We start from the raw sequence: 72,089 nt of genomic DNA, 5'->3' as shown, positions 1-72,089 counted from the left end.
CATCCTCCATCAGCTGGACTAGGACCCAACATGCATCCTCTTCATTCATCCACATGAGTAAGAGTGCTGCAATGTGACTCAGGCCCTGGCCATAGCCCACCTCCTGCAAGAAAACCCAGAGCACCGCTGAGTGACCTCCGTGCCTAGGATGACCTCACATGGGTTAGGTGACCTCCCTGGGAGGGCTGGGGCACCTGCTGAAGGGAGTAGGAAGATAGAGAAGGGAGTGGCTGGCTTCAGTTGCCCCGGCAAGAATGGGGCATTCAGCAGCTTTGCATGTTCCTGGAGAGAGAGCTGCAGGGCCTCTGCTAGGCAGTGTTGGGCAAGACCAGAGGCAAAGAAACTGCCCTGCTCTGTGCACTGCCTATTCCTGCCTGCCTACCTTCTGCCGATAGATGTTTTTCATTAGCTGCAAATGGGGGCCAGGGGATTGATTGATGTCCCCCCAGGGTGGTAGGCCTTTGACTTGGGGCTGGGCAACCAGCTGCTTCTCAGAGTTCCCGGGGGTCCAGAATTGTGTGAGCTGTGAGTTCCTGGGGGCTGAGATGAGCTGTGGAAGCTGCCACTTCCAGGGCACTGTCCAGTCCCATGTCCTGAGTTTCCCTTGAGATGGTTCCCTGGCCTGGCCTGTGACTGCCCATGTCCTCCTGTTCTGTGCTAAGTGTCTATATGTGACAGCCTCCAGGGGCAGGTGGCCCAAACCGAACAACCTAACCCTGAGAGTGGAGGCACCAGAGCCAGTCAGGGATGGGGGGTGAGAGTATGGATAGATCTCCATTGTCTCAGATATAGGGGAAACACAAGTGTGGGCAGGAATTGGAAGGATGCTGCTCAGTGAGGCTTCCAGAGACCTGGGACCTGCGGGGTTTGGGGGGATGAGAAGGGGCTGCCTGTGTGAGAACCAGGCAGAGACACCCGGATGCTTGCGGACTCCCTGAGGCCCTGGAGCTGTTGAACAGGTGCTCTGCTCTGCTGCTGGTGCTCTGCTCTGCTGCTGGTGCTCTGCTCTGCTGCTGGTGCTGTCTGAGCTTGGGTGGACTGTCCTCATGTGGTTTCTGGGCTCTGTGAAACAGGATTCGTTCAGTTTGGTTTTCATGTTACTCAATCTACAAGGCCCCAAGCTGGGGTTCTAATTGTCCCCGCCTTTTCTACCCTCAGCAGCAATGTGGCTGCTTGAAGAATTTCCTTGGTTCTCTTGGCTCTATGTGGCTTTTTTGATTCCAGATATTTCTCCCCTAGTCAATTGCATCTTTCAGTATGTCTCCTGCGTTTACCAGGTGAATCCTAAAAGTTTTGTAAAAGCTGATTGTAAACACTTAGGGATTTTCATGGGGCCTGGTGGTAGCATTTTAATGAGTGTGTTTTCATCATTTAGTTTTATTTTCCCTTTGTCTCTTGCTGAGTAGATCACAAGCTGTTTCCTAATGGCTCATATTTAAGGAAGGCAGCTGACCTAGATCAGCTTTTGTAGGGGCTGTGCCCCAGGGACTTCATATCCTTTCTGTATGCCAAGCATGTGGGCATGGCTGTTGCTACCCATCTGAAAGAAAATGACACGTGTAGTACTGACGAGGATTTGGGAATACATAGGTCTGCTCTAAAGAATCCTCAAAGAGCAGGGTGTCTCATCCCAGCATGCCAGCCTTCTTGAGGGCCGGTGTGTGTCCCTGTCACCTGTTCCTTCTATTTAGGATAACCACTCCCCTGGACTTTGTGCTTTCTGGAAACCTGTTTTGGTTTTTTTTTTTTTTTCATCGCTTCCCCCCATTCCTTGGTGTCCACCAGCCGTTAGCCTCACTGGACTCTGAATGTTACACAAAGAAATGGAGCCATTGCTGCTCAGTGTTCCACAGCAAGCCATCTTGGGATTGAGACACCACAGTGAGCGGGATTGGAGCTGTTGGGGCCGAGCTGGGTTTGGAGCCAGGATGCAGGCTGAGTCCCAGGCAGCTGCCTGGATTGTGCCTCCCAGAGACATCTCAGAAGCTCAAGGTGGCAAGACCCAACGTGGACGTGCATTTTGCAGAGTGTGTTGTGTGCCTTAATTGCAATGGCCAAAGCAAGTCACAGGATGGAGTGAAAGGCAATTGTCACAAAAGCACAAAAGCTGTGAAATCGTTCCGTGTTGGACTCTGTTTTGGTGGCCTACTGATTTTCTCTGAGGTAAGATGTCTTATTGTACGGGTTATCTTGTTTTCCCACTCTGAATAAGCCTTTGAGGGTTCCCAGATTTTTGCTAAGGAAAACCATGCTATCTTGAATAAGCTTACAAATACATGCTGGGGAAAGAATTGCCAGATTCTGTAACTAGCATCATCACTCAAAATGTTCAAGTCAACAATTTGTGTAGAGTTTAGACGTTCTAAGACTAATAAAGTTTCTAATAGTCCTTTTAAAAAGCCAGTTTAAGAAATGATTTGCTCATCTGTTTGAAATGCAGAGAAAAGGAGGGGGAGGGAGAGTGGGAGAGATATTCCATTCCCAAATGAATACAATAGCTGGGATTGGGGCTAGGGGTGGGCCAGCCCAAAATCAGGAATCTAGAACTCCTTCTGGGTCTCTGACATGGGTGCTCCTGGGGCCCCCAAGTACTGGGGCCCCCATCTTCCTGTGCTTTTCCTTGTACATTAGCAAAGGAATAGAACTGGTAAAACTCAAACCAGTGCTTCTATGGGATGCCGTTAATCACGACAGAGCCTCTTTAACCCCTGTGTCAAAACACCAGCCCCTAAAAGACCATTCTAAGTTTGTGCCCATAATCCCAGCTATTGGCCACCCTGAACCCAATGGCCACCAGCTGTTGCTTCCCCTTCCATGCAGCCCAGAGGCAATGTCACTTTGCTTTAGGACTCCATGGGTATAAAACAGCTTAAGCCAAGCCATTCTGCCTGGTCACTGTGGATTTACAAAGCAAGAGGCAGGCCATTGAGGGGCATGGCCAAGAGCCATGTGTGAGGCCTGGAGCCTGCTGCAGTAACCCAGAGAGTATGCTCTGAGCCCTTTTCCCTCACATTCCTTGAGATGCTTGGCCGTTGTCTCACAGGGCATGAGGCAGCTTGCACCACGGTGTACAGGATCCTGGGAATAGGGTCCGGGTCCTCTGTTGGGGTTGTGACTCAAGGCAGGCTTGGGCCCAGAGCAGCAGAAAAAGACAGGAAACATGTAGCAGCCATGCTACTTGCTTTCAGCAGCAAGAGATCTTAGTGGAGCTGGGAGATGGCCAGGGTCCAATGCCAAGGCCCGCTCTGAGCTGGCTGCTGCAGCTGGATCCCTCCCTGCTCTGCAGCCTCTGCCACAGCAGCACGTGGACAGAGGAATGGGCCCAGGCAGGATGGTGACGGCACTGCAAGGCAGGCACCGCTGGCAGGGCCTGCTCTACACCAGGCAATGGCTGAGCCTGCTTTGCCCCTTTAGGAACCTCTCCCAGCTCCTCCCTGGTACTCAGCTCCATGACTTGGCATCTTGTGCTGCAAACTCATGTCAGGACAGAAGCCAAGCAAGGATCCTGGGGCAAGCAGGGGTGAGGTGGGAGGACAAGAATGGTTCTCATTTCCTGCTACTCGGCGTTCCGAACTCCCTACTTCATCCCAACAAAATATGTTGTGGGTCATCCCACCTCCCAACCATTTACCAAATGAGGCTGAAAGTCATGTCACCCACATGAAATGGAGATTTGTGGGTGCAGTTTGCAGTGAATTAAGGACCCCCCCCCCAATTATGAGCATGTTGAGGGTTACCTTGTAGAAATCTGGCTAGGTGTGTGGACTTTTTTAAACTATGTGCAATATGAGATAACACCAAGGGTCCCAGGGCAATAGATCAGTGTCACATTTAGCAACTTTATTTCCACAGGTCAAACACTCAACCTCACATCCCCATTCAGCTGATTCTGCACCGAGTTGCTTCTTTCGTTGAGATGAATCAAATTCTGCCAGACAGAACTGCTCTCAGCACTGTGCAAATGGCACGAGCATTTCCAGCAACCCAAAGGAGAGACACCCACATTTAAGGTGACAAAATCCAACTGTTGTATAGAATGACTGGACCCACTCTACCCCAACCGGAGCAGTGGGCCCGGCTGCAAGTCCGTTCACAAGCCTAAGCTGGCCCCTGCCTTCCAACCTACATGTTCCTGCAAAACGTGCCCCTGCAGCCTCCTGGCCTCATCTTGTTGTTCCTCTCCCTGTTTGGGTGACACCAGAATTAGGGGAGCATGCCACACCTTGCCTTGCATGGCTGTGGTTTGGTCTTACAACTTGGGCCGCCTCCCTCTGGCTGAAGGGGTGCATCCTACAGGGTCCTTCTGCAGCTGCCATCCAGTCCCTAAAACGGGGACTCCTCTTCTACTTACTCAGCCTCAGATGGGGGCGAAGCCTCCCTGATGTCTCAAGGTTGCCACAGAGTGGCATTGGGCATGGCTAAATGCCCCATGGGCAGGAGAAGGGGAGTGAGGGAGACCCAGCTGAGGTACAGCGCCAAGGACCCAAGGACTGCGGCTCGAGGGCACCCATCTCCAGCTCATCCAGAATTGGACCTGGAGTGCTCTGGGGTGTGCGATGGACACCCTTACCAACCAGACAGCAAGGCAGACGGAAGGGAGTGACTGTGTTGCTCAGGACCTTCAGGGGAATCGAACTGAAATTCTGAAGACCTTCTCTGTGTTCTTTCTGTGAGGTCTGCCTTTCAATAAAAAGAAATCACATATATATATATGCGCATATATACACTGTATGTGTGTGTGTTATATATACTCCCCTTGTGATTATAGTCCTTGTGACCAAGTGACCCATAAACATTTGGCAAGAAATCTAAAACCTTTGAATGAGCCACGTGCATCATTTCATCGTGCAATAATTGTCCTGTGCATTATATTGATGCAATGTCCTCCCCTAGCTTGGTCCTCAGGAAAAAGGCTTACCATCAGTGTCTGCAAACCCACGGGTGGGCGGCCCCATGGATCACACACACAGGGGTAGCTTAGAGCCTGGAGTCCCAGAGGGCGTGCACGTCCACTCAGCTGCTTGCCTCCAGTAGTGCACGGTCAGGCCCCTGCCCTGGAACGCAGACGGGGATGTGAACACGAGACGCATTTCCATGCCAACTGGAAGGAAAGCTGAAATGCTAAACCAGGAAGTGAGTAGACACAGTGCCTAGAATGTGCAAACCGAGAAGCTGTGGGAAAGACGCCGGGAGGTGCCAGTTGAGGAAGGGACTGACACATGTTATTTCTGCAAGAATTATGTTTTAAATGTCCAAGTTCATCCAGCAAGTTGTTTAACTCCCAAGGTGGCAGTATGTTCCTGATGAAGTTTTTGCTGATGGAATTTTTTAAGAGATTTTTTTAGAAAGATTTACAGAGAGAAAAGGAGAGACAAGGAGGTCCTTCTTCGGCTGATTCACTCTTCAAATGGCCACAAAGTCCAGAGCTGGTGTGAAGCCAGGAGCTTCCTCTGGATCTCCCACATGAGTGCAGGAGCCCGGGCACTTGGCGGCATCCTCTGCTGCCTTCGCAGAAGCATTTGTAGGGAGCTAAATAGGAAACGGAACAGCCAAGACTTTTAACTGTTGCCCTCATGGGCTGCTGGCACTGCAAACAGAGGCTCAACCTGCTGCGATCCGGATCTGGACCCTGGAGTCTCATTCTGAGCTCTTGCAAGCAGGCTCTCACCCCTCCCGGGAGCTGAGGATTTGGGACTTTCTCCATCTCACCCCAGCTGAGCCTCCCCGTGTCTAAGATCCACCTGCAGCATGGAATGTTAAAGGATACTGGCTGCCTTACTTCTTGTATGGTTTCAGTTCAGGACTCGGAAAGGACTCAGCAGTGATGCACAGCCGCCTTGCATGTATTGGAAAAGCAGAGAGAAAGAGGGAGCTTACCAGCTACGGCAGCTGAGCCAGGTCCCACAAGCAGCCAGGAATTTCAGCTCATCTCCCCTCTCGGTGGCAACACCAACACCCTGGAGAGCTGCATAGGTTGGAAGTAGAGTTAGGAGCAAGGGGGAGTGGGGTGGGCTTTGAACCCAGGAGGCAGGACGTGGGATGTGGCTGTCTTACCTGCTGGCTAAATGCCTGCAGCTCATAATGACATCTGCTCTGTCCCCGACACACCCTTCGTTTCTGAGCCTTGGTATACGCGTGTGTGAGGTGGTGACTCTGGGTCTGTAGCCCCGAGAGGCACCCTCCCAGGAGCAGGCCTGCAGATGGGAGACTGCTGAGGGGTCAGGGTTTGTATCTCCCTGCCCAGTTCAATGCTGAAGTCCTAATCCACAGGCTGAAGGTGTTGGGGAGCATCTCTGGGGCGCCCGTGAATGAAAGACATGAGATGATTTGTCTCCCACTGCATGCAGAAATGGCCATGTGTGTGTCAGAGGGAAGACCTTGCCAAGCTCATGTTGGTACCAGAATTGGAGTCCGGCCTGCAGAACCGCGAGAAATGCTGGACATTGAAGTCACCGGCCCCATGGTCTTCTGTTGTCAGAGTCCTCTCTCCTCTCTGTTGTCTGCTGCGGTAGTGGCAACTTAGGAGCTTGGGTCAGTCACCCTACAACAGCTGTAAGAGGATCCTACAGATTCCTTTGTCTAAGGAACAGACTCTGAGATCCAGGGCAACACGGAAAAGGCAGGGGAACTGGGCAAGACATGGCCCTTGTGCTAGCCCTGGCTGGGAAATCCTGAGCTCTTGCCCTACCGCCATACCCGCACCACTCAACCAGCTTCTCCGTGCCACCGTGTCCTTCTGCGGCCACAAAGTAGGACTGTGCGTGTCTTCCGTGTGACTGGCCTGTGCACCTGTGTCTGCATGTGAGTGTGCTCAGCTTCCTGCCCACCAGAGAGTTGCCTCTGCTTTCACAATCCACGCTTTTAACTAAGTGGGGGAAGAAAGGCAACGTGCTGAGAGAAGGATCCCTCTGTGTACAGACTGGGCAAGGATGCAGGGGAAGGATGCTGGGAGGTACAGATGACAGAAGGGCCTGACAGGGCCAGGGGAGGAGCCCGAGTTGCCAAGCCCGTGTTCTTCACTCCTTGATGGGGTGTGATTTGGTCCCACAGGCTATTGGGAGCTTCCAGAAGCCAACGAGGTTCCAGCAGCAGGCCACCCTGGCCAGAAGTTCCTGTGATGAAGAAAAAGGAGTGGATATTTGTGGATGGGTCTTCAACTGGTTAGAGGAAAAAGACACAAAACTTTAAGGCCCTAGGCCTGGTGCTATAGCCTAGTGCTAAAGTCCTTGCCTTGCATGGGCTGGGATCCCATATAGGTGTTGGATCATGTCCTGGCTATTCCATTTCACTTGCTGGTCTAGTGGCAATGATGAAATGGCCACTGCTCCCGTACCACCCACCAAGGAAGGACACACACAGAGCCTTGTTGTCTAATAGGTGGGACCTTGTCCTTACGAGAACCTAAAATGTCACAGAAGTAGAGTAAGTAGTGGAATAACCCTGGTGACATCATCATCCATGGTTCATGTTCATGGACACAGAGTCCCAGGGGTGCCTCACTGTACTCGCAAATTCTCCCCTGAATCAGATCGCCTCAGAATCCTCCCTCCGACGCCTGCCATGCCCCAGCTCCCCGAGAACACAGGATTACTGTAATAAAGAAGGTGTTGCCTTGGAACTAATGTTTTGGAATGCTCAATGTCGGAAACGCCCCCCCAAATCCCACCCTGCTAGTGCTGTCTCAATGACCAGAACCCTTTGCAGGCCTGGATGCTGAGTGACCCTGGCAGTCCCTTGTCCTGGGTGGGCTCATCCCGTGACTGTAGGCTCCTGGGCATCAACATCTTTAGGGCCCGGTTCAGAGTGAGCATGGCCCACAGACACACTTGACCCCCAGACTGTCTCTTCTCCATCGGGGTTGGTCAGCAGGTCTCTGCCTGAGCTGGGGGCCGGGGAGCCTCTCTCTGGCCACTCACCAGGAGCCTGAGGAATCTGCTGCAGCTGGGCTCTGTGGGCACAAAATGGCAGCAAACACCTTCCAAACGAACAATTAAGGACTCTTTCAATTTGAATATATATGCTAACAGATGAACACAATTTAATTTAACATCAATAATATAAAAGTCTTTGAAGCTCCACTGAGAGTGTGCAAGGGGGCAAAGCCGTGTCACTCCAACTAAGTGCCCTGACATAACTCCCCACTCTGCTCACGGAGAGGACAGTGGGAGACACCATTCAATGTAGGGGACGGGAGCCACGAGGCAAGGCTCCTGCAGCAAGCAGGCCTCCATACTTAGACAAGGCAGGCTGTGGCCCATCCTGAGGTGGCCTCTGCAGGGGCTTTCCCGATCTTCTAGGTTGTCAGATGAATGAAGCTGCCCCATGGAGTGGGCAGTAAGGCGGCCTCCAGCCAGAGAGGGCATCAATGCACCATATGCTAGGAATATCTCCTGGACGTTGTTGAGTGGAGAAGGCTTCACTCCTGCCCCTGGAACTGGGCCTGCCTGCATGGGCCTTGGGCACCAGAGGCTCCGAGAAAGGCAGGGAAGAGGCCCATGGGCCCGTGTGGGTGCTCAGCTCTTGGACTTGGGCAGTCTGCACGTTGGGCAGGCAGGCAGACGCTGGGCAGACTCCACTACTGGAGCTGCCTCCCTCTGTCCCACATGCTGCATGGGGTCTGGGCAGGATGGTCACACATGGAGACCCCAAAGGCTGCACTGCTGCGTCAAGGCCGAGGGACTCTGTGCAGTCTCCTTTGGCAGGGTTTTCTTCCTCCTCTTTATCTATTCCCCAACCTGGCAGAAGATGGCCGGTTCCACGGGGGCAGTCTCAGCAAGTGACCCTGAGGGCTCAGGGTGTTGGCACAGTGGCCCCGGGGGCCTGAGCTGTCTCTGTGACCTGCGGTGTGGTGGGGGCAGGAACCGGCTGCTCATTGATGTGGACAGGTTGCTGATCCAGGCTGCAGGACTGGCCAGGCATTGCTGAAAGGAAGCAGACAAGGTGTGCTGCTCCACTGACACCATGTGGCCTGCAGGGGGCAGTGGCTGCACATGAAGCATTATGTCCCTGTCTCCTTGGGTGCATCCAGGTGTCTCTCTCGAACTCCTGCCAAGCCCCTTTCATCCCTTCTATAGGTAACAGTAATTCTGGGGAGGAAGGGGGCACACTGAGTGCCAACTTTCCCTAAACCCTGTCCACACTTGTGTTTCCCCTGCAGCTGAGACAATGGAGATCTATCCATACTCTCACCCCCAGCCCTGACTGGCTCTGGTGCCTCCACTCTCAGGGTTAGGTTGTTCGGTTTGGGCCACCTGCCCCTGGAGGCTGTCACATATAGACACTTAGCACAGAACAGGAGGACATGGGCAGTCACAGGCCAGGGAACAATCTCAAGGGAAACTCAGGACATTGGACTGGACAGTGCCCTGGAAGTGGCAGCTTCCACAGCTCATCTCAGCCCCCAGGAACTCACAGCTCACACAATTCTGGACCCCCGGGAACTCTGAGAAGCAGCTGGTTGCCCAGACCCAGGTCAAGGGCCTACCACCCTGGGGGGACATCAGTCAATCCCCTGGCCCCCATTTGCAGCTGAAGAAATACATCTATCGAAAGAGAGTAGGCCCCTGCTGTCCTCCAGCCCTGTCACCTCCTCGGGGCCTCTCACCCCACTGCAGCTGTGCTGTGTGTGGATTCGATCGTGTGTCAGCCCTCAGGAGCAGGTATGCAGCTGGCCCTGGTACTGGCACTGCCTGCGGTGAGAGCTGTGGGAACATGTGTTGGTCCCTCCAGTGCCCCTGACCAGAGGTGGCTTCCCCTGAAAGAGTTCTATGACCTGAGGAGGAGGTGAGGAGGAGGAAGAGACATCAAGGAATTGGCCCTTGACGCCTGTTCAGGGTGCGTGAGAGCCTTTGTTCGTCCCCTGAGAAACGGAGGTGACATCAGAGCGAGTGATCCCATCCGGCTGCCTCATCCATCCATCCGTGTATTAATAAAAATCGATGTTTGTGTGTGAACCTGAAAAAAAAAAAAAAAGTCCATTTCTTCTTCCTGCTTTGCCAACCTGCTCAGGCCCCTTTGCAGGCCCCTGGCAAGTGCTCGCTGTGCCTGCAGGTGCTCCATGAAGGGCAGCCTGTCTGTGCTGAGCACCTCAGCCCTCCTGTTTACACACTAACTTGACTCAGGGAGCCCCTGCTAGAAGACCCAAGCTCAGGATCCCCTGTTGGAGCCTCAGGGCTCCCCCACTCCCCACAGGCGCCTATGACAAGGGTGAAACGGGGCTGCTCAGAGCGAGGCTGCCAGGGGAGCACCACTGGTGCAGGGCTCCTGGGGATTCAGCTAAGGGTCCTGAGGGTCCTCCCGGGCACAGGCCACACCTGTGGTCTGTCCCAGGGGAGTGGGGCGTCCCCACAGGTACCCCCACCCTGTGGCCCTCTCTGCCCAGGGATTATCCTCGGGGATGGCAAGGCAAGGCCCTTGAGGCACCATCACCTGCACCACCAGAAGGAATCTGGGCCCAGCAATGTCAAGGTCTCAGCCAAGATCCCCAACCTCAAGCTACGGAGCCATCACCTTCCCACCCCTGTGCCCAGTGCCTGCTCCTGCCTCAACTCAGCCTGCCCTCACCACCACCTCACCGCCCACCCCATGTGCTCCAAGGCTTCAGCTCACACTCTGGGGTCTCCAGCAACTGACACAGCCTGCCTGCCTGCACCCTACAGTCTTGTTTGTTTCCCTTCTTCCCATGCCGGCAGGTGGCGCTGTCCCCTCAGGGACCTGCTGGTCAGGCTCTGGGATCTCTCCTAAGCTGCTGAGACCTGGGACTGTGTGTCTGGGGGCTTTGTCAGTTGAACGGATTCTGTCAGCTGGGAACCAACTGCCGCTGCTTCTGATTGGCTGAGCAGCATGTCCAGCTGACCAACCGATGTCCTGATAGCTAGTCACCTGCTGCTTCCCCAATGGATAGAGTGTGTCACCCACGTCTGCTTATACATACACTGGCCGTGGCAGTTTTTGGGTCAGTTCTATCTCTAGCCCCATCTCTTATACAACACAATGGATGCTGTGACCCAGCCCAACCCTGCCCACTACACTCTCAGCCCTCAGGTACACTAGTGGGAACTGCAGCCCACTTTGGTTCTCTTACACATTAATGGGAACCTCACCCCAACTGCTGTGTCCCCTTAGCTCCCCTACCAGGCATGTTCCCCATCGCAACTGCTGTGTCCCCTTAGCTTATCTACCAGGCCTGTTCCCAGGCACAGATCTTCTGTGTGCCAGTGGTTGCTCTAACTCAGCCTGGCATAACTGTCATTAATGCTACAGCCTCACCTGACTTCACCAACCCCAGTCTCAACTCTCCCACTGGTGGCTGCTGCGGCTTAGCCTTATCCAGCCTGTCCCCATTCTTGGCTTTCAAACAAGCCAGTAGCTGCACACCATCCTGGCTCCTGTGCATGCCAGTGTGCTATGGTTTAGCCTAGCCCTGCCCAGTCCACCATCCTCCCTGCTACACCACAGAGCCAACCCACACACTTGCCAACAAATGAAGTAACTGCCCAGCCTGACCAAGTCTCAGTCTACTCACATGCCTACCAGTGGTCCCCAAGTTTCCCCTCAGGCCCACTCCCAGACCCAGATCTCATGCATGGCAGTGAGTGTTAGGCCCTTACCCAGCACAACCTGTCGCTAAGTCTCAGCCTTGGTTGGTGCTGGTGGATGTTGCAGTCTGGCCTACGCCACACCCAATTCTTGGATGTGCTTGCGGGTGGACCAGCCTGGACTAGCCTCACACATTCCCAACCTCAGCACCCATGAGTGTTGGTCAATTCATGGTCATGCCTACTTCAGCCATCCCATCTCCACTCCCAGCCCTCGAACAAACCAGCAGATATTGCAGTTCCATGGGGGGTGAGCCCACAAATCCCCCACAGAATCTGCTCTCAGACCCAGCTCTCTCACATGCTGGCCAGTGTCACGGCCCAGCCCGACATGGTTCACCCCCTTCCCTGACACTTCCTGGTGGGTACTGTGGTTGGGCCCTGCCAAGCAGGTCCCCCAGCCATGGCTTTTTTGTGTTCCAGTAGATGGTGGTTGATACCAAGAAGCCCAGCTCAGGACTCCCATGTGGCAGGTGTATTGGTCTGCTCTGAAATGTCTTCCCGTTTCCCTCCTCTTGTTTACCTCCAAGCACAGTATCCCAGAAGTCACTCCTCACCTGTCATGTTCTCCCTCAGCATCCTCCCTCCCACACATCCCCAAACCCACTTCCCTAAGCAGTCCACAGCCTCCATGCCCATGAGCAGGCAGATCCCCAAGCCCAGTTCTCTAGCAGTGTGTCATGCCACCCTGGGGCCTTGCCCACCTGCCTGGGTCCCATGTATGCTTGGGTGTGGGTCCCTAGACCCCTTCTGCCAGCATGCTGGCGTCTGTCCCCCACAAATCTTAAAAAAATAAAGATTAGGCAACTATGCTGGCACACTGGTGTCATGAATACAAATGCAGGATGCCTTTTAGCATTCTTTTAGCTGCTTTTCTCCCAGCAGTGTAACCCCTGCCTAGGTACAATGCAGCCTGTGCAGTGGCCTACAGCTGGGCGATTTGCCTTTGTCTGATGATGGTGATGTCAAGCATGCTGTATACTTACGACCACCATCCTTCCCAGGTACATAAATGTAGCCTGATGCACCAGCCTACAGGGGAGTCCTGAGTTGTGCTTGTTAGCATGGAACATTGCTGACCACCCTGCGCCAGTTCACATGAGTGCTAGGGCTGGGGGCCTGTCTGGCAGGGGTAGATCCCAGTACATGACTGAATTTCCAATCAGGGGATAGGTCATGTCAGCTGCGTCTTCACAAGATGCCACCTGGGAGTCGTGCATACCCCAGATCCTTACACCTGCTTCCCACTGGATGTTGACATTCATCACTGATGAATGTTGACATCAAATTATGCTCCATGGTGAGTGCTATGGGAATCCTGGAAAACTCTACACTTGAAGGGGATTTTATTTTTAAAGCAGAAAGAGAGAGAAAGAAATCTTCCATCTGCTGGCTCACTTACAGATGGTTGAAATGGCCAGAACTGGACCAGGTGAAGCCAGTAGCCAAGAACTTTTATCCAGGTCTTTCACGTTGGTGTCAGGGATGCAGGAACATAGGCTGTCTTCCACTGTTTCTCCGGGTGCTTTAGAAGGGAGCTGGATCAGAAGCACAGCATGCTGGACACAAACAGGTGCTCACATGGAATGCCAGTGTAACAGATCCACTGAGGCACACTGCTTCGAAGTGTTCATGATGCATTTTTAAAGGATTTATAGGCTTTTGTTGGAAAGGCAGATCAAATTTTACAGAGAGAGAGAGAGACAGAACATCCACTGGTTCACTCCCCAAATGGCTGCAATGGCTGGAACTGAGCTGATCTTTAGCCAGGGGAGCCAGGAGCTTCTTCTGGGTCTCCCACACAGGTGCAGGGTTCCAAGGCTTTGGGCCAGCCTTTGCTGCTTTCCCAGGCCATGAATAGACAGCAGGATGGAAAGTGGAGCATTCAGGACATGACTTGGTGCCCATATAGAATCCTGACACTTGCAAGGTAAGTATTTAGCCATTGAGGCATTGAGCCATTGCTCCAGGCCCCTATGATGCTTTTACAACAACATGTTGCAAGTGTACTTAGCAGTTTCTGAGGTAGACACAGTGTTGCAAAGTAGGACAAGGAGTGATGTAGCTTAGAAAACCTGTGCCTTCGGCAAAGGACATCTTGCACCCGAAACCCGAGTCCAATGTTCCCTGGTAAGAAACTTCGTTCAGAGCCCAGCAGCTAAAGTCCTTGCTTTGAATGCGCCAGGATCCCATATGGGCACCAGTTCTAATCCTGGCAACTCCACTTCCCATCCAGCTCCCTGCCTGTGGCCAAGGAAAGCAGTTGAGGACGGCCCAAAGCCTTGGGACTCTGCACCCGCATGGGAAACCTGGAAGAGCTCCTGGCTCCTGGCGCAGCACCGGTCATTGCGCTCACTTGGGGAGTGAATCATCGAATAGAGGATTTCCCTCTCTGTCTCTCCTCCTCTCTGTATATCTGACTTTGCAATAAAAATAAATAAATCTTAAAAAAAAAAAAAAGCTTTGTTCAGCACAGAGGATCTGCTTGAACCTCTCCTAATTTCCACCACTCCTCTAGAGAAGAGTTTGGCTGCCATGGAGCACATGATTAATGCCTTCCATGCGTGACTTCGCCGAGCTTTAGTGCAGCCATCCTGTGAAGAGACAGAAGACCACACTGGAACATAGGGCTGCCTTCCAGCACTCCTTCAGTTCATCGGAGCTCCACTAGAGGGCGCCCCTGTCTACCTTTTGGACTACTACACACATGCAAGTCCCCACATTATCAACAGGAGACTTCCTGTTCATCAAGGACATTTTGTCACTTGGAGGATTATTTGCACGTTCATTGTAGTACCAATGGAGAATAGCCCTTACCTTGGAATTGGTAGTGACAGTAATCAGTATCTTACTTCTCTAAGATGTGTGACAATCCCTCACCTTCACCTGCCCCCACCCACCTTGGCCTTGGACTGTAGAGTTAGAATTACATGATGATGTGGTGACGGGCTCATGCTCTGGCAAGTGAGTGCGGATTCGAGTCCCGGCTGCTCCATTTTCCATCCAGTTCCCTCTTTGTGGCCTTGGAGAGCAGCAGAGAATGGACTAAGACCTGGGGCCCTGCACCTGACTGGCTCAGCTGCGGCTGTTTCAGCCGTTTTGGGGAGCGAACCAGCAGATGGGAAACCCCCTTTCTTTCTGTAATCCTTCCTTTCACACACATCAATCCTCGTAAGCATGCATTATATATATATATAGGAGAGTGGGATTAGCACAGGCAAGACCTGTTAGAAGGCTCCTGGCACTTCCCAGGTCTGCTGACTGTAGGTGCACAGATTCGAACCTGCGGCGAGATGGGATGCCAAGGGGCAGGCTAAGGTGGGCAAGGCAGGCATGAGAGAGGGGAGGTGCTTGGCCAGAATTAAGAGGAGGATAAGCCCCAGGATGACCTCGCTTAGCAGAGGGGACCTTCATACGGAATGGACCAAGCCTGGGCTACGGTCCCAGCAGGGGTCTGGCATCCTACGGTACAGCAGCGTGTGACAGAACGCCACAGCCACGCCCAGGTTCGAGGGGACCCCCGGAACCCCAGGAGTGGTGGGAAAAGCAATTTTTCAGGGAAACTGGGAGGCTATTCCAGAGGCCTGAGCTTTGGAGCCAGGAATGAGCAGAAAGCGCAGGAAAGAAAACAGACGCGCCAGGCAGGTGGCGGGGAAACCAAGGTGCTGCCGCCGGAAGCCGGGCGTGTCTGCCAGCGGCCCGAGCGACCGAGAACCGTGCTTCAACCGCATTGCATTCAAAAGTAAACATTACATAGCGAAGCAGTGTAAAATATATTTTTCTGTAAACTATATTTTAAAGTATATTTTACTGTAAAATACATTAAAAAAAAAAAAACATTTATTTGAAAGGCAATGACAGAGAAGAGCTTCCATCCTCTGGCTCACTTCCCACTGGACCTGAATCAGCCCCAAGTCAGGAGCTTCAGTTGTGTCTCCCACACGGGTATGGAGTCCTAAACACTTGGGCCGTTCTGCGTCGCCTTCCCAGGCCGTCAGAGAGCTGCGCGAGGAGCGGAGCAGCACCCAGACAGGAGGCCAGCGCTGCAGGTGGCAACTTAGCCCACTTTGCTTTAACATCAAACCCTAGTTTTCGATTCTGACCCTGGGCAGCTGTGTGTGAGAGCCTCCATCTCTCCTAACTTAAAAGGTTCCTTCTCTTACTTGAAGCAATTTTTAGAGACACGGGGGCAGAACAACTAGCCTAGTTGTCTCACTCCTCAAATGCTTGCAACAACCAGCATGAAAGCCAGGAAGGGGGAGACTCTGTCCAGGTGTCCACATGGGGGACAGGGACCCAAAGGCTTACGCCATCGCCAGCTGTCTTAGAGGGCGCACATCATCACAAAGTTGGTATGGAGAGAGAGCCAGACTGGAACCCAGAAACTGGCAGCATTTTTAAATGCTTTCCTAGGCAAGTTCAAGACGGGAGTACATTGTGGTTGGGTCTAGGATGGGGGCACATGGTGGGTGGGTCCAGGATGGGGGCATGTTGTGGATTGTGATAAGAGATGTGGGAACTCCAGTGGTAAGTGGAATGCAGAATTCACCCAGCATTCAACAATGCCAATGAGAGCCCGGCGCAAGAGCATAGCGGTTCATGTCCTCACCTTGAACACTCCGGGATCCCATATGGGCGCTTGTTCTAGTCCTGGTGGCCCCACTTCCCATCCAGTCCCCTTCTTGTGGCAGGGGAAAGCAGTCAAGGACGGCCCAAGCCTTGGGACCCTGTACCCACGTGGGAGACCCAGGAGAAGCTCCTGGCTCCTGGTTTCAGATTGGCTCAGCTCCAGCCGTTGCAGCCACTTGAGGAGTGAACCATCAGATGGAGGATCTTCCTCTGTCTCTCCTCCTCTCTGTGTATCTGCCTTTCTAATAAAAATAAATATATCTTAAAAAAAAAACCAACAGTGGCAATGAACCCTATGTGTCTTTTTAGCTAAGCAAGGAGCTACACGAGGGAAGATGGTTTCATCTGATGTCATTTCTGTCCTAGCTCTGTGTGGCTTCAGGGCATGTTGTTGGCCAGGAGCTGTGCGGAGGGTGGAGGGCCCGGCGGGTCCAAAGCCTGCTTACCACTGGCCCGGTGCAGGGAGAATGGCTCTCTCCCGCTGAGTGTGTGACTGGCTCAGCTCCAGGGACTCCCCCCCGCAACATGGTTGTTACTGGTTGTAACTAGAATTAGTTGTAACACTGGATGTACCTGTGTGTTTACACTGCTGGTTTACTCCCCAAGTGCCCACAACAGCCAGGGCTGGACCAGACCCAAAACAGCAGCTAAAATTCCATGCAAGTTTCTCATACAGGTGGCAGGGCCCTAAGCACTCGAGTTCTAGTCCAACCTTGGAAGAACCTGGTCTTAACTCAGGCCGTCCATTGCCCGAGTCCAGCTCCAGCTGAGTTTGGAACTCGCGTGGATGAGGCCCAAAGAGAAAAAAAAAGTGGCCCACTACAATTTCATGATCAAAAAGGACAATGCGGGAAGGCTGTCCGCTTTATTTATACAGAAACAGTCAAACTCTGGCTCACACTTGGTCAAGTGGGTGCTTCTAAGGATAATGCTGCCATTTGTTTCACCTAAAAACTCTAGAAGTTCCTTCTACAATTCATACTCTACAACTCAATCTTGTATCACAAAGAAAAGGAGGAACCTAAAGATCAAGGAAAGAATGAAACCCTCAACACAGGTCCCTTGATTAGCATAATGACAACGGGGACAGCCAAAACAGTACGAATAATAGAAGGCCCTTTTGCAAGACATCGTTATTGACATTAACCTCCAAGCTCACATGGAGTAAAAAAGCCAACTCCACAGCAGCAAACAATGCCTGGATGGAATAGAATTCCCTGGCAGGGTGGTCCGGTGTGCATGCAAAGGTGGAGCTGCATTCAGGTGGGGGGGGGGGCCCTGCCACACAGGGGGAAGTTCTTGCAGCCCTGCCTGCAATGGAACAATACTCTTCACACCTTCGTGTCCGCCCTCCCCCCCCACATCCACTGCACGGACCCCAGTAGTCCATGGCCTAGAGGAAACTGCTCAGCTGAGGAAGGTTCTGGAATAGGCATTTTTGACATCTCCAAAGAGCCAAACTCCCACCTCCTTCATCCTCCTCTGAACCCGCCCCTATCACTGTGCAGAGGTGTGGAGGAGGGGAGGCTGAGGGCCCAGGAGAGAGGTCACGAGAGGGAGGGGAGAGGCCCAGAAGCCCAGTGTGGGGCAGGAGGAGGGGCCACTGGGGCTGTGCAGGAGCCGGCAGAGGCGTGCAGAGGAGGCAGGCTGGGAGGGGACGCGGAGGGAAAGGCGAAGCAGCCTGCTGGCCATGGACCAGCGCCAAGCTCCACTGAGCGAGAGGAAGGCCTCATGACTTTGTTTACTTAGTACCAGGAAGTGATTGCTCAACCATCTTGTGCGAGATCACTCAGAGGCCCCCCCCCCCCCGCCACAACATCTTCTGTTGCTTGCGTACCCAAACACCCGCACCTTCAAACGCCTTCAGACATGAGACCTGTGCCACCGCCACCAGCAGCTGCAGTCTGCTCACTGCCGTAGGCCTCAGGCTTGCTCTGAGAAGGGGATGTTGGGGTCAGGGAGGCGGAGGAGCTGAGGTGCCCCCCAGTGGAGACTCAGCACTGGGCGAATCACTGGGGAGCCCCGCGGTGGGGACACAGCTGCCAGCAGCTACCTGGAAAGCAACCGAGCTCAACTGTTCAGTTCCTCTCTCACCTCCTGCGGACTTCCGATAGCCCCCACCCTTGCAGAGAAGCCTGGGAGTTGTGACGTCATTGGGGAGCTTGGCAAGATGTGGGTTAGGCTTGTTGGTGAGGTTACTGTCACCTGAGAGTGTGGGCTGATTCTTTCAGAGCTGGAGAAGTGAAGGCATCTGGTCTTTCCTGGTCCAGCCGTGGCGTTATGCATTTGGAGAGTAAATCAGCAAATGGAAGCTAACTCTGCCTTGAACCTAAATAATCATATTTTAAATCCTATTTATTTTTATTGGAAGGGCAGGTTTACAGAAAGAAGAGACAGAATCATCATCTGCTGGTTCATTCCCCAAATGACCCCAATGGCCAGCTAATCCAAACCCAGGAGCCAGAAGCTTCTTCTGGGTCTCTCACATGGGTGCAGGGTCCCAAGGCTTTGGGCTGTCCTCCACTGCTTTCCCTGCCCACACGTAGAGCTACATGGAAGTGGAGCAGCCAGGACACCAATCTGCACCCATACAGGATCCAGGTGCATGCAAAGCAAGGAATTAGCTACTAAGCCATTGTGCCAGGAGCTAAATTAAATAAATTGCATGCGGATAAGAGCAAAAAAGACAGTCTGAGGTCATTAGAAAAACAGAAATTCCAGACATCAGAACAATGTTTCACTGTTCCTGAGAGCTGAAAGTCAAGTCCAAGTGCTATCCCTGGCGGTGAAGAGAAGAGCGAGAAGGCAGACTCAGGTTGAGCATGGTGGGAGGCAGGTGGGGGGCAACCCAGAAGAGCGTTCAGGGCTGGACAGGCTCAGCAATGACTCGCAGCAGAGTGCAGCTGGGCCCCTGTTCCCAGAGTCACTGGTGTGTTAGTTCACCGAGAAGTCATCTGGCAGCCGAGACACATTTGAGTGTACTGCAATGAATAAATGATGCTTGCTAATGCTAACGACATAAACCCAAGCTATTGAACTTACTGTATAAATTCAGCTAAAGTCCTTGCCTTGAAATCCAGGATCCCATACGGGCCCCACTTCCCATCCAGCTCCCTGCTTGTGGCCTGGGAAAGCAGTTGAGGACGGCCCAAAGTCTTGGGACCCTGCACCCATGTGAGAGACCTGGAAGAGGCTCCTGGCTCCTGGCTTTGGGTTGGCACAGCACCAGCTGTTGCGCTCACTTGGGGAGTAAATCTTCAGACGGAAGATCTTCCTCTGTCTTTCCTCCTCTCTGTATATCTGACTTTGTAATAAAAAATAAATAAATCTTTAAAAAGAAAAAAAAATCAATAACCCAAAATTACCTGCTTACTAATAAAGTGCTTAAAGAAATGAACTAGGAATTTTCTTAAAAGCCTATTAAAAACGGAAGTAGTCTTTTAAACTTCAAAAACTAGAACACCACAATAAAAACGTTAGGAAAACACGTGCTGTGAATAAACAGGGGATACTGCCCCATAAAGAGCATTATATATTTACAGTGTTAATCTATCCCCACTCCAACTTTACCCCTGTAGTCAGTCTGACACTGACCACAATCCCAAAAGAGCTTTCTGACGGAGGGGATGGTCATTCCCACCCAACTAAAGAACATGTGAAACAAACAACTAGGCAGTGTCGTGTTACAAGGCTTTACTCATCACCTGGGTTTAAGCAGAAGCCCTGGCAGCTGGGAGGAGCGGGAGGAACAGGGAAGAGGCTGGGTGAGGACATTAACGGGGGCAGTTGGGGAGGGGTGCAAAGCAAGACCCAGCTGGACGCTCCAAACCGGATCTTACAAGTTCGGTTTTACACCTCTGAAGGTTCACCCATCCTGTCTCCATCTCAATTTCTTGTATGCGGAAAACAAGTGGAGGGATGCTTGGATAAACATGGAAGACCAAACAGATTAACCATGGTATTTTTTATTTTCTCCTGAAAAATTTTTAGAAGATCCAATTTTACTTGCAAATCAGTTATAAAAAGAGAAAAATCTTCCATCCACTGGTTCACCTCCCCCCCAACTGGATGCAATGGCCAGAGTTAGAACGGTCAATCGAAGCTAGCAGTCACTTCCTCCAGGTCTCTCATACGGGTCCAGAAGCCTGAGGAATTGAGACCATCCTCCACTGCTTTCCCAGGCAGCCAGCAGGGAGCTGGATGGGAAGTGGAGCAGCTGGGACCAGACGCAGTGCTTGTACGGGTTACTAACTCTGTAAGCAGAGGATTAGCCTGATACACCATGATGCTGGTCCCAGAATTCATTCTTGCTCCCCCTCATCTGTTGGTTCACTTGCCAAATGCCTGCAACAGTTGGAGTTGAGCTGATCCAAAGACAGGGGCCATGAGCTTCTTCCAGGTCTCCCACACAGGTGTAGAGTCCTGAGGCTTAGGGCCATCCTCTACGGCTGGATGGGAAGGTGGAGCAGCTGGGATTAGAACCGGTGCCCATACAGGATCCCAGAGCGTGCAAGGTGAGGACCTTAGCCACTAGGGCGCTACCACGCCGGGCCAAGGATTATTCTCGTACTAGTACTGCTACTTTTCCTAGACCACCTACATTTCCACAAGCTCTGACCCAGACTGCTTTCACTGCAGTCTTGCTTGCCATTGATTCCATTCCAGAACGGCCTGGAGTTCTGTGATGCCCTTGACTGCTGGTCATGCCCTGGGTCTCTCCTTACCTCCAACGCAGAGGGCAGACTCCACCAAATGCTCTCTCGCCTCTCAATCACCTCAGATAACTTCTCAAAGCAAAGCAGCTCACCAAGAGGGTGCATCTGAATTAACCTGCAATCCTGACTGCAAAACACTGCACTATTTCTACTGAGAACGCTTTGCTTTCATCCCCAGATATATATAATACGAGCCTTTTAAAAATATGACTAAAATGTAACTGAACAGGACTCTCTTCATCATCAACTTGGTGCCCAACCAGCACTAATGTGAGAGAAGATGCAGTGACAGCTGTGAAGGGCAGGGCCGAGGCCAGGTGGCCATGCTCATGCACGGGCAGTGACTCGTGGGCACCAAGTCCACCAGTGCAAGCCTTAGGGCAACTGTGAGAAATCGCCATTCGGCGCAATCACTGGGATAACCAGCCCTTTTCTCACACTCGTCAGCATTCTATGTGGGGCAGAGTTTACGGTGACTCATCAGATCCTGCAGCAGTTAACTGCAGGTTAACATGCCAGCCCCCACACTGCACACATACGTGTGAGCACTCCACATGGCCAGGCAGCATAAGCGTGGTGTTCATCTGGAAACAGAGTGAAGAAACTAGCATTGTTGTCATTGCTATTTATTTCTCTAGATCATGAGCAAGGAGATAGCATGACAATGGTGCTAAAAATGCAAAGTTGTCCTTGCCCTTAAGGGGCTCACAATCTTATTAGGGAAATACAACAGGCACAGGAGTGGGCTCCAAAGATACTGATACTAACTTACGCCGACTTGAGAAGGCAACAGGGCTCCAGAACACCAGATCGGCAGTCACGAAACCCAGATTCTCAACTACAACCCAACAGTCAGAGAACCTGCAGGCTCTTAGCCTGGCTGCACACTGCAGCAGTGAGACCCCAGGGTTCTCTCTGGGCTGCTGTGGGGGTTCAGAGCAAAGCTGAGGTGACGGTTGTGGAGCAGCATGCGCAGGACGCAGCAATGGCAGGAGGCGGAGAGAGAAACAAGGCGGCCCCGAGGCGGGCAGCAGAGGGGGCTCGGAGCTGGAGGGAGTGGCGTGCCACAGGTACGTGAGGGATGTGGGGAGCAGGCAGCCCGCTGCAGTCACCCCCACGTACCCGGGGGCCCAGGAGGGCAGTGAGCACCTCCTCCCTGCCATGCCCAGTCACAGGGCGCCATCCCAGAGTGAAGGAAACAGCAGAGGACAGTGGCAGCAGTCGAGCAAACACTCCCCATGGTTTCTAGAAAGTAAAAAATAACTTAACATTAGACTTCTACATTGCACAGCTGGTATTAATGTACTGTCCCATGGTTACATGTATACTAACTCCAAGGTGACACCTTTAGGGAACATAACTAAATCTCATAATCTAAGAGGACACGACGCAAATTATATTATGCCCTTAATGCCAACACTGGTTTTCTACTGTGTTCCACATACTGTGGAAATAAAATTGGTGAAGACAAGGGGCATTGCAGAGCCCCACGCCTGGTGGGTGAGCCACACTGCGCTTACCTGGAACGGACTGTGATGGAAGCGTGGGCCGGGAGGTGTGAGCGGGGTGGAGGGTTAAAGCACGAAGAGGTGGCAGCAGGAGGCGTTAAGACACTTCGTTCTCTTCTGAAGGCATTTCAGTCTGGGCTCAGAGGTGGATGGCTTCAGGACAAGCAGTGTGGCAGGAAACGACTCGGGGAAAGAGCTGGGAGGCTCGGGCCTGACCCCGACACTGGGGGGTGTGCGGCAGCACCCCAGAGACCAAAGGGCAACAGCTGCAGACAGATCTGTTGCCGAACACTGGCTTCTAAGGTCAGAAGAGTTGTTCCGTGCTCTTCTCAACAAACCAAACTGCTCCCAAGCACAGCCCCCTACTGCCTAATGTCCTCCTTTCTCTCCCCCTCAACCATTGCCTGAGTCTTCCAAACCAGACCTGGAACTGAAAAGGCACAGGGGAAAAGCAAAGAAATGGTACTAAAATTGTACATACACGGCTAAGGGAGTTATCCTAAAGTAATTTGTACAAAGGTCTGCAGATGAAAAAAGCACACTTTCTGGAGTTTTCTAAAACTTCCTAATTGACAAGCAAATGTTGGTAAATGCCATTCCCCTTGGGGAAAGCACATAGAAGCCATGCAGAAGATGCCAGCTCCCTAGCCTCTTCCATCAGAGGCCAGTGTTACACACACCACACCAGACAAGGTTTCAGACCTCATCTTCTCAATCACAATCTGACCAAATCTGCATTGCTTATCTTAAAACAAAACCAAAAAAGAAGCCAAAAGGTACGTGTGAATTCAAGTCTTAGGTTCTCAGCTACCACCAAAATATGCCCACACACGACTACACACCTGGGAAGACATGCAGAGGCCTGATGAAGGCAAACAGGGTGGGCACTACATTCCAATTTCTGATAATATTATAAAACCATTATGCAAAAAAGTAACTCCTTCTTGAAATCCCATTTCATAATGAGGAAAATAAATGTCATTTTATTTAACATTCATTTTTTAAAGTTACAGTTACGCTAACATTATCTATTTCTAATGAAAGAAACCTTAGTACAATCCTAAAAACATGCACAAGCAATCAGTAAAGTTTTCTACATTCCTAAATAAATTACCTGCATGATATGCACTTACTAATGAAGAAAACCAATACGAGCATTCAGGACATTCATTTTTCTGCATGGAGATTTAAACTACTATAACACACACACACACACACACACACACACACACACACACACACAAATCCACAAGCAATGGTGTGTAAAAGGTAGTGAGAAAACTTAAAATCAGCACATTTAATATGCCCATGAGCAGGCTGTTGTTTCAGGTGTCCTTGGCATCTTCTTACGCTCGCCTAGCACCACAGATGCAGGACTCGACGGTAAACGCGCACAATCCCGGGCTGGAAACCTAAAGCACACACTCAGCGGACTCTGCGCACTGCCATCTACTCTACCAGGTACGCAGTACACACTCTAAATATTTTACACATTAAGTTACCCTGCAGCATTTTGGAATTTTGACATTTTTGCAAAACAACTTCTGAAAGACTTAGGAAACAAATTCCAAGGTTCACCTCCAGGCGGTTTGGTTAAGTGGAAAATGGCAGCAGCCCCAAGGTTCATTCGTCCTGAATGGAAATGATGTGTGCATGCCAACCCATGTAAAAAAAGGCCTATACACACAGATGGCACAGGGACTCGGGCGGTGGGAATCACCAGTGCAAATGCATGCATTTGAGGTACTTATTTTTTTTTTTCATGGTCAGGTATAACTATGCATAGTCATTTTCCTCAAGTGCTAGATTTAAGACCTGATGGAAGGAGAGGTTGTCAGAAGGTAAATATGAGCTATCGCTATTGCTATAGCTAATGTCAAAGTGCTATGCTTTTAAGGATATTTATTTAGCATCATAGGTTTACACTTTTAGTTCGAAACATTTACTAACCAATAAATTCTCTCATTGTAAGGAGACTGACTGGTAATTATACCTGGCCAAGTGATTTAATAGCATACTTGAAATTCTTGCAAGAACTGTAGTGAAAGAATAAAATACTTCATTATTGCTTCATTGGACTGAGAAACCCGCAGGCATAGCTAAGCAACGCTCGGCGATGGAGGGCGAGCACCCACATGGGTCCGCAATGAGCTATGCGTTCTCCATGCTCTCAATGCCGTTGGCATCCACGTGGATATCCGGCTCCCCGCAGAGAGACGGCACAAAGCGGTTAACAGTGGGGCACAGACAGCTCTTCAGTTCAGGCAGTTCTTGCTTCAGCCGTTCTAACTGCTCCACTTGAAATATATTTGGCTGCTCAGGCATCCAATCATATATCCTATGATGAAACAAAGACAAAAATACACAAAATAGTATGATCTTATGGTTTATTCATGAGTCAGGTTTAGCATTTCCATGGGAGTCTGTGTCCACAATGCCTAGAATACCCACATTGCAGTTTTATAGACTTCTCTTTCCAGGATGGGTGTGCAGCACACAGAGCAGGATAAGCTACCACACTGGAATGCTGGATACAGTGCTGGCTACACTGCTTCCCATCCAGCTTCCCGCTAATGCACTTGGGGAAACAGAGCACCCATGTGGAGAGCAGGATGGAGATCCAGGCTTCTAGCAGTGAGGCCATCTGATGAGGGATGCAGCAGATGGAAGATACCTCTCTCCCTTTCAAATTGATAAAACAAATCTTTGCCCAGTTGAATAATACAGAATAACAGCCTAGCTCTTCTATATCCCTGCTTACTAAAGTATTCAGAGCAGTGATGTTTTAGCTTATTACTAGTGATTCCTGAAGTACCTGTCTCCATGTTAATCTCCCCCCAGAGTCCTGGGTTACAGGTGCGAAGATACCAAGAGGCTTCTGACTTCCAAGTCACTCAGAGCCACCTGAGAGCTGCTCATCAATGAAAGAAGTGCCGTGAGGTCCTGTAGTGCAGGCAGGTCAACTTGGGCTTGCACGCCCAGAGGGAATACTGGCACTGCCTGCCAACAGAGCAGGGTCACTCCAACTGAGACATGAACACCAAGCAACTGCAGAGACTTTTCCAAGAATACCTAATGGCATCACACTAGAGAAGTTCTGAAACAAGACACAAATACATACTAGCTCTACAACAACAAAGCCTTTCTGTTAAAGCCACGTCTAACAGAAGGGAAACTGACTTCAGGATCAGGACATCAGAAGAAGAGAGCATCCAACATCATTCTTGCCCTACATTCCCTAAAATAAAAGTAGGGCCCGGCGTGATAGCCTGATAGCTAAAGTCCTCGCCCTGTATGTCACGGGATCCCATATGGGCACTGGTTTATGTCTCGGCTGCTCCGTTTCCCATCTGGCTCCTTGTTTGTAGCCTGGGAAAGCAGTTGAGGACGGCCCAAAGCCTTGGGACACTACACCTGCTTGGGAGACCCGGAGGAAGCTCCTGGCTCCTGGTTTCAGCTCGGCTCAGGCTGTTGCAGCCATTTGGGGAGTGAACCAGCACATGGAAGATCTTTCTCTGTCTCCTCTCTGTAAATCTACACACACATGGGGTAGTTGTCAAGGCGCAGCAGGATAAGCCAATGTCTGTGTTGTCAGCATCCAAACGCGAGCTGCTTTAATCACGGGAGTTCCTTGTGTGAACCAGATCCCTGTGGATGCTCCCCAGAAGCCAGTGGAGGAGGGGGGTCCAAGTGCCTGGGCCTTGCACCCACGTGGAAGACCCAGCTGAAGCTCCGACCTCCAGCCATTTAGGGAGTGAACGAGCAGATGGAAGAGCCCTGTCTTGACAGGGAACTCTGCCTTTAAAATAAACCAATCAGAGGCTCCTTCAGGTTGGCTCAGCTCCAGCCACTGCAGCCACCTCAGGAGTGAGCCAGCAGATGGAAAATCTTCCTCTGTCTCTCTTCTCTGTAAATTTGCCTTTCCAATAAAAATACATAAATATTTTTTAAAAATTTAAAAACAGTACAAAATTCCTCTTGAACTCCATCTGAATAGGAAGAAGTTAAAACAGGGAAGACTGGTTTTGGCACTAAGCCTCAGCCTGCAGTGCCAGCATCCCATACAGGTACCGGTTCATATCTCAGCTGCTCCATTTCCCACACCGCTCCCTCTTACAGCCTTAAGAACGCATTGAAGGATCACTCAAGTCCTTAGACTCAAGTCCTTAGACTCAGGCACCCACGTGGGAGATCCAGCAGCTCCTGGCTTTAGATCAGCCCAGCTCTGGCCATTGCGGCCATCTGGGAAGAGAATCTACAGATGGAAAATCCGTGCCTCTCCTCTCTTTAACCCTGCCTTTCAAATGAAAATAAATCTTTATTAAAACTAAAAAACGAAAAACAGGGAGGATGAGGTGAAGGTTTGCACGGTAGTATCTCTCTTCTCCCTGATGCAAAACTGGCAGCCGACCTGGATCCAAAGGGTAGGTATGGAGAGAGTGGCTTTCACCGTGCATTACAGTTCTAATCTCCTGAGCTAGGAGGCCATTGGGATTACACACGATGAAGCCCAACTCAGCAAGCAGGGAGAGGGTCCTGCTGCAACAGATGCAGGGGCTGTCTGGATGACTCCTAGCCTACACTGCTGGGGCCTTGCCACCCAATGGCAGACTCAGAGGGAGTTCCACGCTGCTGCTTCAGGCCAGCTCAGCACTGGCAGCTGGAGGTGGCTGGGCTGTGACAGTGCATCGAAGATTGATCTCATCTCCTTTCCTCTGTCATTTCTCTTTCAAATAAGTAATTGAGTTTTAACTTAAAAATAATGCTTTAGTGGGGCCTGGCATTACAGCTCAACGACTAACTCCTTACTTTACAAGCATCAGGATCCCAAATGAGCACTGGTTCATGTCCTGGCTGCTCAGCTCCTTGCTTATGGCCTGAGAAAACAGCAGCATATAGCCCAAACCTTTGGGACCCTAGACCTGATTTGGGGACCTAGAAGACTCCTGGCTCTAGATCAGCCCAGCTCTGGCCATTGCGGCCATTTGGCGAGTGAATCAGAATTGGAAGATCTTTCTGTCTCTCCTTTCTCCATAAATATACCTGCCTTTCCAATAAAAATAAATAAATCTTGTTTTTAAAAGTAGGTTTATTTTGAAGCAACAACGTTTGGTATACAATGCATAATTTTTTCACAATAGGCATTTTTCACTAACTTAATGAAGACCTAATATATTGATTTCAGTGGATGGAAGATCTTTCTGTCTCTCCTCTCTACAGATTTATTTTTCCAACAAGAGTATTTTTTTAAATGCATTTGCATGAAAAAAAGAAAAGAATAATCCCTTCACACACTCAATTTCCAACAAGCTTTTTAGATCCAGTTCCTTGTCCTAGCAGGCAGTCAAAGATTCTCCAATTCTCCTACACTGAAGACTGAGAAGAAAACTCCAAAAAGCAGGGAACAAGAAGCCTGAATGGTTTCAGAGAAAAACAAGGGATCTTCAAAAAGCTCATAAAAATGTAATTAAAAGACATTTTAAAATATTTGCAGAGTGGCTTAATCCACTGTATCACAACATCCACTCAAGCTGTTTCTAAAAATACACATCTGTTCAAGGAACAGCTGAGCTCCTGCTGTGCCTTATCTACCAGCCTAACTTCTGAAGATACAGCAGTGAACACACATTAAGCCTTACCCTCATGGAGCTTATGGGGAGGAGGAAGGCAGATGGGAAAAGCCAGGAAGAAAAACAATGAATACGCAGTGTGGCAGGCGAGATGAGATGGAGAGAGATGAGATGGAAGAAATTCAGGAAGCACACTGGGAACAGAGGTTATTTAGAACTGGCTGTTGAAGGAAAGCCTCAGTGGGTGGCATTTCAGTCTTCAGTCTTTGTCTGTGGGAGAAAATGCCAGAGAAGGAAAGAGGATTGGGAGGCAGGGGGGACGTGGAGGGTAGAAGGGGCCGGCACAAGTACACGTCAGGTCACATAGCATCTTTGGCCTTTCCTTTCTGTGATATGGACCACCAGCTGCTGTGCTGAGCAGCGGGAAGGATCTCATGGCACCGACCACTGCAGTGGGCCACATGAGACGGGAGAGGGGACGTAGCAAGCAGACAGACTGCAGCCACAGCTTGAAGATGGTGCAAATGAGGCTTTGTCTGACAGGATTTGGGGCATGAGATAAAGGGCCATGACATGGAAAACTTCTAGCAGCCTAGTTTTGATCATTTCCTAGGCCCATGAATGGTGTTAGAAATACCCAGAAGGACGTTGGCAGAAAAGGTTCCTCTGCCCAGACAGAATGTCTGAATGGCAGAGAAGGGGATGAGAGCATGGCGAGTCCTGGGGAAGAAGGCCATCCTCGTATTCAGGATGAACTCAGCATGTGAGCTAAGGCCAGGCTCAGCAGGTGGCAGCAAGCTTCCAGGAGGGTCTAGTTTCTTGCACAGTTGGAAACAAATTCAAAACAGGCAAAGCTCAAGGCAAACCCCAGGCCACACTCCAGAACTTTAACTGTAGGGAAAGTCTGACTTTATCTGTAAGATGAATGCTACACTTTGCCAAATATGGAATTTTTCAGTAAAGACAGATACCTATCATAAACGAGACCATTGACGCCAAATTCCTTCAATTTCCTTCTGTTTTCCGGGTCGTTGGTGTCATCACCCCAGCAGAACACAACCAGCCCCTTGGCTCGCGCCTCCTGCACGTAGGACGGGTTCCTCAGCAGGTCTTCAGTGTGTGCGTTTATCCCCTGAGGACAAAGGAAGGCATCAACCACAACATCATTAGTAAAATGTGCATGGAAAGAAAATGTTACACAGAGTTCCTACCAATTTTAAATGAGTATTTCATTTTGACATATATTTAGAATAAACACATATTAGTAAGATTTATAATACTCATGCAACTTACAAACATGCAGGCATTCAATGTGTAAAAAATGTAATGGAATGCACTATCAAAACAAGATCATTATTTTACATGATTCAAAGGCTATCATTTTACATAATTCAGAAAATCCACTCAAAAAATTAAACCAAAACTCAATGCAGGCCTGTAAGAAAAATCGTATTCTGTTCAATGTAACTGCGTTCATTCTGAAATCTTTAAGTACAGTTATCTGCTGTGTATCATTTAAGCCTTCTACCATTAATCGTGTAGTGTAACATGAAACTTATTGACTACTGCTCTAAAGCATCAAACAACAGAAATTTTAAAATACAAATTCACTCACTAGAAGATTTTCAAACTGTGCAAAGCTCATTGCAATGGGAGTTGTTCGAGACCTGAGGTCCATGAGTTCTGGGTAAATGTCAGACTTTCCTTGAGTCAAAAATAATATGGGATATTTGTTCTGCTTTTGTCGAACCCTAAAAAAGGTAACAGAAGGAATTACTTGGGGAAATTGCTATTATATTGTTTTCAAGTACCAGGAAACACTAAAAATTTAAGGAAACAAAAAACGCATAATACCATTGCTTAGACATAACACCATTAACCTGTGCTTAGTCACAGAAGCAACTTAAGACCTTTTCTGCAAACAGAACAGAACACGAAAATGGGCACTGAGAGCCCGGGAGGGACTTCAGTCTGGTGAGCAGGTGACTGCAGCACATGGGCACAGTGAGGCCCTGGGACCCAGCAGGTCCGAGTGGGGGCACCCCAAAAAGCTGGCATGTAGGACACGACAGTAGGAAAACCAAGCTTGCACTGAGGCTAACTCCCTGCCCTCTAGTTCCCGCTGCTACCTGAAGCGCAGACTACATTCTAAGAGCGTAAGAGAATGAAAACATCACTCACATTGTGCAAATATCTGCATCGAAGGAAGAAAACACTATTCTCCTCTTGCCAGAGTTTTCCAAGACAGTTTTTAAAATTATATCCAAAAACAGATTCATGTCAAAATATGTGGATAAGTTACCATCCCACATTCCATCCTGTATGGAAGGGAAAATGAAACACATTACATGCTGCAAAGCACAGAACTGGAAAAGAATCTTATTTACTTTTCAAACTTTAAAAGCTTATTTTAATGTGTACAAAGATATAACAATGTGACAGGATATAGTAAAAAAAGATACTAAGATGAAGCAAAGTAACATAAGCACCATCCATCATTACCCTTTTCTGTTTCTGGCAAGGGTGGCTAAGGGGCTAGTGTAAAACCACTGCCTGTGATGCTGGCATCCCACTTGGGCACAGAGTTGCGTCCTGGTGACTTTACTTCTAATCTAGCTCCTTGCTAATAACGTGGGAGAAGCAGCAGCCACTGGCTTAAGGGCTGGGGAGCTAGACACGCAAGGAACCAGATGAAGCTGCTGGCTTCCGCCTGACTGCCCCGCTGGCTGTGGCCACCTGGGGAGTGAACCAACAGATGGAATCTAAAAGAGGAACTATAACCCCCTTACCTGAATCCCACACACAGCACAATTTCAACACTTATAGTCTTCATGTCACATTTTAGATTTCTAGGCATGTTCATTTTACTTATCTATTTTTTTAAAAGATTTATTTATTTTTATTGGAAAGGCAGATTTACAAAGAGAAAGAGAGACAGAAATGTGTTCTGTCTGCTGGTTCACTCCCCAAGTGGTCGCAATGGCCAGAGCTGAGGCTCGACGGGAACTGGAGCATCCAGGACATGAACCAGCACACATATGGGATCCCAATGCATGCAAGGTCAGCAGTTAGCAACTAGGCTATCGTCCCAGACCCACTCCTAGTTCTGTATTCTTTGACCCACATCTCCCCATTATCCAAAAATTATTGCCCTGTCATTCCACAGGTGAGCTCACGCAGTATTCTCCTGCTGTGTCTGACTTATCTGGCCTAACATAATGTCCTCCAGGGTCACCTGTTGCGGCAGTTGACAAGATGTGGTTCTCTGTGGTTTTCATTACTCCGTTGTACACATGTGACAGTTTCTGATCCACCTCTCTGTTGATATACTCTTTGGTTTGTCTTCCTATCTTGTCTATTGTGACTATCATTGCAATTAACATGGAGTGCAGATATCTTATTTTGGTTCCATATTCAGAAGGACTGCTGTGTTATACGATTGCTCTAACTTTCTTTTCCATGTAAATGCCCAACAACAGCATATAAGAATTCCCTTTTCCACAAACCCTCACCAACATTTACCTTTTAACCTTTTTGATGACAGTCATACTAACAAATGTGAGTTGGTACTCAGTTGTTTTATCAACCACTATTTACACACAAGGAAGCCAAAGAAAGGCCTGAAAACACTGATTTATCCAAGACCACACAGCTCCTTAGTGATGGCACAGCAAAAAGAATATGGCTACACAGAGCTGAAGTCTATTATTATTTTAACATATTTCTATATATAACCCCCATAAATGATAAGGCACTTCACTAGCTAAGACCCTATTAATTATGAACTACCAGCTACCACAAAACCCCAAATAATCCTATTAATTATAAAAGGGTTATTTTCTGTGAAGCACCAGTCAAACTCTCATTATTTGGGCCTTAAACCTATCAAGCACAGTAAAAAAAAATCTAAAACTATGGAGCTATGATACAAAAAGCCTTAACATTCAAATATTAAATGTCTTAAATATTAACTATGAAAATAACTCCATAATCTCAGAACTAACTCATTAAGACAATCTTGGTTGAGCCTATACTGTGTTAGCCAGAATCAGAATGACATCACTGTAATGAACCAAGTTCAGGATACTGGTCCAAACGTCTGATGAGAAATCCTGAGGTTCCAGTTACTCTACTTCTCATCTACTTTCCTGTTAATGTGCCCGAGAAGGTAGGAAAAGATGGCATGAGCACTTGGGATCCTATCACCCAGCTGGAAAACCAGGATGGAGTTTCTGGCTTCAGACTTCAATCTGGCACAGACCTGGCTGGTCTAGCCATTTAGAGAGTGAACTAGCAGATGCAATATTCCTTTTCCTTGTTATCTGGCCTTTCAATAAATAAAAACATATACATATGCATATGTATACTTAAATTTTTATTGCTCTCTGAGAGGGAGATTAACAGAGAAGGAAGGAGACAGAAAAAGAGAGATCTTCCATCTGCTGAGTCACTCTCTAAATGGCCACAATGGCCACAGTTGAGCTGATCTGAAGCCAGGAGCCAGGAACATCTTCCTGGTCTCCCAAGTGGGTGCAGGGCCAAAGGACTTGAGCCATCCTCCGCAGCTTTTCCAGGCCCTAGCAAGGAAACAGAACTGGAAGAGCTGGCACTTGAACCGGTATCCGTATGGGATACTGGTGCTGCACGTGGAGGAATAGCTGGCTAAGGCAACACACTGGCACCTACATTTTTTAGAGTGCATTGCCATATTTCTAGAGTTAACATATAGAATATATTTTAGAGTTAATTAATTTTAGAGTTAACTAGCTCCACGAAGGCAAGGCCTTATTCTGTTTTGTTCACTACTTCTTCCAAGCACTCAGAAAAAAAAATCTAGTCAACAGCCACTTTTTGACAAGTATTTGTTGAACAAGAAAAGATTAAATTCAGGAGTGATTTAAAATACATTTTCAGAAATTTCTTTTCCTGCGAAACTATTACTACTCAACAGAAAACGACTCAGTAAACTACCTAAAAATATATATATTTATAGGATAAATAGAAAAAAAATCAGATAATGTTCACTTTTTAAGTATCCCTGGAAACCATCTGAATTAATTTCCACAATACTTTTCAAGTACTAACTTATCAATGTAAATGTACAATATGGATTAACTATAAAGGCCAAAACACACTATGTCACTGAATGGGCCACAAGGAGATTTCAGTTTTGCTTTTTCTATTAAAACAGTCAAGAATGAAGGAATTTTTTAAAACTGGGAGTAGAGAAGAATGAAAACATCTGCTGTACACAGAACTACTCACCCTTTGTTGACAGATCCATTTGATTTCAATGTTAAACCCTACATCTTCTGGCAAAGAATCTAAAACCTGGAGTTTTATTGGTTGGTGGCGAATTGTTGTTATTGGTCAGACAGACGATAGAAAAATAAGTAAAACAGAATTATTACCAAAGGAAATCAATAAGCATATATCACTAGTAAGTATAAAATGCTTTGTTTCCAGCATAAAACTTTTCTCAAGCTCAGGCTAAGCTGGACCGATTTCTTTTACAGTGAATGAGGCAACATCTAAGACAAGCAATCACCGCCCACCTGAGTCTACAGTCCTTTCCTCCTCGCTACTCAACACTGACCGCCAGGGACCGAAGGCCTGGACCATGTTCACCGAACTGTATTCAACCCACCCAATGCTCAGTATATAAGATAAAATTCAGCACTAAATAAGCCCCATTTTGAAAGCATGCACTTCTGTATCATGATAAATCACTATCCGTGTCTAGGAAACTGATTGGTATCAGACCCACAACGAGGGAAGGCCAAGCAGGCCAGCAGAGTCGGTGGGCGCCCACACAGGCCAAGCACTCACTGACCTGGACCTGCTAGCGCCCCCCGGCAGCTCCGCAGGCATGGCACTGACCGACTTCCAGAGCTTCCTGGTGAATTCCTGAAACTTACCTATCACTGAGTTTTCAGGACACTTATTTTCGCTGATTGGACAATCTCCAAAAGCTATGGAAAGCTACTAAACCTGGCAAAATGCCACCTCCCATCCCCCTCCTGAGCCCTCTCCTTCCTGTTCAGACACAGAAACTAACCCACTGTGATGAAAATGCTTTTTCATTTAAGCAGACATAACTCAATGGTGCTAAGATTTATTCTAAAGCTGCCCCGGGCGGAGCCTTTGCGGTGCCCATTTATGACAACAAAACTGCTGACACCCTGCTTTCCTCAAGGAACTTACCATCTTAAGAGAAGGAAACGGCTGATTTTCAGAAAAGGAACTTTCCTCTTCCACCACAGATTCTAGAACATCAAAGTACAGAAATTAATAAATAAAATGCTTTATCACTAAGATTCCCAGCATGGGGCTAGAGTAACCATTGCAGCTCTTCTTATCAGAAATTTGCATGGCCCTTACACTTACTACTTTCTTTTTTGTTTTTTTTTTTAAAGATTTGTTTTATTTTTATTACAAAGTCAGATATACAGAGAGGAGGAGAGCCAGAGAGGAAGATCTTCCGTCTGATGATTCACTCCCCAAGTGAGCGCAATGGCCTATGCTATGCCGATCCGAAGCCAGGATTGTTCGGAACCTCTTCCGGGTACTCCACACGGGTGCAGGGTCCCAAAGCTTTGGGCCATCCTCGACTGTTTTCCCGGGCCACAGGCAGGGAGCTGGATGGGAAGCGGGGCTGCCAAGATTAGAACCGGCATCCATATGGGATCCCGGGTGTGCGAGGTGAGGACCTTAACCACTGCGCCACCATGCCGGGCCCTATACTTTTTTTTTTTTAAAGATTCTTTTATTTTGGGCCTGGTGTGATAGCGTAGTGGTTGAACGCGCCAGGATCCCATATGGGCACCAGTTCTAATCCTGGCAACTCCACTTCCCATCCAGCTCCCTGTCTGTGGCCTGGGAAAGCAGTCAAGGACGGCCTAAAGCCTTGGGACTCTGTACCCACATGGGAGATTCAGAAGAGGCTCCAGGCTCCTGGCTTTGGATTGGTTCAGTCCCGGCCATTGTGCTCACTTGGGGAGTGAATCATTGGACAGAAGATATTTCTCTGTCTCTCCTGCTCTCTGTATATCTGACTTCGTAATAAGAACAAATAAACATTTAAAAAAAATTTTTAGAAAAATTTTAAAGCAAACTTATGGAAGAGTTTCAAAACTTTCATATCAAAACAAAACTTTTAATTTCACTTTTTTTCTTCTTTAGAAAATGTGCTACTTAGCTGAAAGAATTACAGCAGAGAGGCAGGGAAAGAGGGAGAAAGAGACACAGAGACAAAAAGAGACATCTTCGATCCATTGTTTCACACCCTGGATGGTTGCCACAGCCTGAGCTGAACCAGTGTGAAGCCAGAAGCAAGGAGCCTGCAGCTTCATCTGGGTTTCCTGTGTGGGTGCATGGGCCCAACCACGTGGCCATCCTTGTCTGCTCTCCCAGGCCACAGGAGGGCGCTGGACGGGAAGTGGAGCAGGAGGTGGACCATGCCCCCATGGATTATCAGCATCACAGGCATCGCTTTACTTGCTATGCCACAAAGCCAGCCCCTGCTTTTACTTCTCTACAAGCCTCAAACGTAATCACAAGCAATAATTGTTCTTTCTCAATGAAACTGAGTTTCTGACCTTTTTTAAAAGACTTTTATTTGAAGTATCAAAAATCAAATCAGAAACTAGAGATTAGGAGGATCTATAGCTACTAGTGTGCTTTGGTTATCATTCTTATTTGTTACGAAATAATTGGTATTTTAAGATACAAAATAACTATCAAGTTTTCTTTTTCAGAAAATAAGGACCTTGCCATCTGTGGCACAGCATGTTAAGCTACTGCTTTCGATGCCAGCATCCCATTTTATGGAGTGCTGGTTTGAGGCTAATTTAGCTCACTGGTGGTGTGCCTAGGAAGGCAGCACAGGACAACCCAAGTACTGGGTTCTTGTCACCCGCGTGTGAGACACGGGTGGGCTACCTGGCTTCTGGTTTGGACCTGGACCAGTAACAGCTGCTACAGCCACGGAGAGCAGTATAAAAGTCTCTGGAAACGTAAAAATGCCTCCCTACCTCTATGGGGGACGGTAAAATGAGGGATGTTGTAGGACACTGAGGGAACCCCGACACAAAGGGGGAAAACACAGTAACCTGCTCACAGCTCACAGTGACGGACTCAACTCGCAATGACTAAGAATGCTTAGCAAGGTTAAAACTGTAAAGGATTCTGATCATCAAGTTAAGAAAACCAAGTGGTTACTATACACACATTTATTAAGTTAAAAGTCGACATGCATGAGGCCTTCACATTTATAAAATTGCATTCAGATGATTCAGTGTCATATTCCTTAAAATGCCTGAAGATCTGTCACAACAGGGAAGGGGCCACCCTGTGAGCCCCCATCACCAGACAAGCGCTCGGACACTGCTTCATACCTTTTCGATCCTTAGACTTCAGCGCAGTCACATGAGAGAGCTACAACACCAAAGCATACAATGCCATCAGAAAAGTCACAGTGATGAGAAATGGCTAATCAAGTGTAAGAGCATTAAACGTGGACTTATTAACTTCCCTCCAAAATGCAAAAACCAGCGTGGTCCTCAGGGTTGCCAGAGAAGGTGGAAGGTGTAGCACAAACCCAACCTCCCACTCTGTCACAGCAAGGTGAGGTATACTCTCAACCAAGGCATAACGAGCACATAGCCATCCCTGTGCGCAGACAACGTTACTGAATATCAGCATGCACCAGCAGTCTGAGGGCTAAAGAATACATTTTATTCTACCGTTAATACCTTTAACAACTGGAGTTGGTCAAATGTTAATTCCTTTACTGGAATTTCAAACAATTCAACTGGATCAGCCTCAAATTTCTACAAAAACAAAAACAGAAAAATGGGCCCCAAATTATCAAGTGTTTATATGAGACAAGCGCAGTCACTTACCACACAATGAAAATCATTATTAGCCAGTGTGACTCCATGCAAGAAAACCTCCTTGCCTGACACTTCCTCTCAGCTCTTGCTGTTTAAAACAGGCAAGCACGGAGGGTGGGGAGAACCTGCAGAGAAAGCCTGCAGGGAGGAAGTTGCGGCCTGTAGACACCCCGCTGAAGACAGGCAGAAGGCAGGTGGTGTTTCGTCATTTCCTGTCAGGCTGTCTAACATCTAATACACTGCCATGCTTCCCGACCAGGATGTTCACATCAAGTACCATACGGTCTGTCTGAGCTTCATCCATAAGCAAGTTTGTTAGATTCTAGTGTCATATCAAGCGATAAGATGTGACTCCTTTGAACAGATCACTATCATCGGGCAAGGCAGCAGAGGCTGGCCCTTGCAAGCAGGTAGGAGACCTGCAAGAGGCCACTGTGGCTACCTGGGGAGTGAACCAGTGGATGGAAGATTCTCTCAATCCCTCCTCCTGTCTCTATAACTCTGCCTTTAAAACAAGTAAAAATTCTTTTTTTTTTTTTCTTTAAGGAAGTAAGACCAAGGAAAAATAAAAAGGAAGATTCATTTTTCATTCCATCATCTTCTGAAATGCTTACATTTGTTTCTAATAAATATGAATTTTTTGGTAAGAAAAAGGCCCCTTAAAATTGTTACAATTCAGCCTATAATATATGCAATTCAATAATTCTGTTACCCAATAATCAACTCATTCATGTTATGCTTTAGTGTGTAAAAGCCTAGCAAAAATTGGGATAAAGAATAATTTTCATTTTTTAGAAAGAATACTCAGATTTTTAGAAAATCCATTTACCTCACTCTCGGCTGTAAAGATCCTTTTCTACTCCATCCCTACTCACTTCACTTGGCATTAGTGTTCCCCTACAGCGATACGACCAGTTCCATTTCCGCTCCTGCCTGCACTTGGGTCAAGCAAATAGATGCCTCTCCTTCTCCCTGTTGGCAGCAAGCCACAGTGACGCACCTCCAGGACTGTGACTTACACATCATGAATCAGTGCTCACTTCGGCAGCACATATACTAAAACTGGAATGAAAATCTGCTATCAGGAGCCTGTCAAGTCCTTTTTTTCCCTGAGTTTTATTTTATTTTATTTTATTGGAAAGGCAGGTTCACAGAGGCAACACACAGGGACATCTTCCATTTGCTGTTTCACTCCCCAAAATGGCCACGACGGCTGGAGCTGAGTGGATCTGAAGCCAGAAGCCGGGAGCTTTTCTAGGTCTCCCAGGGCACGTGAGCCATCCTCTGCTGCATTCCAGCTCGCAAGCAGGGAGTTGGATGGAGATGCTGCGGCCGGACATACACCGGGGCGCACAGGTGTGGCATCACAGGCTCAGGTGCAGGCCCTGCCTGCCCACTCCGACACGCAGAACCTGGGAGTGTTCTACATGTCAGCAAACTGATTTTAAGACAATTTAGTTGAAAATGACACTTGGAATTTTTGAAGAAAATACTAAATGAAACCTAAGTTGCTGAGAAGTCACTTGGTTAAATCTGTGCATTCAAAATTGAGACATGTAATTATTACATTATGTTTAGACAGTATTAATCGCACTTTTTAAACAATGTATGTATTTCCAAATCTGATTTTAGACTTTCCCTGCATAGTCCGGTTAAGGCAGTCTTAGGGGAGGAAGGCGAGGACTCTGCTGCCTCCGGGCTGGCAAGCTGACCTCGCCCTGCAGGTCACTAAAGGCCGGCCTGGAAGCCTAGCTCGGGGCACTTCTCTTCTGCCCCCTGCCCTTAAGTTTATGCCACTTCCCTGAGGCTACTCTGGCTCCAAAACACTTTCCTGATTTTTTACAGTAGCTCTTCCTCCTGCTTTAACCAAATCCTGTCAGTCTAATTTAAAGAGCAAAAGCACAAAACAAACAGGGAAACCTAAGAAACCAACATAATATTCCCGGTTTCCAGCCCCAATTCAGTGACAATGGCTGACCGAGAGAACCCATCTGGAATGTCCCTTGGTTAGCAACACAAAGGACAAATTCAGCAGAGAGCACAGCGCGGGAAGTCAGTGTCCCCAGGTCCTCACTCTGGGGCACTACACGCCGGGAAGTCAGTGTCCCCAGGTCCTCACTCTGGGGCTCTACGCGCCGCAGGAGGAAAGCACTGGCCGACTCGGTCAGCAAGTAACCAAGAGTACAAGCTCCAGTGTGTAAGCGCTGGAACCTAACACAGGGTTTAAAATGAAGGAATTTCAACCTACCTTCTTCATGGTCAAGCAACAGGTGAGATCGTGATAGACCACGGGCACAAAGTCCTTTGAAAGGTGAACATCAAATTCTACAAAGGCTGCACCCTGATGGACAGAAGTATGGTAGGTATTTTCAAAACATTGCTTGGTGCATAACATATATCTAAAAGTAACACAGCTTAAGAAACTTTTTGTAAAATAACAGGCTTGTACATAAGAACATGAAACTCCATGCTGATTTATTTCTTCTGTAAGAAAACAGTAACCTTTACCTGACAAAAATAAACAAATAATTGGGTACTGGAGTAGAACGCGGGGCCCAGCGCGTGCAAGGTGAGGACTTTAACCACTACACTATCGCGCCAGGCCCACAAGGTTTTTTGATTAAAACTGTTCAGATGCAGCTGCTTAAGATACTAAAAGTAGAAGCCAGTGGTGTAACAGGTTGCGCCACCACCCGCAATGCCAGCAGCCCATATGTGTACCAGTTCAAGTTCTGTAAGCTCCACTTCCAGAGCAGCTCCCTGTCAGGTACTTGGGAAAGCAGTGGAAGACACTGCCAAAGCTTGGGCCCTTGTACCCATGCGGCCGACCAGGCTTCTTGGCCCGACCCGTCCCCCCTCTGTGGCCATCTGGGAGTGCGCCAGCAGATGAAAAGGCTTCTAACTGTGCCTTTTGGATTGAATAAAAAGAAAGGCAATGAGAAATTGGTGTGCAGAGTGGGACCTGATTAAAAAGTTTCACACAAAATCACCATCAAGTGCGTCTAAAAGCATTATTTCCAGTACATGCAAGGTGAGGATTTAGCCAGTAGGCTACCACACTGGGCCCATGATTCTGTTTTCATTATACTCTTCACCATGGATCTAAATACCAACACCAAGACACAATTCATATTCTCTTAGAATCATGTTCAAAAAAGAAATGTTAATTTTTATAATTAATCCTCTTTAAGCTTTTGGCGTACACTGCAGGGGGCTGCCCTGAGCTCTATCAGTCCAGTTATTTACAAAATGCTACTTACGTGGCTTGCAGCATTTCTTAAGGAAGCAATAGTATTTTCTTGAACTTTAGCCAGCCTGAAATAGAGAAATATAGCTAACTATAGAAGAGATAAAACAAGTATAAAAAGTTAACTGTATTTCAACAGTGGAAATAGTACTTATTTTCTATATTGAGTTTAGTTTCACCATCCTAAATGCCTGTGACCATCACGTGGCTGGTATGTGCATTTATTCTATAGTTTCAACCTCAAGCAGAATATAGAATATTCAAGCAGAACATAAACATTCTGTAACATAGGACAACCGATTGGATCTAGAGGCTTAGTTTATAAAGTAAAGATACTTCCAGGCAGGGGTGATGGGATCTGCAGCACATGGGAATTCCCATAATCTCAAGCCAACTCCCCCTTGTTGGTATGTAAATTCCTCAATGAGAAATTTAACACAGTCAATCGGTGTGCAGAGTGAGACCTCCTCCCTCAGCCTATGTGACCCTCACTCTGTAAAATCTGGATGCTGCTAATAAACCTCATGTATTGACCATCAGTCAGTAGTCCACGCGTATGATTTTCGGCTCCATGCACCAAGTCCATCGCTGCCGGACTGTACTGCACGGTGCAATGGAGAGGTAACCAACTGGGGAAAGCAAGCCTTTTCAGCAGCTTGATGAAACACACACAGAGCCTGCTATCTGCAAGGAAGCTTGCAGGGGACCTAACCCTAGTAGACTGTGGGAAGATAGGAAGATACACTGACAGCTTAGAAGTATCAAACCACAATAACAGGCCCTGCGCTGTGGCCTAGTGGCTAAAGTCCTCGCCTTGAACACACCAGGATCCTATATGGGAGCCAGTTCTAATCCTGGAGGCTCCACTTCCCATCCAGGTCCTCACTTATGGCCTGGGAAAGCCGTCGAGGACGGCCCAAAGCCTTGGGATCCTGTACCCATGTGGGAGACCTGGAAGACGCTTCGGGCTCCTGGCTTCGGACTGGCACAGCAGTGGCCGTTGCACTCACTTGGGGAGTGAATCACCAGACGGATGATATTTCTCTGTCTCTCCTCCCTGCATATATCTGACTTTGCAATAAAAACAAATACATCTTAAAAAAAAATTAAAGAAACACAATAACAAGGATGAAGAGGCTAGCATGGTGGTATAGCATGCTAATCTCCACCTGCAGCACGAGCATCCCATATGGGTGCCACTGGTTCACATCCCAGGAACTCCACTTCCCATCCAGCTTTCTGCTTACAGCCTTGGAACACAAAGGAGGATGGCCCAAGTCATTGGGCCCTTTCACCAACATGGGAGACCTGGAAGAAGCTCCTAGCTTCAGATCAGCTCAAGTCTGGCCACTGAGGCCATTTGGGGAGTGAACCAGAGGATGGAGGACCTTCCTTCCCGTAAAATTTGTCTTTCAAACTGAAATAAGTAACTCTTTAAAAAGAGAAAAAGAACAAGCACAGAAAGGAACAAAGTTTATTTGGCAAGCACCTGAGGGTGCTCTTTTAAACTGTAATTTGACTTACAGACTTAAAATATTCTAACAATAAGCACAAATCTAAAAGCTACCACAGCATCACTTTAAAAGCATGTGAAACTAAAAATATCAGTAGAATACCTGTGGCCATGCCTACAGCACTGGCAATCATATAATTTTACAAAATGGAAGCGGAGGCAGGTATTCTTCTCTTGAGGTCTGGGCAGGGATGCTTGGAGCAAAGCAACACCACGGATCACCTCCCCCAAGCCCAGCACCACACACACTGAGCTCACCAAAGCTTTCTGCCCCACGCTCTGCTTCCTGGCTTTCCACTTTTAATGGCTCTCTCATCACCAACTCAGTACAATACTAAAAGGACAGACCACAATCTTAACTGAGAGTAATCTCTTATTTGAAATTACATTTAATTCCCAGGGTATTAATAGCAGCAGCAACTGACCCACAGTGGTCAAACCAACAAATCATCCATCAAACATGAGCTGCCAATTGCCAATTGCCTCAAACATTCAACCTACTGGGCAGTTGTTGTAGAGTTGCCTGCACCTCGATGTCCAACATCCAATGGTATTCTCGGCTTCCAGTACTTGGAAAATGATGACTTCATATCACAATTGTATCCTGGTATTGGCTTAATAATTATAAAGTCAACTTTCATGGAAAAGAGAAGAGAAAGGAACAAAGACAAAGATTACTGAAAAGGCCATTATGAGCCCAATTCCATATAAATTGCACTTAAATCAGTTTAATCCCTCACAAATAGAAAAAAATTAAAAATAAAAATCAGGGCCAGCACTGTGGTAAAGCAGGTTAAGGCAGAGGGTTAAGCTACTGACTGTAATGGACCCAATTCAAATTCCACTTCCCAGCTAATCTGGGGAAGCAGTGGAGGATGGCTCCTTGCACCCACATGGAAGACCCAAAGAAGCTCTTGGCTCCTGGCTTTCCATCAACCTAACTCCAGCCACTGGGGCCACCTGAGGAATGAACCAGCAGATGGAAGATCTCTCTCTGCAACTCTGCCTTTCAAATAAATCTTCTAAAAATTTAGTAAATCTTTAAATATTTTTTAAAAAATCAAGCCAAGATGGATCAAAGTCAAGCTTCTAGAAAATTTAAGCTATTTAAATTGTCGTACCAGAAATCTAAATATTTAATCTCCACCACCTCCTAATACTCAATTTAAAACTAATTAAGCCCCAATAAAATTGCTGACTCTACCCTGACAAAGTGCTAGACTTTACCAGCGCGTATACCTAGAGTGTCATGACACACAGAAAGGGCAGAACGCTGCGGTAGAGGCTACAGTTGAAGGATTATATTACTGTACCTATAAAACCGTACAATAAAAAATATTGGGAAAAAAACTAAGTAAAACCCTACCTAACCAGAATTTATTTGTATGGGTCCCTCTGCCACTCCAAACTTACCCCTCACTTTGCCGATTGTTTTCCTGGAGTTCCTGCTCATGATGGGCAGGGTGAGGATGCCAGCACTCTTCCCGCTCTCGGCAATGGTGGACGACAAGAGGCACGCTGTACCCACGTGTCCAGGCAGGGCGTCTCCCTGAACTATGTGCTCACTGAGATCCTCCTAGAAAGGGAGGAGCAGAGAAACGCGACTTTGGCAACACTGTCAATCTCAACACCCAAGAACTCTCTTAAAGGGACCTCGGTCTAGGTGGGAGGATAAGAAACATGATCAACTCCTAATTAGGTCATGTGGATGGCTTCATAATAAATGCTAGATTTTAAAATGCAACATACTGATCCATCATAATCCTGCTGTTAATATTGCTTTTAATCTTCTAGCCCCAACTACATGAATCCCAATCCCTGAAATTCCTAAGCACATTTAGAAATTCAAGATGTATTTATAAAGAATTTTAAACATACATATTTTCAAAAATCTGTTCACATGGGTGCATTGTAGGGATGCTAAGTGTTTAGGAAACCAAACACTCAAGATTACACTGGGTATTTTATCAGCCTAGTTTGGAAATGAAATTATTTCCAAAACTGGTAACCCAGTCAAACAGAAGTTAGGATACTGGTGGTCAAGGTTTGATCCCTTCACCACAAAGATTTATGCTTTATTCTAGAGGAAATGGGAGTAGCGGTGGCAGGCAAGGTGTGACAAAGGCAAGCAGTGCTTGCGGCTACTGTCCTGGGCACACAATGAAAGCAGCTGAGAGAGCACCAAGTATTATTCACAGGAAGTCTCCAAACAGCTAGGGAGCTACTGAGCTCACTGCGAGCAAGCAGCTCAGGTCCAAACAGCTGAGCACAAACTTTACAACTCTTGGCTGTTACACATGTGTAACACCAAGTAAAGCTGCGGAGTAAGGTCCACTGTCACAGTAAACCCCCATAATCAAATCCTCAAAATACCCCCAGTAAACGACCGACTTGTGTCAGGAGAAGACTTAACCATGCTGCTGACATCACGCTGCCTGGCCCTCTACTGGTCCTGGAAAACTCCCCCGCATACAGCTCATTTATATTTAGATTTCTTAATAGGCTCAGACATCAAGACATCAAGTCTTGATTTAAAACATCATTCCCCTACAGTTCTTTTAATTATATTTCTAGCAGTACTTGAGACTGTCAACTGTAGGTCACTCAGTGAGCTAAAATGCATACAGGAGTAAACATCTGAAGTACTGCATGAATCACAGTTTATAACGAATAAGATTAAAATCAAATCACATGAAATATTAAGCTGCTGGGCCAGTGTCCAGCTGTAGCACTTGAACCCCCATCATGAGTGCTGGTTCTAGTCCCGGCTACTCCATATCTGATCGGGCTCCCTGCTAATGGCCTGGGAAACGGTGGAGAATGGCCCAAGACCTTGAGCTCCTGCACCCATGTGGGTGACCTAGAAGACGGTCCTGGCTCCTAGCTTTGGATTGGCTCAGCTGTGGCCACTGTGCCAATCTTGGAGGGAACCAGTGGATGGAAAATCTGTTTTTCCCTTTATTTCTAAAACTCTTTCAAGTAAAATAAATAAATCTTTTAAAAGCTCCAGCCTGCACTTTTTTCTTTTTAAAGATTTTTTTTTTTTAATTACAAAGGCAGATTTACAGAAAGGATAGACACAGAGAAAGTTCTTCTATGAGCTGCACTCTTAATCCTCACTCTGAATAACTACTCACCTCAAAAAAATCGAAGATCAGTTCCAGGTTATCTGGTTCCATTGTCTGGATGCTGTACTCGGTCCAGCGGTCAGGCTGTAAGCCATAGCCACACTCGGGCTGGGAGTGCCTGCACTTGAACTCATGATCACTTATTAACGAGATCTCCAAGGTATTGGACATTTTATGAAGGACAGTGGGGGAAATCCTATCGTCATCATCTTCCTCTGGACCCTCCAGTGTCAACTTCACCCTACAGGATGGGAAAAAACAAGGAAATGCAAACAAGTGGTACAGGAAGAAAACTCACACAAATGTGACCGAAACACTAAATGAAAAGGGAAGGAGGAAAGGGAAAAAGGAAAAGAAGGGAGGCAGGAAAGAAAGGAAGGAGTGAGCGAGCACACACTTGGCCGAGAGGTTAAGACAGCCATCTACACGCCACGCTGGAGGGCCTGCGTTCTATGTGTAGCTCCAGCTCCTGACCCATGCCTGCCAGTGTAAATCTTAACAAGTGACAGTGATGGTTCAGTCATCGGGCCCAACTGCAGCTGCAGCCCACCCAGCCACTGCAAGCATCGGAAGAATGAACCAGCCACGTCTGGGAGAGCTCTTTCACTCTGTGTCTCTACTTCTCAAATAAATAATTGTAAATGTTTCTGAATATATGAACTCTGCAAAAAACAAGAATACTTTATGTATACTATACAAATATAGACACTGTACAAATACCATCAAGTTAAAACATTAGGCATATTTTATTGCCTACTAAAATTATATTCATTCTTTTCAGTGTTTTCTTTAATGAATCGTAAAAGGTATTTACTTGTGCCTTTTATAGCACCTTCAATTAGCATTAAGAGTTCCTCTTGAAAGATTTCACAGATGTGCACAAAACGGAATCATGTTAGTATACATGTTAAAAGATTACTAGAATTAAAGATCTATATTCCTCCTTCCTCAGCTTGACCTCAGTGAAAGCTGAGGTACTGTGGGGAAAGTACATTACTGAAGAAAAATAGTCATATTAAATACATAGTATTCTTATGGAAGTATGAATGCTTTTATGTATATGTACATACTTTTTAATGAAACAAAGAGTCTAAATTTAATAGCTTCATAGCAATGAAAACAAAGGCCAGTTACTCCAGCCACAGGGCCGCAAAGAACAGCCTATATTCCCAATGAGAGAGTACTGTGACAGCAAAAAGTAAACTCAATTTTATATTATTTCTTGCAGCAGTTGAAATGCAAAGTTCCTGCAGACAGTGACAACAGATCTAAGAAAACGTGAATTCCAGATTTAAACGAGACTTGCTTTCTAACACAAATGGAGGGTCTCTGCAAGCGTGGCTTGCTCTCTGTGGACCTTCTGCTCCAACCACTGCTGAGGCTTAGAGTCATGACCCTCTCAGGTCTCCTTCATGGGACACTAGAAGGAGGAGCACATTAGTAACGCTGTGCCATAATCCATCATGGCAAAACAAAAATGATTCTCCTCTCAGAATCCACAGGCTTACAAATGCATCTGGATAACTGACTAATGGCCAACCTGAAGAGAAATACATTCCCCAAATGTATGAAGAGAGAACACAAACACACAGGCAAGAAAAACACAGGGGAATAAATAAGCAAGCAAGTTTAAAGAGGGTCTACAAAGAGCCTGAAAGGTTTTCTTGATAGTTCTCTAAATGTTTCTGGTCTACCACCGACAGACAGGGATAGATGAGCAGGTGGCATAGAGGTGACGATGCCACTTGGCGTGCCCATTCGCCATACTGCAGTGTCTAGTTCCACATTAGCTTCCCACTAATGTGCAACCAAGAGCAAGCAAGCAATGGTTCCCGGAGGTGGGTCCCTGCCAACACGTGGGAGAGCAACACTGAGTTCTGGGCTCCTTGTACTGACATGGCCCACCCCTGGCGTTGTGGGTGTTTGGGACATAAACTTTAGGAGAGAAAATCAATCTTTCTCTGCTGATCAAATAGGTTCTTTCCCCTGCACTGCTTTCAACTTACAGGTAGAATTAGTCAACAGCGTTTTTTAAAACTCAGTGCTAAAACACACACACACACACAAAGATACAAACAAAACCCTCAGTGCCAACGAGAGGCTTGTGCACTGTTTTAGCTTACATGCCAAAGTCAAGTTTTAAAATTCTATTATCCTTGCAGATAAATTTATTTCCTATCTTATGAAAGCTTAATTCATCATTAATATGAACTTGTGAGAAAAATGATGGTCAGAACAAACATCAGTTTCTAGTTGTATGTAACCATTTCAATAGGAATCAAGTCATTCATCCTACAGAACTAAATTAAGTAGTTATACGAAAAAATACTTGAAACTATGGAACTCAACATAAACCCTAAGAGTGACTTCCAAATAAGCAGGAATCACAGAGCATTCAGTCTCCATCTCCATTCACCAGGTCCCCCAATCATGAATTACCTATTCATTTCCTAACATCAGTCACCTGGCTCAACCAACCAACCAGGTTTTATTTTCTAAAGATCTTACTCTAAACTAACTACAGTGTTTCAGAAGCAAAACAGAAGGCTAGAAGAGCCAAGGCAGGTGCTACAGCCTGACTCGCCCTTTCCACAGAGCTGTGTGAAGGATTCTGCTCTCTACCATAAAGACCTGTGAAGTGCCCCCAGCCCTTTCCTTCATTTAGGACTGTAATCTGCAAGCAGTGAAGTATTCAACCACTTGTGACAAAACATTTATGGCTTTACAAATTTATATTATCGTTGTGAATTTTACTATGAAGGTATTAAGTGTTATATTATCCATACCTTTGCTAGAAATGGCCCTACAGTCCAGATATGGCATTGTGTCACAAAGGGTCGCATGATACATCAAAACACAGAGCCCTAAGTATCCAAGTCAAAAACCCCCAATGGCATGGCAGTCTGTCTTCAACAAGCTAGCTCACTTCCAGCTGCATTACAGGAGGAGTTGCGGAGATGCAGATGTAATAAGCCACTTAAACAAAAGCTTGATGCCTCTAACTCTTAAAGTTAGCATAGGTTCAAAAACATTCCTCTGAGAACATGATGACACCTGCTAGCTTTCACCACAAAAAGAAATTTTTATTTAATTTTTTATTGGAAAGTCATATATACAGAGAGGAGGAGAAACAGATACTCCGTCCATGGATTCACTCCCCAAGTGTCTGCTATGACCCAAACTGCACTGATCCGAAGCCAGGAGCCTCTTTTGGGTCTTCCACATTGGTGCAGGATCCCAAAGCTTTGGGCCATCCTTGACTGCCCGCCCCCTCTCCCATGCCACAAGCAGGGAGCTGGATGGGAAGCAGGGCTGCAGGGACCAGAACTGGCGCCCATATGGGATCCTGGCATGTTGGAGGCGAGGACGTTAGCCACTAGGCTGATGCGCGCCGGGCCCTCATCACAGAAAATTTTTCATTTTCAAGCCACAGTAGAGTTTAGAATTCCAAAGAATTTTTACACCAATAATTTTTTCTATATGTGCCATTTTCTCCTCCCATAGCACATCTTTCATGACATCAATTTTAAGAAAAACTTCTGTTGTGATACTAGCAATAAAATATCCAATGGTAGAAAGCACAAAAATTACATAAGCTTAAAACTAAACTAATAGCAACCTGAAAGAATTCACTACCACAAAACTCCAGTTGCCAGAAAATGTGACATTGACTGTTAAGTGTTTAGTTTACACATTCAAAGGCTAAAACCAAATGGGTGAAAAATTGGTAACATTAGAAAAAATAAATGGCCCAAGCAACAAAAACAAATGTGCATACCTGAATCTAGATTTTTTCAATTTTTTCTTGGTTATTGAGACGGGAGGCTTTTCAGAATAATGCAAACGTAGTCTTATTTCTGTCTGACATGTCAGCCATCCAGAATCCAGAGTTTCAACACCATCTGGCAGAGTAAACACACGAACAAGAGCAATCATTAGTTTTCTAAAGTAACACAATTATAACACACATGATTCTAGTCCTCACATTTTAATACACTAAAGTTGTATAATATTAGTCCTTCACTTGGTCAAATATCCAGATAGTCTTAAAAATTTGTCACTAAAAGGAACCTCACAGGAAGTAAAGACTAAAAGTTAAGTTAGTTACAACTAGCTGTGCTTTAAAAAGTAGATCCTAACAATGTTACTGACATCACCCTCTGAGTAACACTGACCTGGGTCAGGACAGTGTCCCCGGGGACCCCTGTCAGACCTCCGTGCTTCACAGCAGATTCAGCTCAACTAGTGACATCCTGGAGTTTTACAGTTAAGACAGAAGAAGACAGGGATAAAACTACAAGTCAACTCTGCACCTTCCTATTTCTTCACCTCGCCATAAACTGCAGTACCATGGTGTTAGTATTGTGTAACTTGAAACTATCCCTAAGCTTTTTCATTAACATAGTTTTTAAAAAGACACTTCTCTCCACAAATATAACTGTTTAATAATTGTCAATTTTTTAACCAGTGCATGGCAAAATAAATCAAATGGTTTCATTCTGAAAGCTAAATAAAGCTGAATTTAGGAGAATGGTAACAACAAAGAAATGCCGTGTATAACCCTTGATCGTCACACATAACGCAGGGAGGGACACAACACCAGACATTACCAATGAGATGAGCAAACAATCCAAAATACATAACATAAAAACAGTGAAAGAGGACAAGATTCTACAACAAACAATAATGCTGTTCTAGCATATCGTGCTGCTGCTGCAACACCCACAATGTCAGACCAATTCCGAGCAGTTCAAACCCCCATCCAAACACTGCCACGGCAGGCACCACCATGTGAGGATGCGCAGAGCAACACTACAACCAAGCCACTCAGGCCCTATTTCATTTTCTGCTTGATAGGAAACTGGTGATTGGCAATTTACCTCTAGGCCAAGGTCAGCTCAAACACATTCTGCCAACTCCCCTTCCATCTTTTGTCTCCCTAGTTCAGTATCTGAGTGAAATTTAGCAAGATGACCCTAGTAACATTAAGACAATTCCAGTCATTAAAGAAATTTTGAGTGGCCATTGAATGGCATGCATAGTAAGCTAATCCTCTGCCTGCAGCACCTGGTTCCCATTCAGTCCCGGCTGCTGGATTTGTGGCCCAGCTCCCTGCTATGGCCTCGAAGAGTGGAAGATCCTGGCTTAGGTCCTTAGACCTGACACCCATGTGGGAGACCAAAACGAAATTCTTGGCTCCAGGCTTCAGATCAGCTTAGCTCTGGTCAAGTGGTTATTTGGTTATCTTTCTGTCTCTCGCTGTAAATCTGCCTCTCAAATAAAAATGACCAATCTTTATATATAAAAAAAAAGAATCTTGAATCATCAGAGTAAAAGAAAACTATGGTAGTGTACAATATTCAACATATTTTCAAAGTTAAGGAAGAATTTTTACTAAACTGAGAAATAACTTTTTTTGAAGATTTAGCTCTTTTTATTGAAAAAGCAGATATACACAGAGGAGAGACAGAAAGATCTTCCATCCACTGGTTCACTACTCAAATGGCCACAATGGCTGGAGCTGAGCCAATCTGAAGCCAGGAGTCAGGAGCTTCTTCCTGGTCTCCCAGGCAGCTGCAGGGTCCCAAAGCTTTGGGCCGTCCTCCACTGTTTTCCTAGGCCACACGCAGGGAGCTGGATGGCAAGTGGGGCCACCAGGACACAAACCAGTGCCTGCATGGGATCTTGGCACATGAAAGGTGAGGACTTTAACACTAGGTTACTCAACTGGGCCCTGAGAAACGATTTTTAAAGACACAGCCACGGCAGGCATCGTGAGCACAGTGTGTCAAGCCAGCACTTGAGTTATTCACATCCCCTGCCAGGGTGCTGCTTTAAACCCTGGCTGCTCTGCTTCCAAGTCAGCTTTCTGTTAACACGCCTGGAAAGGCAAAAGATGACAGCCCAAGTACTTGGGTATTGCCATCAAAGGACCAAGACACAGATATGGCCACAAACTTTGAATTCCTTTTTTTTTTTTTAAGATTTATTTATTTTCACTGCAAAATCAGATCCACAGAGAGAAGGGAAAACAGAAAGATCTTCTGTTTTCCACTGGCTCACTCTCCAAGTGCCCTCAACAGCTGGAGCTGAGCTGATTTGAAGCCAGGAGCTTCCTCCAGGTCTCCCACGGGGGTGTAGGACCCCAAGGCTTTGGGCGAGCCTCCACTGTCCTCCCAGGTCACAGGCAAGGAGCTGGATAGGAAGTTTATGGGAAGTGGAACAGCCGGGACATGAACTGGCACCCATATAGGATCCCAGTGAGGATTTAGCCAGTAGGCTACTGAGCCGGGTTCACTCCTGGCTTTTAATCAACCCAGCCCAAGTGGCTGCTATAGGCACTTGGAGAGTGAACCAGCAGATAGTAGATCTTTCTCTTTCTCTCACTTGCCTTTTCAAATAAATAGGCAAATGCGGTACACACATCATATGATCAGCCAGAATTACTAATATATTCTGGCCAGTCTGGATTTTAACATTAAGTGCATACACAGACGCTAGTTTGGTGGCACACCAAGTCCTTCCTCTGAACACCCCACTTCTGATCCAACTCCAGCAAATGCCCTGGGAAAAGCAGAAAATGGTCTAAGAGTTTGGGCTCCTGCCATCCACTGGGAGACCCAGGAGCTTCTGGCTCCTGGCTTCAGCTTGACACAGTGCTGGTCACTGAGAACACCCAGGGAGTAAACAAGAAACAGGACTCTGTCGCTGCAGCTCCTCCTCTCTCGCTAACTCCGACTTTCAAACTCAAGGTTCAAGAAATACACAACATGTACAAAGCAATTAAACTGTTTTTGGATCACATCTGTTTTCAAGATCATACATATATGCCCTATTTCCCTATGCTATTTGTTTCCAATGAAATGTAAGGCAGTGAACAGTAAACATTTTAAAACTCAGTCTTACTGTGAATTCCAAACTGTCCATCGTCGATAGTAATTTCACTTTCTAGAATTCAAGGAAAATAGAAAACCTAGTTAATATTCATGACATACACATTATGAAATGAGAAGTTACCCACTTTTAAGACTATTCAAACATTTAATCTACAACTTCAAAAGCTGCCTAAAGTGAATAAGCATATTTATTGTAGCCCTCAGCAAGGAGCCCCTTTGTAAGCAGCAGGCTTAACCAATAGGATTGTTCTTGGAAGCTTGGATTGCTTTTCATCAAACAATAAGGAAGAGAAAGAATGTTCCCTGGTAGGTGCTGTGGAGGCCCGAGGACGCCTTCCGCACCCACCAAGCTGCTGGACAACGGTAACTGCTAGTGTTTTCAAACCCAGGGTCTTGGTACAATCAAAATGCTTATTCTTACTTGCTGCATATTCTGAACTCATGTAAAATGCCATTCTCCTCAAATCTCAAGGATTCTCCACAGCCAGCTAAAAGCTTCACAAACAGCCAACTTACCTGTGCGTCCACGGCCGTGAGGAACTAGCGAAGCCACCGCACTGCTAGCTTCCTCTCCCGGGCCTGCAGCCGCAGGAGAAGCTGCAGAGGCCCCCGGCAGGAAGTCCTCGCCTTCCTGCCTCACTTCTAAGTCTGAAAGGCTAAACCAATGCTAGCTCCTGACAAAGATTCTCACATAGAGCACTTGACATCATTACTCTACTTTTCATATCAAAATACATTTACTTGCAAGATGCTTCAAAATGCATTTTGAATGCTGAATCCCTAATAAATTCTAATCTCAGTATGAAGCTACTATAATTCTAAATATTCTATCACAAAATCTTTAAATATACTATGAAAAATGTACTAAAATATATCCAAAACACCTGAGAGGACGGATGAGATGCTTGTGTAAAGAAAGTGTGTCCTCGCTACAGCACAAGCACAACCTGTCACTGTTTTCTATACAGGCAAAAAAACCAGCCAGCCGGATACCTTACATTCTAATTCTACCTGGAAACTGAAAGATACGGATCTCAGCACTGAATCACTTTAGAGATGACTACAAGTAGGTAATTTAATGTATGTGAAATGAGCTTCAAACTCTATTACAGAATGGAAGAGGAAATTAAAAAATACTGCCAGAAGAGAAATGCCATTTGATAGGCTCCAGAAAACAGAAGTGTTTTGCCAACAAAAACACTGAATTTTAATTCTAGCACCATTAGCAGTCAATGTAAATCAATTATCAGGAACATGCTTACTATAGCAAAGAAATCTGAATTCATACAAGTTTACTCGAGTACATACTAGCTTAAAAAAAAGGCAACAGAAGAAATAGAACAACTTACTATTTAAAGTTAAAATTTTAAGAGTCTTTGTTTTGGGTTCTTTAGCTCTATGCAGTAACCCAATAAAGCCATGATGCTAAGTCAACACGACAGCTTAATGCTCTTAAGGCCTAAGCAGTAACCAAATAAAGCCAAGATGACTATTATCTTACAAACCTTAACTACCCCAAATAGAACTAGGTATTTTAAAATCAATTAGCTAAACCCTAGAAAACAAAAACTAGGCAAGCATTTCTAATAAAGGTTATAAAGAAAGGCAATTAAGAACTATTTAATTTTGAAAGTAAGATACATGAAATCCTAGGTGCAACTGGTAGCACTGATAATGCATTGACTTTAACTCTTTAGAATAAATCTTCCTTAAATCCCACTATGTCATTGACCAGCACACTAGTATTTTTACGCATATGCCTCAAACAGATGCAGCGAATGCCCATACCTAAAGGGGTTATTGATCGTGGTTGTAGATGAGTCTCCCACTTGTGAACTATGACTTGACATGGGCCACCGATAGTCTGCAATTTAAAAGTTACACGTCTGCAATAATTTCTTATATCTTATTTTCTACCAATGACTCCATTAGATGTTTGTGGTCTTAGTCTTATACTAAATATGAGACCAAGAGATTCATCTTGTTAATTATCAGTATTATATGCCCCAAAGCAGGAATGTACCAGGTCACAAAACATGATGAAAATGCTGGAAGAAAAGGAGAGTGAAGCAGTAAACAAAAAAAAATGAGATGAACTAGCACACAAAACTGTCTTAAAACCCATTCTTACATCTGTCTTCAATACCCAATTTTTTTCCAAAGGAAAAAAGCTTAATTTTTAACAGATACTGTGTCTTCAAAGTCAGCACTCAATAAATTTTGTTCGGTATGCCAACAATTAGGTGTTCCTATCAAAGTCTCTCTCTCTACGTCTCCCGGCCTAAGCGAGTCTCCAACAGTGGAGCTGCAGGCGCAAGGAGGTCAATCAATGACCACAGAACTCTGAAGGAAGTCAAGGGCACAGAAGAGTCTTTCTTCAGTTAAGTATGCAAGGACATCAAAGTTCGTCCGTCACAGTGACCAGCATTTCTAAAAAACGTAAGAAGCCCTCAAAGAAAGGATACATGGACAGGTAAATTTGAAGAACAAGTGCGATTAAAGGGGAACTAACAGTTTTATCCGCTCAATTTTTTATTTCATAATGTAACAATTCCTAATACTGTCTTTGCTATCAATCACTAAAAACAAAAGCTGTATGTGTTCCTGATAACACAAACCATTTTAGATCAACAACAAACCACCAAGATTCTGAATGTTCCTAGAAGACCACAGCTTAAGTGTCCTAATGTGCCTTTAATTCTGAAGAAAAATCAGCTAATTAAAATTACGTGCCAAAGGAAAGCCCTATAAACACACAGATCTTGAAATTCTCAAATAACCTTACATATTTCAGTTTTTCCTTAACATGTCCTTTGAGCCCTTTTCTAGACATATTTTACACTAAAAAGTCCAGAACACATTTTTCTTCTATATATTGTACTTCTTCAAATGGCACTAAAAAGTTACATATACAGAATATATATATATTTCAATGTTGACTGTCTCTAGTAAGTGCTAAATGATACCAAGCATTTAATAAATTTGGCACATTAAATTTTTGCTTTTATTTATTTCTTTATTTTTAAATTCTTTTAACTGGAAAGTCAGATTTACAGAAAGGAGAGACAGAGAAATCTTTCATCTGCTGGTTCACTTCCCAAGTGGTCACAACAGCCAGAGCTGAGATAATCCAAAGCCAGGAACCAGGAGCTTCTTCCAAGTCTCCCACATGGGTGCAGGTCCCAAGGCTTTGGGCCATCCTTGACTGCTTTCCCAGGCCACAAGCAGGGAGCTGGATGGGAAGTGGGGCCGCCAGGACACAACCAGCACCCATATGGGATCCCAGTGCATGCAAGGTGAGGATTTAGCTGCTAGGCTATTGCGCCGGGCCTGGCACATTAAATATTTAAACAAAGGTAATTCTGTCACCTAAAATAACAGGTTAAAATTTCTTGTTTTTGCAAACATAAAGTTTAAAATCTGAAACAGACTGGATATGCAAATAGTTAATATGGAAAAATGCTTTTTGTTTAGCTGTGTGCCTGGTTGCCACAGTTTACTTACAGATTGGGCAAAAACTGTTGAAAGGATGTATTCCGGGGGCCATCACGATGGCTCAAGCTGCTAATACTCTACCTGCAAGCACTGGGACTCCATCTAGGCACTGGTTCGTGCCCCACCTGCTCCACTTCCCATCCAGCTCCCTGCTTGCGGCCTGGGAAAGCACTGCAGGCAGACCCAAAGCCTAGGGACCTGCACCCATGTGGGAGACGCAGAAGAAGCTCCTGGCTCCAGGCTTGGGGATCAGCTCAGCTGCACCCACTGAGGCCATTTGAGTGAACTAATGGATTAAAGATCTTTGTCTTTCACTCTCTGTAAAATCTGCCATTCCAATAAAAACTTTAAAATCTTAAAAAAATAAATAAAAGAATGTATTCTGAAATAACTTATTCCAAACGTGCTGCATTTATCTCCATTATACCAAAAAAAAAAAGGAGATACATTTACTGCTATACCTGCCAAGTGACATTACTTTCTTACCTATTAAAAAACAAACAAAAAACAAAAGCAAAACCTCTCTAGACTTCAAAGGATGGACAAATCCACATTTAAGGACAGGTATGCTTCTCAGCAGGAGACGACGCTGTGCTTTCCATCCAGCTCTCCAGCTCCCCTCCTGCCACCTACTCTAAAAATCTCTTCTCTGTAAAGGTGGTATGGACTTAAAATTTTATATAAACTAACATCAAAGGTAAGGTTAGAATGGTAAACTTACTATGTTGACTGGAATTAAAATGTGGGTGGCAAAAATGAGAGGGAATATTTTGTTTTGTCTTAACTCGGAAGTACCTAACAAAGCATTTAATCATATTTCTAGAATTAATGATGTAAAAACAGTCCTGTGGACTAAGTATTTGATAAGGAATCTATTTTAGCAACAGTTTTAACTCCACTCATACCATACCATAAAACAATCCAGACCTAGCAGAGATCTGAGGAAAAGTCTGAGGGGCCAGTTTAACAGGTCACTTACGATTCTGTTAGCATTTAGACTACAAATCCTTGTTAGATAGTATATGAACTGCCACAATACTGAGTAAAAAAAAAACCTTTCTTTTAAAAAGTTTGCTTCTAAAATTGCTATAAAGTTCTTTAAAAAAAAATTTAGAAACTATTGAACATTCAAAAGCTTTAAAACTCAGTGATCACTTTACAGCATGCAATCCTTCCTAACATCTTCAGGTTTCAGAGAAAAGTACAGGGTGGATCTTTGGGAAAAAATAACAAATAGCATCAATCCAAATCAATATTGCATTAATGGCACTAGTGGAGTTATCTTACTTCTGCAGATACAAAAATCAGATGGCTACAAAAAGGTTTACGCTTGTAAACATATATAAACAAAAAACAGTTTAAGGGGGAAAGGCCTTGCTGATTGCCTCCCTCAACAGTTCCTGACTTCATCAGCGATATCCAGCACTGAGAAACACAAACACCATCAACATGCTAACTGGAGGGTTATTTCTAATTTCTAATAAATTTCCAAAAATTAGCTAGTCAAGTAATATCACTGTGTGTAGATGTTAAATTGTCATCTCCAACAGCTAAAGTAACCTGTATGTCAAGGGTGGGAACAAGAAATGTTTACTGATAACATCACACAGAGGCCAAACTCAACATTATTTAACAGTCTCTGTTTTGTAAGAGAAGTAAGAAAAATGGTCATCTAGGCTTGAGTAAAGCCAAGCAAGCTAGGTAAACAGCTAAATGCTTCTGAGAAGGTTCAAAACTCAGCATTTCAGAGCATTTAGCATCCAGAAGAATGTCACTACATTAAAAAAACCACTTGCTATCCTGGAAATGAACTGTTATTTGTCTATCATAGATGACTGTTTTGTAAAAACCTTTAAACAAAAATCAGGAAGAGTAAGATAATTAATTCACGAGTGAATGTTAGCATCTGTAAAAGCTGGAAATCTAGTGATGCTACTAAAAGCAAAGACCTGTTTTGATAAAAAAAAAAAAACAAAAACAAAAACAAAAAAACACCTTTTCAAAAGTAGGAACAAGAACTGGCTAACAGCTCCCTATGAAACACTCCTAATCACAGCTACCTGCAAAGGATGAGCTATGAATTATGAGAGAATAGTTAAACTGCCTGCTGATGTAAGCGCACATTGGGGAAGATGTGACACCCATGAAGCGCCTGCCTGCACAGGCATCCAGCGTGTTCATCCAGAGACTGCCTGTGCTTGCTCTGTTAGTGTACCTATCACTGACACAATTATTTTAAAATTCAATACTGTGTTCTAATTTCACAAAGAAAATAGAGCTATGAAAAACAAATATTTGAAACTTGCAACTTTTAAACTGAAAGGAATGTCAGAAAAAGCAAAGTATGGAAGAGAAAACATGAATGATAAAATTTTATTTGCTCACAATAAAATTTTAGTAACGAAAGGACCTAAGAAAGCTGCAGTTGAAGCCTGTCATTTTATGGGTGAAGAAGTTTAAGTCCAAAACATGAGTGGCTTGTTCAAAACCACAAAACTTGACCGGGTAGTTACCTCCTAAAGTTCTTGACCCAGTAAAACCAACCTTCTCTCCCAGCTCAGCTTTGCCATGTTGTCAACATCACTCTAGTCCCACCATTCTCTACATTCACTGAATACAGAGGCCGTTAGTTCACAACATTTCAGGTTAAGACCCCTTGCGATCAATTCCATCATTGAACAATGCGCAACTCAACAAGATTTAATAAATCTAATAAAAATGTTTCATTTAAAAGGCGCCACCAACTTTTAAAAGAAATAAATGTCACTATAAGTTGGCATATGGGAGGGAAAAAACCTCTAGCCATATGCATGGAATTTTATGTAGCTATTGACTCTATTCCATGAAAAACATACTTACCATGGCGGCCCCTGCATCACACGGTACATGTGTACGCGATACAGAGCACCTACTTAAAGAAACACACTCACCAACACATACTGTAAACTTTTGCAAGTATTACAAGGGAAAAACTTGTTTTTTACTGTTATGCAGACTTCTTGCCAATTTTTCCAAAGGGTAGCTGGAGTGATTTTGTTCCTTTTGGTTACATTTTCAATGAAAAGGAAAATGACTGTGGGTTGGCTTGATTTAACATATGTTAACAACAGTCTTACTTTAGAAATCACTGTTTTTCCATATCCAAGTAAAATCTAATTGATTTCACATGTTGCAAAGCTAACTTTCATATCCCGCATTCTCAAATATATTTTCAATGTTTTGAGTGCTATGGCCTACATTTCTGTTTCTAATTGTTTGATTGATACTGATAATTATGCCATGCTGCATAACACCAATGCCAAACAGTAGATGCTGTTACGTCACTGAGTAAGACTATTGTCAAGATAAGCCAACAATGATCAACCATAATGTAATTTAAGTTCAATTACTGAGTACTTATAAAAAATATTCTTATAATAAAAACGTAATAGGTGCAAAAGACAGCTGAAGTGGGTTTGTCAGTCTTCTTTTTTATGATGGTGGCTAGAGCACAAATAGTGGCTGCTTGTACAAGTGTTCAGCAGCCCCCACAGGAAGTCTTCTTCAGGAAGCTCTAGTGAGGCTAGTTCCTATACACCTGCCTGAGCCTTTGTTCACTTGCAGCCCAAGTGTGTGCAAAGGTAAAAATTCAGTCAATAACTATCTGTAAAGGTTAAAGAATCAACATTTTTGTCTTTACTAAATATGAAAACAACCCCCAAATAACAAACTGTGGTAAGCAGGCAGGTTGAGAACACGTATTTCAGAGGCCTTCAGAAAACATCCTGGCCTAGCAAGTCTTTGAAAAACATACAACGCGGAATCACTTCAATTTTCACAGACATGTAAAACAACACAGCCATCAAAAAATGGCTGCAGCTAAATAATTTTATAAATATACACTTAAGCCTGGCTATGTACTCCTCTAAATTAATACCACAAAATAATTTAAAACAAAATAAAAAGGAAAATCTTTGCAACTGGTTACTAATTAGTTCAAAGTACCAGAAGATGCACACCTTCAAAGAACACTTAGCTTTACGGCAAATGTTGTGACTTTGTGATTTCAGAGCATACTTACTATTATTAGTCTTTAGAACTTGCTGGCAGAGAAGGTCTGCCTGTGATGTGGCTATCACCTTGCAACCTAAATGTTAACTAAGAATTCTGTTCCTTATTTGACCCAAACAAACTTATTTTGTTTTTAAATTGTGTTCAAATTAGTTGCTTTGGAAAGAAGTACTGAAGACAATGGAATGTGGATACAGAAAACATACCTTTGGTTCTAAAAAGCACCCTTTGAAGTAGCGATACTGAACTGACGTTCCTCTATTGAGTACAATGGTTACTTTCCATGACATGCTGTTAGGAGAGAAAGAAAGCAGAGCCATCAGGACCAAACTCCACTGAGGGGAGCCTGCTCACTCACAGCGACTCTGCAGGAGCCCAGCACCACCTCCTACCCAGAGGTCTCCTTCAGTCCTGTGCAGCAGGCACACAAAAAAATTCCCTACAGTTCATGATTGCAGTTGATTCTGAGCTTCAAGTCATATTTTGTGTCCAAAATACGGTCCACGATCTTTAATCTTTAGGATCAGACAGGACACTGTCAAAAATGCAGACTCACACGCTGTCCCAGGCCCATTCAATCTAGTCTCCGGGGCTAGGTCCTCCAACAACCTGGATATAAGATTTTTATAATGGTGGCCAAGAGAATAAATAGTTGCTGTATTTTACAAGCTAAGGTGAGAGTCAGCAGGAGAACATGACCCAAACCTTCCTTCAGCCTCAGGGTAGCTCAGTGAACACAGAGCAGCTCCAGGTTCCTTCTGGAAGGCCAGATGGCAGACATAGCTGCCACTGTGGCTGTACCAAGCCACTCCACTTTCCAACCCAATCCTGGCTCCTAACAAAAGATCCACAAACAGCTGTCACCCTTGAGACCCTGCACCCAGAAGATCTGGGTGGGAGACCCGGAAGCTCCTGGCTCCTGGCTTTGGATTGGCTCAACTCTAGCTGTTGCAGCCATCTGGGAAGTGAACCAACAGACGGAAGATCTTCCTCTGTGTCTTTCCTCCTCTCTGTAAATCTACCTTTCCAATAAAAAACAAAAACCAAACCAGAAAATCAAATCCTCCCTAAGCAATCTAATGTCCAGCACTGGTTGAGAACCACAAAACAGAAGCAATAAAACCTGAGCCTTTGGAAAGCATGAAAAACAGAAAGAAAGAAGGAAAAAAAAAAAAAAACCCACAAAATGATGACAATGCACAGCAGGAGTTTTTTACTCTACTTCTCTAAGGTAAAACAGCAAAGGTCCCTGTGCTCAGCTGGCTAACCCTCCGACTACAAGTACCGGGATCCCAAGATGCTCCACTTCCCATCCAGCTCCCTGCTTATGGCCTGGGAAAGCAGCAAAAGATGGCTCAAATCCTTGGGACCCTGCAGCCATATGGGAGATCCGGAGTAAGCTACTGGCTTCAGCTCAGCTCAGCTTTGGTCACTGTGGCCATTTGGGGAATGAACCAGCAGCGAAATATTCTGTCTTCTTCTCTCCGTAAATCTGCTTTTCCTATAAAAGCAAATAAATCTTTAAAAAGAAAAAAAAAGAAAGAAAAAGAAAGAAAAAGAAAGAAAGAAAGAAAAAGAAACAATAAAATTAAGAATAAGCCATGGGACCAGTGTTGTACCGTAACGTGTTAATGGGCTAAGTTGCCATATATTATATGGGTGCTATATGGGTACCAATTCTTGCCCCAGCTGTTCCACTGACAATCCAGCTTCTTGCTAGTGCACCTGGAAAAGCAGTGCATGACAGTTCAAGTTCCTGGGCCTCTGCCACTCATACTGAGACCCAGAAGATCCTGGCTACTGCCTTCCACTTGGCCTAGCCCCAACAGTGGTAGCCATCTGGGAAGTGAACCAGTGGATGGAAGATCTCTTTTCCTGTCTTTCCCTCTAATCTCTCTTAACTCTTTCAATATAAACAAATCTGTCTTTTAAAAATATGTAAAGAACAAGGAGACTTAAGTATTGTTCAGTGACTTAAGAATGACCTTCATCTGACAAACTGCAAGAGGAAGCAGGCAGCGAGGTAGCTCCGCACAGCGCCTGGTTTTGAACTGCGCTCACACGCTTCCTCAGGAGAGGCTGTGAGTAGACAGCCATTCCAGCAGAGCTCCAGCTGCTGCCAGCCAGGGCTCTGGAAGGCTGTGGGGCCGGGGTGGGCCGGGTGGCAGCAGGGCTAAAGTGCAGCTCAGGATCCCAGCTTCCAATCACAGATGGAGCCTCTCCTCATCCAGCTTCCTAGTAAGGCGCACCCTGGGGGATCTGCCGGAGACCTGGATGTGTTCTGGCCCAGGGCCATGGGTCTCGGCCTGCTGCACGCGAATGACCCAACAGATGACAGCCTGATCACTACCGCTCTTCACATGCACAGACTGAGTGCCAGTGAGGGGCATGAGGGGAGGCTGACTCTGAGAAAGGCACGGAGAACTCACAGGATGTTGGCTGAAGGCAAACAGATGACCCTGGGTCATCTCCTTCTCCACTCCCTGTGAAGCAATCGATCTGCGAGGTAGCAATCCTCAGTGTACATCAGTGAAGAAATGGCTGGTCCCTTAAAGTCAAGTACAGCTATCTCATTCCGCTCCCATCACGTTACCAGGCTGGGCGAAATCAACTCAAGACAGCAGAGGTGTTTTATCGACAAGCTCAGGAGTGGCTGATCAGAAAATTAAGGAAAAGCAGCCACTTGAAGGGAATAAACCAATGTGTCACTCTGTGAAAGACTGCGGAAAAGGACACATCAGTACCATTTCTCAAAATCCTACCTACAAAAACAGGTTAGTTCTGTGGTGCAATAAGCCAGCATCCCCTATGGGGGCAGGTCCAAGCCCCAGATGCCTCATTCTGATCCAGCTCCCCGTTTGTGGCCTGGGAAAGCAGCAGCGGATGGCCCAAGCCCTAGGGCCCTGGTCTTACGTGAGACCTGGAGAAAGCTCCTTGCTCCTGCTTTCAGACTGCTCCAGTTACTTGTGCAGTGAACCAGCAGGAAGATTCTCTTTCTCTGATTTTCAAAAACATAAACCTAAAAAGCAAAATCTACCTATGAAAACAGCTGAGAAAGTGTCATTCCACTGGAAAGATGTTCTAGCGTGTTTTTGGTTTTTCTTCTCCCACAAGTCACATTATGGAACTGCTCTACTTGCCTTTGTTTTATTATCATCCTCTTCCAACTACCTGCTATGAACAATCAGCTTGTTTTCTCACATCTCTCCTCAGTCTGTCTGGACACCACTACCTCTATGATCCACCTATCCAGTTCAGTGAAGCAAGTCCGAGTTCATGTGACATGCGTCGATGTCCTGTCAATGCCAGACAGCCACAAAGGATTCTAAATGTCTTTCCATCTCTGTACTTTTGCTTTTTAAAGAGTTATTTACTTTTATTTGGAAAGTCAGGTATACAGAGAGGAGAAGAGAGAGGAAGATCTTTCATCTGACGGTTCACTCCCCAAGCGACCGCAACAGGTGGAGCTGAGCCACTCTGAAGCAAAGAGCCAGGAGTTTCTTCTAGGTGTCCCACATGGGTGCAGGGTCCCAAAGCTTTGGGCTGTCCTCGACTGCTTTCCCAGGTCACAAGCAGGGAGCTGGATGAGAAGCAGGTTGGCCAGGATTAGAACCAGCGCCCATGTGGGATCCCTGGGCATTCAAGGCGAGACTTAAACTGCTATGCTACAGTGCCGGGCCCCAATCTCTGTATTCTTCCCTCATAAGTGGTTAGACTTTTGACCAGTGCTATCTAAGGGGCACATTTTCAGTGATGCTGCTGTACAGGAAACAGACTTTAAGTCTCAAGCGCCCTAACAATTCCCTAACAAGTGCCGATCATTCCTTACAGGGGCCATTGGATGCATCTATGCCACTTACAAGCTATAACAAAGTGTGGAAAGTGTCACCACCTTACCTGCAGGTGCCCGAGCCCCATTCATAGCTCTGGCTCAGGCCATAGCTGGCTGCCTGTAGGAAGCCGGCCCCACTGTATCTGTGACAAGGCTAATGCAAGACTGAATTAACATTCAATGCATCTTTTTACATTACCTAAGACAAAGCGTGTGTTCCGCTTTGTGCTTCTTTTAGTTAATACCATATACTTTAACAAGATAATTACATAGATGAAAAAAATAATTAGGTCTTTAATATAGAATATGTACCGAGAATCCAAGTTAATGCATTACAAGGCAATATAATGGGGGGGGGGGGAGCATCATGGCCCAACAGACTAATCCTCCAACCTGTGGCACCAGCATCCCATATGGGCACCAGTTCATGTCCCAGCTGCTTCACTTGCGATCCAGCTCCCTGCTTATGGCCTGGAAAGCAGCAGAGAGCTCAGGTCCTTGGACCCTGCACCCGTGTGAGAGTCCCAGAAGACCTAGAAGGTCCAGAAGAAGCCCCTGGCTCCCAAATTCAGATCAGCTCAGCTCTGGCCTTTGAAGCCATCGGGGAATGAGCAAGCAAACAGAAGACCTTCTCTCCAGCACTCCTTCTCTCTGTAAATCTGCCTTTCAAATAAAAGATACATAAATCTTTTTTTTTTTAAAAGGGCAATATTTGGAAGCATGGTTTTTAAATATCAAAAGAACTAGTCAAGAGTTTTAAGTACATGTGAAAGAAAGCATTCATCAAAACTAAAACCCCAAGAAAGCCATCTCTCCAAAGTCCCCTGGTTCCATGACCCAAGTCCCCGACGTCCTGTAACCTGACACCTGTGCTTACCTTTCCCCGGTCTCATTCTCTGGAAGAAGAGTGACAGCACTTTGAGGGTTCCAGTTGCCCAATGCATCACAGCTTCCACATATTGCAAAAACTTCTCCTGAAGAAACAGAACCATCAGTCCGTCAGTTACAATGTTAGGGCTCCGCAGGTAAGTTTCACATTTTAGTTCTAAGAAAGCAAAGCAGACAGTGGCATCAGCTCAGCCGACACAGACTCCCATTGGCACAGAGTCAGGAGCCTCGGTGGAGACTGCATCGGGTGGAAGGATCATGGGATCAGACTCACCCGTCCAAACCCCCCAACGCCAGAGAAAGGGACAAGCACGGGGATAACATGCTACAGATCAACATTATAACCTGGACAGCAGCAATGTGATCTTAAAATCCTGAAAAGCAGTCAGCACTGTGTCTTAGTGAGTAAGTCTGCCATGCTGGCATCCCATGGGGTGTTGCTTGAAGACCCAGCTGATCCACTTCCAATCCAGCTCCCTGCTAATCCAGAAAAGCAGCAGAGGATGGTCCAAGTTTTGAGCCCCTGAAGCCACCGGGAGAACTCACGAAGCTCCTGGCTCTGGCTCGTTCCAGCCCTGGCAGCTGCGGCATTTGGGGAGTAAGCCAGTGGATTGAAATCCTTTCCCCTTCTCTCTAACTCTTTTAAAAACATTTTTTAAAAATCTTAAAAAAAAAAAAACCTCAAGGTGGGACAGTAGCAATGTAATATTAAAATTACTAAAGACTTCGTGAAAAAAATCTAAAACTATAGGTAGCTCTAAGCACCTGTGTTAGCACTTCATAAGCTTAGACTGTCTAAAACTGCCTGAAACTCGAGCGTGGCAGTTAACACATGCAAGTCCTCAGGACTATGTGGGGATCACATGTCAAATAGAAATCTTTTTGAAGTAACAAGATTTATGTTCTGATTATGTTCAGATTATGTTCATCACTACTTTGGGATTTTTTAAAAAGGTAAACAACAGTGCTGACTCTGAAGCCCAAATGCCCATCTTCATGACCCTTACGCTGCTATGTAATGCGCGGTGCACTGCAGCTCCCAGTTCTCAAGGGACAGATGACTGCGGAGCCACTGTTCTGGCTGCTGCAAATCCCTCACAAACTCATGCAAACCTTCATAGAGTGAGTTTTTTATTCACACGCAAAGTAGCAGGCTACGAAGCACAAAGAACAGAATCCCCAGATGGAAAGAGTGAAACTTGGGGAGGCAGTAGTTCAGCTTCCTCTGAGGGTCTTTCTCTGCTTCCCTGGGAATAACGTCTCTGAACACTTTTTTTTTTTTTTTAATCTCAAAAGCAGAGTTACAGAGAGAAAGAAAAATCTACAACTGTTGATTCACTCCCCAAATGGCTGTGAAGGGCCAGCGACTGGCCAGACTAAAGCCAGAAGCTTCATCCAGATCTCCCACACGGAGACAAGCGCCCAAGTCACCACCACCTCCCTTCCCCATGTCAAGTTAATTCTTCTGCAGCTAATGCTGTCATCACTCAATGCACCTGACACTGTCAGCTTCCAACTTACAGGGCCCTCTGACAACTCCCTCAAAAGGGGCATGTGGTTCTGTGTCCTTCTTTTCAAGAGGAGGCTGCACATGGACCAGGGCGGAGAGCCTGACTCAAGGGGAAAGGAGCTCTCAGACGACCGGTATTCTCCAATCTGCACAATTCTGTCCAGAGGTGGAGCTGTACCACATTAGCCTGGCTAATAGTTTGAACTCACAAAGCTTGCCAACTGCTATGACAGTGGCTGAAACAAACATGTTAGGTATAACATGAGTCGTTCATTTATTCTTTGAATGCATGTTTACTCCACTCGTGTTCTGTTCGAGCCAGGCACTACGCTAGGTGCAGGAATGCAGCACACACAAGCCCAACACACACTTTCTTTTTTTTTTTTTTTTTTTTTTAAAGATTTATTTTTATTATTATTTTTTATTGGAAAGGCGGATATACAGAGAGGAGAGACAGAGAGGAAGATCTTCCGTCCGATGATTCACTCCCCAAGTGAGCCGCAACGGGCCGATACTATGCCGATCCGAAGCCAGGAGCCTCTTCCGGGTCTCCCACGCGGGTGCAGGTTCCCAAAGCTTTGGGCCGTCCTCGACTGCTTTCCCAGGCCACAGGCAGGGAGCTGGAAGGGAAGCGGGGCTGCCGGGATTAGAACCGGCGCCCATATGGGATCCCGGGCGTGCAAGGCGAGGACTTAGCCACTTGCGCCACCGCGCCGGGCCCCCAACACACACTTTCACAGTGCTTACAACAAATACACTGAAACAACTGTAAAACCTAAGAGAAGAGGCCAGTGTTAAAGTGCAGCACACTGAGCCACCGCAAAATAAGACATGCGTCCTAGATGGGCTCGAGTTTCAGTTGCCTCACTTCTAATCTAGTTATCTCCTAATGTGCCTCAGAAGGCACTAGAAGACGGCCCAAGTGCTAGAGTCCTGGCACCCAGGGGGAAACTAGACTGAGTTTCATCCAAGCTCCTGCCATCATGGCCATTTGGTGAGTGAATCAGTGGGTAGAAAACCTGTCTGTCTGCCTCTCCCTTTGTCTTTCAAATAAAGTAAATCTTTACCAAAAAAAAAAAAAAAAAAAAAAAACCACCTAAGTGATAGAATAAACTCATGTCAAATACTGAGAAAATGTCACCGAGGCTATGACACAGGGAAGAGTCAGGAACAGGGATGGGCAGATACAAATTTGAGAATACCCCCCATGACCACCACCAAAAAAAAAGGGGAGAAAAGGGAAAGAAATGCAGCAGATCTGGAGAACTGAAAAAGGCCACCAGGACCAGCGCAGTAACAGGGCAGCAGGCAACCCAGGTGGAATGCAGTTTCAACATGCCATTTTACACTAAAATCACTGCACAATTCCTCAATAGAAAAAAAAAAAATAGAGAAAGAGAGATGCCAAAAAAAGGTGCATTCCTAGGTAGAAAACAAAACTATATCCAGGCCAAATATTTTACCAAACTTCTACACTAGCAAGTTCCTTCATTTTCATGCTTCTTTAAAACACACACACACACACACACACACAACCATCTACATTCTGTGAAAAAAACATATTCAGTTTACTTGGAAAGCTTGAGAATAAGACATTATGAAAATTTCTTCCCTTGCATTTAGTAGGCTGAGGATTATCAAACAAGGCCTACAGCCCACTGTTATTTTCATATAAAAATCAGGCACATTCTAAGAACTATGTATTTAAGATAACTTAAGTAACAGGCTTGAGGCTACGAGGTGGTGTAATAAGTGAAGCCACGGCCTGCAGTCCTGGCATCCCATATGGGTGCCTATTCGAGCCCCAGCGTTCTGCTTCTGACCCAGCTTCCTGGAGCAGAGGATTGCCCAAGCATTTGGACCTGGTATCCATGCACAGGACACGAAAGAAGCTCCTGGCCCCTGGCTTCAGCCTGGCCCAGCCCCGGCAGTTCTGCCGTCTGGGGCTGAACCAGCAGATCGAAGATCCACCTCTCTCTGCCTCTCAATCTGTAACTACGTTTCAAATACATAAAGTAAATTAAAAAAAAAAATGCTTACAGAATTTTAAAAATTATTTAATTACTTTGGTCAAGCTTTCCAATACCTGGTAAAAGAGTTCCTCTTATTTCAAAGGTGACCCGACACGGCGTCATTGTGAAGGAGTTACTTCAGGATGTCTAGCTAGGAGAAAAAAGAAGTCACTGGTTATAGTACAAGAAATTACTAGCTATAGACACTACATCATGAGACAAATTAAATCAATACCTATACTTGCATTTTAAAAATAATATTTAGTATCTTTGCAACTTCACGCTTCATTTGTTTTGAGAAAAACTGATGAGCTAAAGAAAAAAAATAAGCAAAAAATAAAAATGAATCATCTATGAGTAATTAACCAAACTATTATCTAGTCTCTAGCAAGTTTTAAGGCTTTATGTTACAAATCTATTTGGTTAGAATGCAAAAAACAGAAAAAGTACAAAGCAAATGTCCAAACTTTTTAAGGAGTCAAGATTCTCAGAAGCCACAAACTTTTGCTCCTGATAAGCACCTGCTACAAATTCAACCTATCTCTCCTGACCAGGATCAGGTTAGGGTGGAAGGAGAACACACAAGGACAAACATCTTCAAGCAGCTATAGGGGGGAAAACACAGAGGACACTGTTACTGCTTCCGTAAGTCACCAGGTTCGTTCCAGGAAAACCACAGCATTTGAGTACCACCACTGAAACAAACTAGCCGTCTCCAAGAAACTTGGGAATCTGCTTTTAACATGACAATGTAACTACTTTAAAAAATATATAAAACTTTTTTCCCCACACACACACACAAAAAAAACTCATATTTTTTCCTTAATCACACAAACATCATCATTCATGTTTTACAGGCTCAAACTGAGAGTTCCAATTCTATCATCAGTGACCAAGTCCTGTTGATTCTAATTGATCTCACACCCAATACTTTGTTTCTAAAGTGACCAACTTCATTCGAAACTGTTAAAGCCCCAAATCTATACTTGTACTTGGATTTCCAAATCTCTCACAATAATATAGGCTGTCAACTAAAAGCTTTCTCACATCTCTCCCTTGGAATCCCATTCCTCAAGTGTCTCTCACAGCTGGTCACTCAATTTCTCTATTGCTCCCTACCCAACCCCTTGCCCCCACAGGCAAGCACAGTGATCCCATCATGAACAACAGTCACCCACACTTCTCGGCATCAGCTTTCTATCAGTAGTTCTCACTGGAAGCAATTTAGCTGTCCAGGATTTATCTGGTCAGTGGGCCCCTTTGGTTCCCAGGATCGGGGAATGATGTGCCTGGTGTTTGGGAGGGCTGCAGGCTCCGGTCCATGCACCAACAGCCTCTGCAACTACCTGTCTAGCTCCCAGCATCCCCAGGGCTTAGGCTGAGCAGCCTGATTCCTAGCCTCATTAAGGTCTTTCAGGGGATGGAGGAGTGAAGAGGCCCAGCTCAGAGCGACCTATAGGCCATGGTTCTTCTTATCCATGGCACCTACACGATGAAGCTCTGAATATTACATAGGTATAATGTTGAACAGGTAAACAAAACAAGAGCAGCAGCCAGGCTGGTGGTATGTTAGACTTGGAGCAGAAGTCTTTATTTGGCAACTCCACAATTTCAGCTGCCCAACCCAAGCCTCTGCACTGCAGAGAACCTGTCCTTGAGCAGAATGACTTCAAGAGCCCTGCTCTACCTTCTGTGTAAACACAATCTATTTAAAGGCATCCACTCAGTCCTAGCACTGCGGAGGCGCACTCTAAAAGCAAGGGAGCCTCCAGTCACTCCTTCACCGGCCTGCTGCGCACAGACCCTCTCAGCAGCTCTCTTTTCATGTGGCATTTGACATGAATTTGTGTCCGACCCTATGAATGTTTCCTCTCCTAATCAGAGCATTCTTCAAAACACCACAATCTTACATTTAATTCTGCATATCTTCAGCATATCTAAGCTCAGCTTTCACATTACTGAATCAAGTTCAAGGAGTAGAAAAAGCCTCAACATCCAGCAAAACGGCTGGAAAACCAACCTTAATCTCGTACTTTGACCAGGTGCTCAAACTAAGCAGCATCTCCAGTACATGATTACCCAATTGGCACTCAGTTATCTGTTAACCTATTCTAAATTACTATTTTAACGAATTTCAAGGAAACCAGATGTAAGTATTCTAATGCATTAAGATCAACAGCTGGTACAAAGTCATCTCTTGATTTCTAGTGCATTATGACCAATAGGAAATACACATACTTTTTAGAAATCATAAAGAGGATTACTAAAATCGAATCTTTTATTCTTAAAGCTGTTTATGAAGTGGCTATCCTAGCTTACTCCTGAACAGATGAAGTAACTGTACCATACAAAGCACAAAAGCACACAGCACAAAATGACTCCCCAGAATACCCCCTAAGGCAATAAAGCATCATCAGATTCCGCTTGTGCATGACCAAAGTCAAGAAAGCCAGTCCAATTTCCACCCATCAAAAGGCACTACCGCAGCAAAGAAAGGCAGGGGACTGCATGCCTGCCGGCTGCGAGATCACGGACTGAGGCCCAGGGACACCCAGCAGCGACAGAGGAAAACAGCTGCTTCACCCATACTTCCTCTTCCCACCAACACAATCAACCCAACTCTGAGGGAGGGAGCCTCCCAGAAGACACACAGAACCAAAAGGTAAAAGAAAATGCTGAGCCTCACATGGGTGTGAACTGACCCAAACACTAGGCGGCCAGGCCAGGTCACCGACCACCTCGTGTGCGCGCTGTACTTCTGACTCAGGCTTTTGTTTGAAATCTAACCTCCACGTTGTGTTTTTTTGTGATTGTGCCTAATTTTTAGCAGCAGCTGAACATTTTGTAAAGGCTCAAGCAGGTAGCAAAATACAGCTCTGGGACTGGCCACAAGATACACTTGAGAGTTGACACTACCTACAAAATCATTACATTTTTAAAACAACAAACGTTGCCAACCAGCGCCTGACCTGTATCACCAGCTTTTAGAGCCAAAGGATTTAGGGAACCCAAGGTGCACGAACATTTACTTAACAACTGAATTTTAGTCAGATATTTTTAGCCAAACCGTATTTATGGCCAAAAAAAAGAGAGAGAGAGAGAGAACATCTCTACTTTCTCTCATTTTTCTTTTTTCCAAGGGGAAAGCTGTGTGCAATGCTTGCTCTTTCCTCGGTCCCAGCAGCTCTGCCGCTGCTCTAACTACAAGGATGCGCCCCCAGGAGAGGCCCGCATCCGTTCCTCCCCGTTTGGTGCAGCGTCAGCACCACCCCACACTGCAAGCCAGTGTCAGAGGTGTGCGCACGCCAGGGGCTCCATCAGGGGAAACAGATGTCATTCCGCCAAGTTAACTCCTAAACAATGCGGTAACAGTGTTCCATTTATTCTGATACCGTGGACTTCCCATGCTGGCTACACACACCGGTACGTGGGACCTCATCGGAGAATTTCACCCTGCCCCTGGGAAACGTCCTTCTGCGGCTGCCGCTGCGGCGGACTCCGCGCTCTGCCAGGAGGCTGCTGCCCCGCGTCCTTCGGCCAGCAAGGGACTGGGCCACGGGCAGTTTTACCTCAACTGGCCTTGGGATCTCCGGCACGCCACGAATTGGGGGGGTTGAAGGGGAGGGCGGATAGCCAAAATTCATTTCTGAGTTATGTAAAAAAAAAAAAAAAAAGTCCGGCAGCTTGGTAGCAAGAGAGAAGTAGCAACAACCGGACAGAAACGGGGAACGGGACAGACGTCCTGGCACCTTTGAGCAGTTCCTGCACGCAACAGCTGCTAAGGTTTGCTATGGGGCAGGAGCATGCTCCAGAACGCGAGCCCGATCCCTTTCCACCTGGCCCGCGGACGCCGGGCTGGGCTGGGGGAGCTCCGGAAGCCTCCGACCGAGGGAGGCTTGACCCTGGCGGAGATCTCACCTCGACGAGGACACTCCTGACCCGCGCCTGGGACAGGACCGCTGCAGGCGGGAGGGACGGCATCCCAGCGCCCTTCGCTGCCCGCCTGGCCACACACACACACACACACACACCACAGACTTGTCCGACCCCGCTGGGGCAGCGTCGGCGGAGCAGCAGTCGGTGCCACCCCGGGCGGCGGCGTTGGGGGGCCGGGGGACCCCACCTCCCAGCCCCCGGGGGTCCCGAGCTGCCCGTTCCCCAGCCTTTTGTTCCCGAACGCAGGGGGCTCCGGGGCTGCGCCCGCGGCCCAACGGAACGGCAGCAGCCAACAATGAGGAGAGTCCGAGCCGCAGCCCGGCCCCCCGGGCCGCCCCGTCCCAGACCCGCAGACCCCCCGTGCCCCGCCGCGGCCGCCCTGACGCCTCGGCCTGCCACGTGAGCGGCCGCCCGCCTCACCTGCGGGCTCCGCGTGTCCGGCCGAGAGCGAGGGCCGCGGGCCGAGGTGCCGGGCGCCCGCCGTCCGCGCCTCGCCAGCGCTCCTCCAGGCGGCCCGCGGCGGTGCCGAGCGCTGCCAAGCGCCTCCGCTCAAACCGGTTTCAGCTGCTCCAGACCAAACTGCCAGGCCACCCCGCGGGGCGGGGCCGGAGGCCGCCGGGGCGGGGCCTGACGTCACGCCCGGCACGGCCTCGGCCAATCGGCGGGGAC

General features: G+C 46.4%; 1 protein-coding gene across 1 annotated transcript; it reads right to left on the bottom strand.

Moving 5' to 3' along the window:
• Positions 1-21,551: 21,551 nt before the first annotated feature.
• GPCPD1 (glycerophosphocholine phosphodiesterase 1) lies at positions 21,552-67,710 on the bottom strand. The gene is made up of 19 exons (XM_040980988.1): positions 67,559-67,710; positions 63,952-64,048; positions 59,449-59,533; positions 53,486-53,561; positions 51,708-51,749; positions 48,580-48,703; positions 44,811-45,042; positions 43,087-43,249; positions 42,175-42,307; positions 40,174-40,228; positions 39,162-39,254; positions 36,773-36,850; positions 36,416-36,455; positions 34,224-34,285; positions 33,285-33,350; positions 30,201-30,337; positions 29,635-29,770; positions 28,991-29,151; positions 21,552-24,787 (listed from the first exon to the last, which is right to left on the bottom strand). Exons 1-19 carry the CDS (start codon positions 67,605-67,607, stop codon positions 24,601-24,603), a joined length of 2,016 nt encoding a protein of 671 aa, XP_040836922.1. The 5' UTR covers positions 67,608-67,710; the 3' UTR covers positions 21,552-24,600.
• Positions 67,711-72,089: the final 4,379 nt, after the last annotated feature.

The sequence above is a fragment of the Ochotona curzoniae genome, unplaced genomic scaffold (genome assembly GCF_017591425.1).
Source record: "Ochotona curzoniae isolate NIBS_2020 unplaced genomic scaffold, NIBS_Ocur_1.0 contig_3520, whole genome shotgun sequence".
Taxonomy (NCBI): Eukaryota; Metazoa; Chordata; class Mammalia; order Lagomorpha; family Ochotonidae; genus Ochotona; species Ochotona curzoniae.
The sequence above is the reverse complement of the archived record's forward strand: the minus strand, read 5'-3'. Positions and strand labels throughout refer to the sequence as shown.

Excerpts from the sequence above, each read along its gene's own strand:
- GPCPD1 (XM_040980988.1), bottom strand. The coding sequence starts at position 67,607 with ATGACGCCGTGTCGGGTCACCTTTGAAATAAGAGGAACTCTTTTACCA. Across the intron at positions 48,704-51,707 it reads TGGACAGTTTGGAATTCACA|ATGGTGTTGAAACTCTGGAT; the intron begins GTAAGACTGAGT and ends TTACTCTGCCAG. Across the intron at positions 34,286-36,415 it reads GAAGTCTAAGGATCGAAAAG|AATCTGTGGTGGAAGAGGAA; the intron begins GTATGAAGCAGT and ends TTGATGTTCTAG.